We start from the raw sequence: 72089 nt of genomic DNA, 5'->3' as shown, positions 1-72089 counted from the left end.
AGGTCAGCTAATTAAATTGTCTTAATGTGAACAATAAGAAGTAAAAGCTGCAGCTTTTAAACACGTTGGAGTAGCACGCAAACAAGTATGAGAAAGTAAATTATTCAATGTCAAGAAAATTAAACTCAGAAAGGAGAACCCTACACAAATTGACATTTCTTGAAGCACTTAATGTAAACCCCTAACAAAGCAAATTACCAGTAAAATGAAAATTGATAATTTGCTTGGCTCAAGTGATTTGTAGTTCATCACATATTGTGGAAAATTGTGTCCCCATTCACAAGTGCACTGGCAATTACTAAAAACACAAGGCATATTGAACCATATAGGGGAAAATGCTGTTTGCTCCTGAGGTAAAGGAGATCCCTTCATCTGTAGTTTCTCAGTCAGTTTTGGATAAAGCACAAACAGTTGGAGATAAAGGACAGTAGGATTTTGTTTTCTCTATGGCAGGTAGAAATACTAGGGAGAAGAAACACAGTCACCCTTTGAGGGGGCTTTTGTTTTTCATTGTCTAGCCTTCCTCTAATATTCAGCTGTGTGCACACCCATCTACCATATTCTCATCCTCAAATGGATTAGCATACTCCTGGGAATAAGAGACTTAAATGAAAATAACAGAATGCTAGCATTAGTTTTAACAGCTGAAGTTGGTACAACCTCTGTCCAAATGATTCAGCCAAAAGACTCTGCTACATTCAAAGAAGGCACAGAAACTCTTGCTGGAACTCAGTATTAAAAAAAAATAAAAATAATAATAATAAAAATCTCAGCTTTCTATCAGTTCCCCCCCTTTCCCCTGCCAAGAGTCTTCTGGCCAGACCATGATGCAGCTTCTGCTACCTGGTATCATTCGGCAAAAAGCACGGAGGACAGAAGTACTGAGTTGGAGAGCCATGTCTCTCTTTGAAGGAAGACTGCTTAGATTCAGCCCATGAATTCCTTTGTACATTTGAGCTTCACTTTGAAGTAAGGCTTATGAATACCCAGTTAGTACACAGAATAAATCAAAACCATTACCATTCTGTAGTAAAATAAATAAATAAAAAATAATCCATCTTTGTTTCACAAAGTATGATTTATTTGTTTTTAAATGCAAAAAAAAATCCCTTTATCTGGAGGTTATGGCTCTTAGTACACATATGCTGTGGAAAAGCACTGTATCAGTTACAGCTCATAAAACACCTATGCATATAAAGGAGTGAAGATAAGGATACTTCAGCTACTTTTAGAAAGCATGGCAGGTGAATTCAACTGCTCTGCACTCCAGTCACTCCCACTGGAGGAGTTGTTGGAGCACTCTGGGGCTCCCATTTTTTCCCCACACCTTGACCCCAGAAGATCTAGACTCAGCAGCTGGGAAGCACCCCATTTGAAAACCCTGGTGTTGCTTCCTTGTCATGAATTTTAACAGTTGATTCTGCTGCTGCAGGACTGGGTAGGACAGTTTGTTACTCAAAATTCAAGTCTTGATTAAAAACAGGTTCTCTTACTCTTACTTTAGAAAGGAGGAAGTTCAGCATCAGACTTGCAGACATTTTCCCTACTGGATCTCTTGAATTGTCATACAGCATCTTATTGACCAGTACATCAAAATGCCAATTTCTTGCTTGGAATGTTGGAAGTAAAAAAGCCAATCAATATCAGGAAATGTCACTCTCTCGATTAAATAGTTATAGTTGCTGACAGAGTATGGGAAAGAATTATAACAATGAAATTAAGGTGTATGTGGGGGGTTGTTCAGAAAACAAATAATTTACTCCTTAAGAAGTTCTACATTTGACCTATTAAAAAAACCTAGAGGCTTTCTTTAATTTCCAAAATCATTTGCTTTAAACAGAATTATGAGAGCTGCTAATTTGGTGGTGGTGATGTCTTTTTAAATACTTTACTCAGCTCCAGTCAAAGCATTCCAACAGTCTCTAGTTTTGAGCAATGATGCAATAAAGTGTTCATTCACACCAGATTCCTGCCTTCACGTGGCAACCGAGACATAACTTAAGAGGATCTTTCCTCTGTGCAAGTGCTACAGAATTGATCTATATGGTGTTAAAAATTTCATGGCCAAGAGAATAAGAGATTTAAGGACAGATTAGAAAACAAAACAAAACCAACAAAACAACCAACTTGGCTAATAAAAAGAAACTAAAAGTAAATTCACCTCTGAGAATGATTCAATACAAGAAAAATCAGGATAGTGTAATGCGAAAGAAAACTAGACAGCCAAACTGACATTGGTCTTTTCTTCCCAGAGTGGGAAATGAAGGCACTTGGATTCTCACTTATTGAGGTTTAATTTTGGACAAGCCACTTAACTGATGGTGCCACAAACCTGAGTTGTGTCTCATTTGTCTCTTCCCTTAAAGGCCTGCTTCTCTTTCGCCCTCTTTGTAGGAGAGGGCTGGAACGCTTCTCCTATGAGGAAAGGTGAGAAGGTTCCTGGGAGACCTTATAGCAGCCTTCCAGTACCTAAAGGGGACTCTATGAGAAAAAAGGAGAGATACTTTTTACCAAGGCCTGTAATGACAGGACAGAAGGCAATGGTTTTAAACTGAAAGAGGACAGGTTTAGATTGGACATAAGGAAGAAATTTTTTCTGATAGGGTTGGTGAGACACTGGCACGGGTTGCCCAGAGCAGTTGTGGATGCCCCATCCCTGGAAGTGTTCAAAGGGGCTTTGAGCAGCCTGATCTAGTTAAAGTAGTGAAAGATGAGGATGGACTAGATGATCGCTATGATTCTATGCTCCCTGGTATATGTGGCTTGGTATGAGGTGGTATACTTCATCATGGTAGAAAAACAAAGAGGGAAACAAACTCCTTGGAGGCAGACAATATAATTAAGTTCAAAAAAACAATTAGACAACTTCATGGATCAATTGTGATCCTGGGGATTGGAGGAAAACGGTGGTAAGGCTGGGATACTCTCCATGTGTAATTTCTCGTACCATCTTTAGGAGAGCAATGACCTAGATGCACCATCGTGCAGACTGTAGCTGCTTTACCCATGTCATACAGTGAAACTCTCATCCTAAAATTATAGGTTTTTTTGGTCAGAGGCGCTCTGTTACAGTATATATATATATAAATATCTCCAGGTCAGCCACAGTACTGCACCAGGCCAGGTTCAGCCCCTTTAATTACTACCCAACGCAAATAGTGCATGCAGTCTCCAGGTAGCAGACAAAATCTGATCCCTCTGTTGCATCTAATATTCCCTGAAATGTCCTTCCTTCCCTGAAGAAACTATCAAGTTTAGCTGGAACTGACAGACAGTTTCTAAAGTTACTGGACAGAAGTGAGAAAAATTCACAGGGCATCCTCATAAGACTTTTCCTCATGGAAAGAGGGTAGCTTTCCATCACACACCCCATTGTCAGGAAACTACCATGAAACTCCACCAGCAATAAGGAATATCTGGAAGGAGATGAAACTCACTACATAGCAAAATTAGAAAAAAACAAAACAAACCCAAACAAAAAAGTCAGCAGCAAATATTTAAAAAATCACAAAATGGCATACCATGAAGGAATAACTGCTTGATTTTTGATGTGCCAAATCGCTCTCAAAGCCACAAAGGAACTGTGTATGCCAAGCTAATAAATACTGAAAACAGGTTTATACTTTATTATAACTTCCTGGAAATCATTTATATATATGGGGGGAGGGGTTCTTTTAAGTCTATTTTCAGGTACATTTAAGTGTTTAATAATCAACTCTGTTTCTTTGTGCTCACTGCTACATATCCTAGCACTTCAGGACTCTGAGAAGCAAGCCCTACATATTGATTCTGCAATTATAGCCTAATAAATAATTGTGCATCATAAAGCCATTGTTCATGCAGAAGCAATATAAGTTACCAAGCCTGTTAGAGTTCAGCAAAGATGGTAAAGTTATATCCAGGGAAGTTTACTGTATTTCAAAAAGCACTGGAACAGGTTTTTTCTAAGTAAAAATGACAGAAGTCTATCAGTCTTTTCAGACGTATTGAGTAAAAAGTCAGAGATGTCAATCACAAACTCCAGAAGACAATCCCTTTTTGTTCCAGCAAAGCTTTCTACCCAGGAGTCAGGCTTCTTGTTACCTCTTTTCCTTCACCTGTTACTTCTAGGCATGCAATAACCCTAATTTCAATAGGAAAATTGTCAACATAGTCACAAAGCTTTGAGATTGGGGTTCCTTCACAAAGAAGGGCACGGCACAAGCACTCAGCGACCACAACCCAGGCAAGGGTAACAACCTGACCACCAAGGATGCCTTCCCAGCGTACCTGAGCAAGATGATCCAAGCCTGGCTCCGCAGGGCTGCCAAGGGGCAGGTTCCACCAGCAGCCCAACCATCATCATGCAAACAGGAGGTGGCAAATCAAGTCAAGTCAAATCACGTCACGTCACGTCAAGGCCAGGGCTGAAATCAGGCACATCTATAACATAGCTCACGTCTGGGCTGAGCTTAAATGGGCACTCCTGAGCAACAGGCAGAGGGTGCCTGGGTGGGGGTCCCAGGTGAGCCTGGTCAGGTCAACGAAGGTCCTTGAATACACTCAGGGCCCTTGAAAACACAACACTTAGCTCAGATGCAAGAGGCTCAAATCAGTATATGCAGGAGGCAGCTTGCTTTGTGGTATATCAGGTGGATAACTTTAACTGGAGGTCTATCTTGCTCTGTTTTACAGTATAGATCTATTTTCCATCACTATTTATTATCATTCCATAAAACCTTGCATATTAGTTTCTCAGATTCCAAATATCCACACACCTGTGGGCAGGAATAGTTAGCGCAACTTCACTCTCAGTGTCCGTAGATAAGCATATGTAACGCAGCATTTTGGCATAATGATTCTAATAAACAAGGACAATGTTATTTCATTCCATTTTCCTAACCTAATTGCACAAAACTTCAGACACTTATTTTAAAATGCAAAACCACATTAACTTGCAGAACATTTAATAAAAAGAAAACGTATTTGGTTATTTATCACCCTACTGAAGACACTGGCATTGCATTTGCATAAGTTTTTTAAAAAAATATTATGCTTTTGCCTCTTCTTACGTTTTGAACGCTTTTTAAGAGGAGAAAACATATATACTGTTTTCATCTAAATTACTCCAATCTCCTGCTCTTTCATTACAGATATGTTTCCTGTTTTTTTCATATCCAGGAAAGCTGTGATTGATTGGAGGGTGCTATCTTTATTCTCAGCCCTTAGGATAATTAACCCTGAAGCACACAATCAAGGCTTTCCCATTAGTAAGTTATACCGTAGGTCTGTATTTCTGAAAATGCTGTACACATTACCCTACAGACATCCTTGACATTTCATTAACAAGGGGCACAAATGTATACAGGGTGAGAAAGAGCTCTCTCTAGAATTTTTTTTTTACAAAAAGATCCCATTCTTTAAACTTGAGTCTAGCCCATTTTGATAATCATAGTTTGGCGTGTTCTGGCTTGTCTTCCTGAGCAGCAGCAGACAGCTGCAGGCTTGATACCTGCCTCTGAAGGGCACGGATGCGAGCCAGCCTGGTCTGGAAGTCACACATCACTGAAGCAGAGTTCCGTGCCTCTGATGCCCTTAAAAGAAAAAGGCACGTAGGTGCATTAACGTGCATATGCAGCTCCCAGCTCACATCTGGCTTATGTCCAGCCATAAGCCATGTCTCTGTGGTATGTATTACCCAGTAATCTGAGTCTGTTCTGGGATCCAGGGGTCTAACAGACTGGTCAATGGTGAACACCGTAACTCCTTAGACTCACGAGACTGAGATTTAGCTGTTACCCCACACTGGGTACTAAAGGCACCGATGACATCAGGCAAGCAAGAAAAGATTTCATAACCTCTAGCAGAAATATTGATTCTTTACAGACAGCAGCTGGTGATAGTATGCTCTGCAGGACAGCTAAACCATTGTGAAAAGGATGAAGTTTGGGGGTTGGTGCTTTTTTTTGTTTGTTTGTTTCAACTTACACTGTGATAACAACAGGACTAATGGCTGGATTAGTATCTTATTGCTTTGGAAAGCTCAGCATATACATTTGCAATTCTGAACAGCTTGCAGTGGTCTAACTATGAAATTCACAGAGATACTGTCAGATTTGGTGAAGGTTAAAATGAAAAAAAATGTATAATTATGACAAGCCTGATTTTCTGTCGTTTCTGTACGGTTTGGTCTTGTTCCATGCACACTGAAAGTGGACAGTCTATTCCTAAAGCTGAAGCTATTTATTAGTATTAATAGTTACTACAAGATTATCTCTGGAATGAGGAACCCTGTTGTTAATGTTCTGAATCTCTTATTTTTATCAAACTTCCCAGAGAAAGACAGCATTAGAAACCAGTCATACACTATTAGCTTCTTGGTATAGTGATTTCTCATAGGAAAATACTCTTATTACAGTGATGAGAATTAACACATTAGAATACAACATAGGTAAAACACTTGTTTATACTGCAGAAAAACTCAGGTGGGTGTTAAGTGTTCTCCTTTTGCACATTTAAAGTTTGCATAATGAGTTGGCTTGGTGGGAGCCCAAAGTGAAGAAGAGAAGAAGCAGAGTAGCTGGACAGGGAGCATGAAGGGACATCAGATAGATACAACCAACCTGTAACCAAACAGACCTCCATCACTCTTTTTGCTTTTGAATTACATTTTACAGAGCTTGGTAGACTAAAATACCTTATCTATAACCATCCTACAACAACAATCTGCTCTTCTACCTCTTTCCAAAAATTGTTTTCAGATAGGTTTGAATTTTTAGATACACATGAACAATGAAAGGACACTTTTCTCCACTAATTTGCTTTTGTTTAACAAACCATTTATTATATTTTTATAAAGATAATTCATATTTCAATTTATTCAGAGCCTCTCTAAAAGTTGAAGCTAGCACATTCTTCATGGCTGTGAAGAATGAAGGCTCCCCTTGAAGTTCATGTTCTAAAGGACAGAAAAAAAAAGAAAAAAAGGAAGGGAAAAAAAAAAGAGGAGGAGGTGTGGAAAAAACCATAAAATATAATTTCTCTACCAACCAGCTTGACAGAGCTGAGGATCAAAAGGGTCTTTCATGAAACATAAATGTGAATAGGGCAAGGGGCTGTGTCTGACCTCATGAAAGCTGTGTAGGCCTCAGGAGTTGCCACACTTTGGCATGAAATGTTGGGAAAAAAGGAAGTTTAAAGAAGTGAGATAGTAAGCCAATCAATGCTTTAATGGGAATGATAAAAGACAGCATGGTAGTAGCAATTTCTGATGTCAGACCAAAGAAAATTGGACTGGCAAAATAACAGGACAATTTGCAGGTGTCCTTATAGATCCAAAGGTATTTTGTTCCCCAGTTCTCTAGACAAATAACTTTTTAATAGCAGAAGAAACTTGCTCGTGCCTCTTAGAAGGCAGCCAACCCGTTAAAGAAACTCTAGCTCTAATTTGTCATTTTCCGTCCATTTTCATGAGAAAGTCAGTATAATGGAAACTGATAAGAGAGCCAAGTTACTAGAATATGAAAATCACAGAATTAGCATTTATCGTGATTCCTTGGCTGAAGCTGTCAAGAAAAGAGATTGTGCTGATCACAGAATGTTAGTTAGCTTAACAGCTGCTGCAGTTTGTTAATTTTCATTAACTCTCAAGGGTTAACTCTAAAGAAAAGTTAAATGACACCCATTTTAGAAGACCTTCTTTAATAATGAAAAAATTATGCTCGTATACTTTTCTTCAAAGATTCCTGTAATATTGGATTTTGCCTTGCTTTATATATTGCATGGTTATTTGACATTTAAGTGTCTTTGGACTTAAGGGTTAAAAGAATTTTTTTCACACTTCATCCTGAGAGAACAGTCATTATCAAGGTGTTTAATACCTCTGTTTACTACACCACATCATGGCTTCTCTAGTACATTTCATATTAACACATCCCAATTCACTTTTCACCTTTCAAATTGTTTGTGTTTATATTGATTTTGCAAGTACTTTACTAATAATTTTTCATCTGAAGACCTCAGGAGGTACTAAAAAATATTTCTGAGAGAACACCACATCTGGCTCATATTAAGTGATGTATTCATGGTTTTGCTTTGTTTGAAGGGATTCTGTGCTGTTTTATGGAAAAGTAGATAATGCAGATTAACAGAAAATTTAAACCAAGCTACTAAGTCATGCTGGGAACTACTGAAGTTGTTAACATTTGAGAATATGCTGAAAGATAAGATCCTTTCCACAAAACTCTGTAAAGGATTTTCAAAACCAGGCATTTTAATCTATGTTAATCGCAGTGATATTTGAATTCTTGTTTTGTAAGGTTTGATAAGGCTTTGGAGATACTGAAAACAATATATTTAACTTCCATTGAATTGCATATGTGATTCATCATCTGGAAAAAAGTAGGGGAAACCTTTTTGTGGACTGCAAACAATGATGTTTCAGACCTCAGCCAGCTTCAGAGGCACTCATCTGTGGAGATGCAGAGATTATAAAAATCAGAATGGAAATGAGACATACATAGAGTCAATGGAAAGAAAACCAGGCAGAGTGACAGAGGAGGAGGATAATGAAACGTGGGTTTGCAAATGCAGAAGAAGTCTGAAGCAGTCCTTAGCATAATACCTAGAGACAAAGGCTATCTCAGATATATGAGATCCCTGGAGGATTTAACCACCTAAAGGATGTATATCTCGATGCTTGATGTATGATAACTCTAGGATTGAAGGTACTGGACAGCATGTAGCAAGGATATCTGAGGTCCCTCAAGGCAATCCAAACCAAGACTAGAAGCACTATGGAAAAATGGGTTTTTAAACCATGGAAAGGAGCAAAAGGAAAGTCCGTTTTAACTAATTTGATATCCTTCTATGGTAAGGTCACCCGTCTGGTGAATGAAGGGGTAGGCAGTGGATGTAGTTTTTCTGGATTTTAGTAAGGCTTTTGATACTGTCCCTCACAGCATCCTTCTGGGCAAGTTGTCCACCTGTGGGATGAGTGGGTTCACAGTGCACTGGATGAAGAACTGGCTGAAAGGCATTGCTCAAAGGGTTGTAGTGAATGAGACTATGTCTGGCTGGTGACCATTCACCAGCAGTGTTCCTCAGCGTTCAGTTCTAGGGCCAGTCCCGTTCAATATATTTATCAACCACCTCGATGCAGGAGTTGAATGCACCATTAGCAAGTTCACTGATGAAACCAAACTGGGAGGTGCTGTTGACTCTCTTGAGGGGCAAGAGGCCTTGCAGAGGGTTCTAGATAGATTGGAGCATTGGGCTAGGATTAATGGGATGAAATTTAACAAGTCCAAATGCTGGATTCTGCACCTGGGATGGAGTAATGCTGGGCACAACTATAAACTGGGAGAGGAGTGGCTGGAGAGCAGCCCTAAGGGATCTGGGGGTGCTGGTCGGCAGCAGGGTCAACACGAGTCAGCTGTGTGTGTCCTGGCAGCCAAGAGGGCAAACCCCATCCTGGGCTGCATCGAACGCAACACAACCAGCCGGTCAAAAGAGGGGCTTATCCCGCTGTATTCAGCGTTGGTGCGGCCTCACCTGGAGTACTGTCTGCAGTTCTGGGCCCCACAACTGAAGAAGGATGTGAAGGTCCCTGAAGGCGTCCAGAGGAGGGCAACAAAGTTGGTGAAAGGGCTGGAAGGCATGTCCTGTGAGGAGCGGCTTAAGAGTTTGTCTAGTTTGGAGAAAAGGAGGCTGAGGGGCGACCTCATTGCTCTCTACAGCTCCCCGAGGAGGGGACGTGGAGAGGGAGGTGCTGAGCTCTTCTCCCTGGGGTCCAGTGATAGGATGTGTGGGAATGGTTCAAAGCTGCATCAGGAAGGTTTAGACTGGATATTAGGAAGCATTTCTTTACTGAGAGGGTGGTCAAACACTGGACCAGGCTTCCTAGAGAGGTGGTCAATGCCCCAAGCCTGTCAGTGTTTTAGAGACATCTGGACAATGCCCTTAACAACATGCGTCAACTTGGTCAGCCCTGAATTGGTCAGTCAGTTGGACTAGAAGGTCCTTGTAGATCCTTTCCAACTGAAATAGTCTAGTCTAGTCTAGTCTGTTTGTTTTTTTTTTTAAATAATGTAAATCTCTATGTGACTAAATCCTACTAGTAAGCTCATGAAAGTGACTTTGCCGTTTCTGGAATTAAGCTGCCCTCTGAATTACAGGGCTTGGATGGACTAGCTCAGGTCTCCGCCATGTGCTCCTCTGTGCAGTGTGAGACATTCCTGTGATGCTGCTGCTTCTCCTCAAATGCACAGCCATTGAACTCTTACCTTCCTTGCCTCAAAAAAAAAAAAATCCATCCAGAGTAATACTGCTTTGTTGTTTTAGTAGATTACTGCAGATCACAGCTGACAGAGTATGGAAGTAACAATGGCTAATCATATTTTTTTTCCTAAATATGAATTGAACATATGAATTGAAATATAAGAAAATGCTTCAGGCACAGCTCTCTTCTGATTGAATCCTAACCAGTTTATCTATCCCACTGCATACATTAAAAAGCATCACACGTGCTAGGAGTGCTCTGCTGTGCTGGCAGATGCCTCTGCCCTGCCACTGTGAGGATGCTGAACTGGCTGAAAGGTCTTAGTAGAGACATCTCCACGCAAAATATATCCCTTCTAGATAAAAACCTTTGGTGGAAGTCCGTCCTCACGTTTCTACACCTCACTTCTATTTTTACTTGCTCATAAACTTAGAAATCTGTTTGTAAAGCAGAATACTGAAAATTCATCAATTACATAAAGGATTTGTGCGGCCAGGCTCAATAGTGTGACTCAGCATGTTAATGCTTCACATTCATTCAGTAAAAATTCTTCAGTCACTATCATCTTTTCTCAAGGCAAAGCATTTTAGAATAAAATAATTAAGCTTGAAATTCATGGCAATGGAAACACATGAGAGTGGTTCATTTATAACTTGGTTACAAGTAATTGGTGTATTGTTCTTCTCTATTGGTTTTTCTTATTTACCTCTTAAAACAGAATGTCATATCATTAAATCTGCTCCATTGGTATCTGCCGTCTTAACAGCATGTTAGCCTGTATATTTATGAAGTAAATGTGAAGCTTTTAATTTTCTAGTCTTCACTGCATTTACTACTCTCACAGGACCATCCTGTGTCATCCTTTTCCACAGAGTAGTAACTTATCCTGCAAATGTTTGGGTTTTTTTTTTTTTTTTATTAAAAATTTCAGCAGAGCAAACTATTGCTTTATGAGAGAAAGAAGAGTTTGGCTTAGGTATATGGAAATCAACTTTTCTTTTTCAATAAGGACAATTTGTATTTTTTAGAGGTTTTTTTTTTGGGGGGGGGGGGGGGTTTGGTGTTTTTTTTTTGGTCAGAGAACTATTTAAAAAATGGAGTTAGAAGTTGCTGAAAACTTTTGGAAGAACAGTTTTCAGTTAAGAAGACCACACAGCTTTGCCTGAATCAAAATATTTTATTTCAATGTTTCTCTTCAATGACATTTTCAGTTTTGAGTGTCATTGTTTGTAGCCTGTACTGACACAGTAAGATGGTTTATTTTAACTTCAGAACTTCAAAACCTTTTTGTTCTGACTTCTATAATCTAAAATCTTTATTTGCAATGTTATATACAGTGTTTCCCTGACCACTCTTTTTTGTCTTACAGAAGTCCTGCACCTAGAAAAAAGAAGAGCAAAGCCAAGAAGAAATAGTCACCCTCACTCCTAATAAAGCAAAACATTTCAATTATGAGAAATGTTGAAAGAGAGAGAGCACAGTAAGCTGAGACTGTGAGGGTCATGTCACCTGCCAAAGCTCAAAGCTACAATAAGAAGGTCATCTGTGATGTGAAGAAATTTTGTGGAAAAGTGATGCCTTTTAAAGGTCTATAAAGGAAACCCTGACTGGTGTGATTGCTGTGACAGACCAGTAAAATGTTCTTGCTGATGAATTAATTAATAGTGACATACAACATTAGAAGGTGTCAGCATGATCTTACATGAGAAGGTCAGATGACTAGCTTTCTGCAACGCAGTCAAATCACTTCAGAGGTCAACTCGTTGCCTTCACCACGATCCAGGTTTACAGTGCAACGCTACGCGGTGGGGGGGATCGGACTGAGCGATCTGCGACCAGCGTTGAGTATTGCCTAAACAACGCTCTGAACAAAGATGTCAGTGTGGCACCAGGCAACACAACATCAGGGCTGGAGCGCACAACATTAATGGGGAGGCACCAGAAATGGATGAGCGGAATGGCTCTTATCTTCTCCAGATCCCACGCTGTGTGTGTGCATGATACGGTCATCAACCACAGTCCTTAAATATTATTGTGTCTTCACAAACCAATGCTTTAGCACTTCAGCTGCATCACATTTTTATCAGGTTTAACCCATCTCCTCTGAGATATGCTCCCCAGATACCTTTGAATGATTAAAAGTAGAAAACAGATAGATAGGTGTCTTGCAATGCTATAGGCATCCTCCCATACCATTTCCAATGTAGAAATGGGCTGAGCTTGCTGAGCATACTTGCTGGCACAGCAAGCTGATATTTTCCTAGCCAGATCTTTGATCCTTTCAAAGGAAAAAAGAGCCTTGAGTTTCAGCTGATGCACTTTCCTAAAGCTTTTGCTACTAAAACAATATGCATACTAAAGTACTGCAAATGTTCAGTAATATTGAAGTAATCTGGAATTTCAGAAGCTCTTCCTGATTCATGCTGTATGAAAACTGTCAGTCATGCACGGCTATTGTAACCAGGTTTAAAGTATAAAGAGCTGAGGAATACATGTGTAATTTGTGTGTCCACTGTGTCTGCCAGGGTTTAGAAGTGCCATGTTAAAAACCAACTACACTTTCCCTCAAGGATGTATATGTTGAATTATTAATAACACAAGTGCTTCCCTGCACTATTATTTTATTTCAGTACTTTTGCATAATTATCAGAGCTCTTTCAGGGCACTGCCAGTTTTTTAAAGCTCAGTCATGCTGCATTATAAGCAAACAGAACATTATAAATGTAGTCTTTCTGAATACAAATTGTGAGCAAAGTGTGTATTCACTGACACACAGATGAAAAATTTCTGTCTAGATGGGCTAGTATTGATAGATAAAAGCTACCATGCAATGAAGTAAGACAATCCCAATCTACAGTTCTTTAATAAAAATATGTACTAAGGCACATTTTTATGTAGAGTTTTAAAAATGCAGTGTTCATTCATGTATTAATGTATAAAAAGTAAGGTATAACTCCTGTAAAGTACTTTTAAAGTACACACAGTATATTTACTGGATAATGAAGCTATCCATAGTGTAACTAGGAAATACATTCTGGGGTGATCTGTAAACCTGCATTGATTTTTCTCCCTTCTCTTAACTACCTTCACAGCCATTTACTATAACAATCGAAAAGGCATTTAAACTAGAAGGAACTTCTCCAGGTTGCTCAGTTTTTCTCTCAGCTTAGTGTATTTAATGTTTTTTTTCCTTACTTAGACTTAGATGAACCTGAAGGACAAACTCTAGCTTCACATTCCTGATTTCAGCAGATTACATACTTATGAGAGTAAGAACAAATCTTAAAAAAACCTGAAATGGCACAAAAGAAGCCTGCGATAACTTGGTCAGCAGGGACACGCTAGTCATCCACATTTCACAGTAGCATTAAACTGAAGTATCAGGTACCATCTTCCCTTTGTGCCAAGATCAGCATCAAGTGTTATCGACTTGCTGCTTGCTTGGTCAGGCAGCTCATTTGCTCATTAATATGGCTACATTTTATATGGTCTACATTTTTCACTATCTCCTTAAAATAAGTAGGATGCAAAAATAACAATAAAATACTAAGCAGTTGGATTGTATTTTTTTTATATCTTCGCAATGTCAAATAATCAATATATCCTTAAAGTGGGTTGGTGGCTCAAGTATCTTTCCTTGGATGAAAAGAAAACTAAACCACTGAGAAAAGAGGTGAATACCCTTGAGCAAAGTTTGTCACCTTCAGCTAGGTCACAACGAGCTGGGTGTGCTCAGCCCTTCCTGAGCTTCAACACTGTTGGTATAACCTGGTCCTCCAAACATCGTCTTCCTCCCAGAGCCGTAGCTCCAGGAGAACCAAGGGAAGGAGTGCAGTCAGGGTATGCAGAACACACGTAAGAAGTGGGTGAACCATTTCGATATTTTAACTGCGCTTTACAATTTCCAACATCAGCTCCAAATAATCCATCAGACACATTTTTTTTTAGTTCTTTCAGACACTCAGTTTGTGGAAATACAAATCCCACTGGGACGGGAAAAAAACCGCTAGAATAATAGGTTCATTTTAATTTTGTTTTCTGTGCATTACAACAATCATAACTCAGTGGCACTCCAGTGAAAGCCATATGCATCTAAACACAGTGTCTGTGGAAAACAAATTAAATACTAAATAAGCCACATACTGAAACAGGAATCAAACAGATTTGGAAAGCAGAAAGGAACGCTGATGAACTGCATGCAGCTTTTCCCTCGTAAAACTGAGCACTGTTTGAATGCTGGCCAAACACACTCTTTGTGTTTCAGTTGATCCTCATGCCTTAAGATCATGTGTTATTTCCAAAAACTTTAAAAACATTCCTCAGTACAAAAAAAGGACAGGTATGGTGATGCTCCCGGTGACTTAAAGCTCAGTAGGATTTTTCTCTCTGCTTCTTGAATTCAGTATCTGGTTGAATAAATACAAATCCTGAGTTTATATCCAGATGACTGTTACTGATTTCCTCAGACTATTTAAAAACATTATTTCAGCTAATATAAAATATGTAAGGGTAATGTCCATGTCCCAGAGATTTAAAAACTTGATCCATTGTAGAAACTTCATGATACAAACCTCCCAGAGTTATGGTATACTGCAAAAGAAACATTGTGATTGATCTCACAAATGTTCACAGACTGTAGAAGAAACTTCCTGAAAGTAGAGGTGTAGCTTTTGAAACTAGTTAGTTAGTTGTTTAGTAGGGGTTTTTTGATTTGTTTTGTTGGGGTTTTTTTTATGCTGTGGATCACTGTAATCTTCTGAATGTAAAAATATACAGCCCAGTTATAATCTAAATGAAAAAAAATCCATGGAAGGTATTTGGATTGGCACTGCATTTGCACAAGATTTTCTTTAGAGTAAACTCCCAAATTAAGTCTTTAATTTTTTCACCTTTTTCTGTGATAAATGATTCTTTGAAAACAAATCTGGAACTGTTTTTCCACTGTTGCTTAGTGGCAGAAGGTCTCGTTAGTGTTTTGTGAAGGTGCACTGCCTGGAACCGCAGCATCCTCCTTCAACGTTACAATGCTACCACCTTCTTAGAACTCAGAAAAAGTTTTATTTGGTGGGGATAAGCGGATGTTTTCAAGAAATCATATATTAAATAAAATTTTGGCCTAGATCTGAAACAATTTATGAATTCAGACTGAATTTGGTAGCTAAATCATTACAGCACTGGGGAAAAAAAAGTAATCCCAACCAACCAACCAAAAGGCCAACCCAACCCTTCCCAAGTAATTTACAAAATGAGCAAGGTTTATTGTTTTATCTGGTAGCCTGTTGAACAAGACATTTACTTGTGGCTACAAGAGATATATGTTCTAAACCTAAATGTCTTGAACCTACATTTGGCACTACTTTATGTGATATTCCGGATAGGGTGGCTCCTATTTCTTTCCTTGAAGCTATCAAAATTCAATATGACTTGAGACTAAATAATTTGATAACAAGTATACAAACATGGAAGTGGGGATACCTAGGTTTCAGTATCTCCTTTTTTTCTATGGATTTTTTTTTTTTCCTGAAAAACCACACATTACTTCCATTCAGGCTGAACCACTTTCTTTACTACAATAATTTTGTTCAGTTCCATAAAATTCTGAATAATGAAAAACCCAGGTATTAAATTTTATAATGCAAAACCCTAAATGGAAAAATACCATGTTGTTTATTTCTGTCTTTTCAATCTGAAGTTCATAATACAATCAGGTATAAGACTTAAATCTAATTACAATTTTTTTGTCAAGGACTGCGATTTCTTTGGGGGTTTTATATGTCTGTAAATCACAAAGGATGCTTTGGACAACAGGAAACTGACAAAAAAGCATCTAATGTATTTTGCTGCAATATAGGATACACAGATATCTGGCACAGCTAATACTGATTTCCAGACAGTGTTGTCTTGCTGAAGAGCTGACAGTAATTCCTCCTCCCTTATCTGATGCTGGAAAGTTCTTGAAACCAAAAAGACCAACTTCAGATGAATCTTCCTAATTCATCTGAGTGGTGAACAAAGTCTGCTATTGCCTATCTTACTGTTCAGTCATGGCTTGGATACCTGCTGGTTGATTGGTTTAATGACTACTTCATGGAAAACTTCATTTAAATATCTTTGAGTTTGTAATGAGATAGATTAAGAAAAAGATGGAAGAAATTCTGCTGCCTCATCATTAGAATAAGTTAGGTGGGTGCAAGAAATGTTTGGGGTTTTTTTGTTGGAAGGAATAGCCAAACTGGAATGGGTTGGAAACTTGGTAGAAGCTTGGAAGGCTATGTCTATTTTTAATACATTTTAAGAGAAAAACTGTGAAAAAAGAACAGTTTCAATTGCTCTCATTACAACTACTTTTGATCACGCCATTATAGTGCTTTTGGTTCTGATTTGATGTGAAATGGAATCAAAACTCTTGCTCTGCTAAAGCAGAAATTCCAACTTTTAAAAAGCTTAAGTTAATGATGTTGGTTTAAAAAAAAAAAAAAAAAAAAAAGTTTCACTTCCCAGCTCTCTGTGGCCTCTCTGTATTTCTAGTCTAGTAATTAATTAACTTGGTTCTATTCTCCATCTGTAAAATGGGGTGAATTGCAGTAACCTGATGCAAGAGATGCTCACAAACAGCACAGTGAGGGAAGTCATCTAAGTACTCAAATAGCTAGGTACACTGCACTCACCAAAGCATTTAATGGAAATGTAAATTCAATCTAAGAAATTGGACTTCTGAGTTCAAAAAGCTAATTAATCTTTGTGTTCATAACTGTTCAGAGGCCCCAAGGGGCTGATGTATTTTTAAGAGTGCTGGGGGATAGCAGGTGGTAGTTTTCACCACTGTTCTCAGCTGTGATCTTGAACATTGACAGACAGTTTCTGTAGGCTATTTTTCCCCTTTTCTTAATTACTCAGGCTTTGTGAAGTGGCCTTTTTTCTTTAAGAAATCAAGGGGTATTTTTTAGAGAAAACAGACAGGCTACAGGAAAAAAAACAAACACAGCACGAACCAGTTCTTAATATATCCCATAGAACTGTTCTCAGAAATCTTTAAGAATTAAAAAAAAAAAAAAAAAAAAAAAAGGCAAAGATAGGGAACAAAGAGAACAAGGAGATAGAAAAAGTTTAGTAGAGGCAGGATGTCCTTCTGGGGGAGATGAAATATATCCTCATCTATCAACCGTCTGATCAGCCTTACTTTTCTTCCCCTTCTCCCTGGAGGGAAATAGGAGATTTGCTCTGCTAAAGCCAGTGTGTTTCACTGATAAGCAATGCTTACCTTGCCAGTGTCTCACTGCCTACTGCTCTTGCTGCTTTAATGGTGCCGTTATTTATTCTGCTTTCACTGCAGGGAAACAAAGACTGGCTAAATTTCCTTTGATGTCCTAATTTAATCACCTTGCATTAAACTGTTGCATTTAGCAAGAAAAAAGAGAAACCACCAATGAAGTGCATTTTCTCCTTGCCATTGTCAATTCACAAGTAAGAAATCTCTCTGTAAATCAGATATTTCTGTCACAATTAGAAAGAATCTTGCCTGTCCTCTAGTTGACTTGCCAGCAGAATAAGTAGCTGAATATAATGCTACATACAGGCACATTTTTTTTATTTCCTTCTAGCACAGCTGATGAATGTTCAAGAGAACAGAGAGAGCATTTTCCAGTGCTTTGAACTACTTTGTATAATACACAAATTATAAAATGTGAATGCAGCTTCCAAACCTCTTTAAAAAGGCAAGCCTCTCCAAGGCTGAGACATTTTGTTCTAATTTTCCTTTTACTTGTGCTTTTTCTCTAATAGTTATACCTATGTTTTGTAATTCAAAAGGAAGTACTCAAGAATCAACTTTTTATTCTTTGTTATGAACTCTGTGTCCCGTTGATAACACCACACAACACTTGTCACCATACATATTTGTGGTTTATTTCCATTCAAAGATACAGGTTTCTCATGTCTGGTTTTCAAATTTATTGTAACATCATTATGCTTTACTATGGGCAAAGACTACAAATCATGCTGAAATATGGAATAAGTTTTTATGTGACTTTTATTGAACAGGATAATGGACAATAATTAAAGTGCCACAAACTTGTCTCAAGCGAGTTAATAATAATAATGATAGAGTACAAACTCTCAAAAATGATGTATGGAAGGACTAACTTCTTAAAAAAAACCAAACAAAGCTACTAAGAGTTCTTTGTGGTTTACTTCCCTGAGCTGCAACTACTTGGCTAAGTCAAAGAGGAGAAAACACACCGACGTTGAAGTGATAAGATTTAAACAGAGATGATCATACTCAGCCTTGCTCCTGGCTCGACTTGGGGACATGGAGCTGCGGCAACCTCACCTGTATTGGGCTGCTCGATTCAGTATCTCCTAACAATCCACCTTGGTTTTGGTGGTCTTCTGGTTCTTTTGATTTGGTCCCCAGCAGGGTTTTTCAGAGACTGGCACACCAGCTTGCTGAGAAGTGGGTGCTCAAATGCAGCTTGGGGAAACCCACCATCACCAGTAACAAACAGAGCAGTGCGGTGGGGTCTGGTTTCAATATTTCCATAACCAAACTTTCTCCTAAGAATTTCCTTTCCACCAGCAGCTTTAAGATCTGTAGCCTTCTCATCTGAGTTGCACGGAAAAAAAAATGTTTCTAAATATTGTAGATCTGCAGGGACTCTCTGGATTTGTTTAAACCGCTTTTGAAACTCCCCACTTTTCAATATCCTCAGCTCCCTGAGAAAGATCCAAAGGTTTTTCCAAATGATAGTGGATTCCCTGAATCTACTCATGGTCCTTTGTAAGCCAGTCTTGTGCTCTATTTTCTTCACCTCCTCAGGCTCTGGCCAAGAGGGTCCTTACGCACAAAGGAGACAAAACATATCTCTTTGAAAAACAGAGTTTAGGAAGTGAAACAGTATATAGATTCAGTTTGACTTTGATTTTTCTCCAAGGGCCCCATCCTGGCCCTTAGCTTTTACATGATTTTTATTGAGTTGTAAATGTGTGGGGTTAAGAAATGTATGTATTTGTGGGAAAAAAAGAATATTAAGAAAAAAAAGTTTTAAGGAGGATAATTTATCTATAGATGTAGAAAAGAAAATTAAATTCAGTGAAAAAAACCCACTACCAAGTGAATATAACAGTATTTCAGGAAGAAATAATTTGATAGGAGCTCTTTATTTTAATTAAAAGTCTTCCTTGTGATAAAGACCGGTGAAAACTCGAGGTTCCTTTTTTGCCTGCTTGTGTGGAATAAGATAAAACCTTAAATATGTTGAATTTTGACTTTTTCTTCCAATATGGGGCATTATTTGAACTAGTTAAATTTCTTGGAACGGCGTAGCTGAGCAAAGACTTTACAGGAATAATCTGTGTCTTAGCACTTCTCTCCATGACTTGTACAACCATACAAAAACTGCTAATAATGAAGAGTTGTTTCGGTCTTTTAAAATTAACACACAATTTTTTATGTGTATGGATTCAGTATGTCCTTCATAATTGTCCCTATACAAACCAACATAATTGTCCCTATACAAACAGGAAGGCAGATAATCCCAGACCTGGAGAGATTTCAGTATAAATTAAACTGTTATAACTGAGATGACAGGGGATAATGTGTGAGACTAAAGGTAAACAGTATTGGTAAAGAAGTGGCTTTTGGACGATAGCATGACTTTTACTGTTAGAAACTGAATTTTTAAACGTAGAATCTAGAACAGCCAAGGTTGGAAGTGACCTTGAAAGATCATCTGGTCCAAATTTTGTGGGAAAGGCAGCCTAGATGAGATTAACTAGCACCTATTTGCTTCATCAAAGCCAGTTATTTTCTTTCTACAAGAGCTAAAATCATTCAATCACAACTCCAACATAGATCAACAGATGCTCTGGAATAATTCAATACTCTGGCTATTTCATTATACAGCTTAGCAGTAAGCATGAAACTAGAAAACTTTAAAATGAAAGACTGCAGGGAGTCTTATAAAGTCTACATTATTTCAACAATCACCGGGATACTGCCTCACAAACGCTGGTTTTATTATTTGCAAAGAGGACAGACTTTTGGTTTCAACAATAAAAAATTCCCAGAACCCATATTCAGGTATTTTGGGGGGAGAAGTTAGTTTATTAAATTTTAAATCACAATTTTCATGCCATGTTATTGTATTAATTATTCCTTTAACTGTTGTGCTTCTTACCACTCTACAGAACTGTCATACCTTTCATAAAAGCTGCAGCTTAATTGGCCTTAAAATATTTAAGATGAATAAAAACATCCTTGGCAATGAAAATGATTGAAAATGAAAAATTAATTTAAATGGTCTTGGATGTGAGCAGTGCGTTACATGGACTGAAGACTGGAAAAAGGACAAAAATGAAAGGATGCTTGAATGGCACTATTATGTCTTAAAAGTCTTTGTGTCAGTGCATTACAGAAGGCATTGTGTTTAGCTGCCTCTGTCTCTTCTCGGTTGATCCAAATAAAAAATCATTTGACACCGGGAACTGTGTCTTCAACGACCTACCTGGCTTTTGTATCAAGACTTTGTTTAACTTCATTACTTAGTAATGAACAGGGGATAAATATCACTGAAATTTAACTGACAGCATTAAACTGTGAATTTTGCATTTAGCAGCGAGGACAGGTGAGTAATACGAAAAGGTCCAGATAGGTCCAGGTAAATCAGGAAATGTCCTGATTCCACCTCAATATTTGGGGTCCAGGGAAATGTTCCTTCTGGTTTAATGTTTCTGTGAGTTAGAAAGACTGTAATACCTTGCTAAACATACAGTATCAGCTTTTAACATTTCAGCCCTAGCCGTGTGAAAAAATTGCAAAACTGTATTTGCAAAAGATAATGGCTTGCTTGTACTTGATGCAGATCCTCGGGTACTTGCGCCCCTGGATAAACTTTACGCAAGATGCCAGATTAAAGGCATCTTGAAGACAGTGCAGGCAAATCATGCTCAGATTCCTATAAAAGCTTCAACTGGACTTCTAAATACTGATTAGTCCAAAATTCTTGTTGGGCACTCCCTGCAGTTCAATCATAGAACCACAGAACGGTTTGGGTTGGAAGGGACCTTAAAGGTCATCTAGTTCCAACCCCGCTGCCATGGGCCCAGACACCTTCCGCAAAGCCCCATCCAACCTGGCCGTGAACACTTCCAGATATAATGAGATAATAATCTTATCTGGTTTCATCGAAGAGTTAATCTTCTAGTCCAAGTTTTTCACATAAAGGCCTTTCATCCTTAATGGTATTGGAATTATAGGCCCCTTCAGGGAGTGATTTGTCCCATCATGAGACAGATGCTCTACACGACAGGAGTGACTCACCCACTACAGGGGTTAATTTCTCTCTGTTGATCTGAGTGGGAATTTCTAGTATATGGCAGCATGCTGTGCTTAATAATAGGTATATTTGTTATTATACAAAAGCAAATAATGTACATTTAGCTATTTAAGAAGTATACCTAGAAGTACTTTCTATTTATATAGCATATTTCTCAAAGGAGAAAGGGAAGGGTGGCTGATTTAAATTAGCAGCTACTGTAGATATTTCTCCCAAATTACTTCTATGCCTTCAAAATTAAAACAAACAAACAAACAAAAGAACTAAAAAAAAACAAACGACCAAAAACCAAACCCAAAAACCAAATACATCTCTCTGAGTAATAGTCTGGCTTGATGACTTTACCTAATTACTCAAAGGAAAAGTGTTTCATTTTCTCCCCAGAGGATAGGAGTCTGACGCAGGGTTGCAGGAAAAATTCTCCAGTCCAGTCCTGAATAAAATGTTTCTTTACTTTAAAAAGATTGGTCCTTTTATTATTTTTTTTTCCTTAATAATGAAAAGGGGATGTATAGGCTCATGTGAAAGAGAAAAGAATTAATATATAATTTTTTTAGTTTGCTGGGTCATGTAGGAGAAAGGAACAGAATAAGACTAGATCCTTTATTTAAGGATGCTTAAGTATTTTATTCACTTAAAGGATAATTTAATGGAAAATGCATAAACATTCCTTGAAGCACCTACAGTTATTTAGGAATTTTCTGCTCTAACTTCTAAGTCAGGAAGGCACTATCTACTTGCTTATTTCAGACTCAAGTACGTACTGTAACCATTGGGTATACCCACAATAAAAAATGTGAATAGCTGCTCATACTCCATCTACATTCTTTGACAGCCAGGCAATGAATAAGCATCAACTAAATTCAGAGCCGGGGTATAACAGTGCTGTCATTGGAGATGGAGGAAAAAGCTCAGTGGCTGAGTCACCAAACCCAGAGCAGTTCCCAGCCCAAGAGGATGTATCTTAAGGATATATCAGATATTAAATTGCTCATTTGATTCCAGCCAGGTTTCAGCTTTGCTTGTCTCACGACATTTTCAGGGGAACCTTTGCTGAACTGTTTACCCTTCTCAAGGTAAATCATGCTCGGAGCAACCCAGTCTGTCCCTGCTGAGGGGAAATGAAGATTTTTTTCCTCATGTAAGACAAACAGCAGCAATGTCTCCAGCCCGTCCTCCCCATCCTAGGAAACAAAGCAATCATTTTTGCTATTACACTTGCTATCAGCATAGCACAAGTCTGCCGGCTTCCCCTTTTCACCTCTCCCAGCTTTCTAGTTTCTTGTCTGAATGCACTTCATCATTTTCAAATTTTCCTTTTGGCGGATTCAATACTCAAATAACTATTACTTTGGAATGCACACACAGTAACCCCAATTTTCCATTCACTGGATTTTCTTCATTTTCTGAGGAAAAAATAGTACTTCATTACATATCTATTCATCTGTGTGCTTGGTGAAATGCAACATTATTCCAGGCAGAATCTGGGCTATTTATTTATTTGCTTGTTTGTTGGAGAGAAAAAGAGGAGATGGATAGGTGATTAGAAGGGTATTAAAGCACAGGATTTTTGGAAAGAGGGCTTAATATGTCGTCATTAGCATCCATTAAATGGACGCCCTATATCTCCAATGTAAAATTTATATTATATGAAGATATAGACCTTTTAACAGCAACTCAAGGATATATCAAAAATCATAGTTAAATAATGTTTAAAAGTGTTCAGATGAAAAGCTAACTCAAAGTTCAAAACTGCAAGATGATGCTTGGGTGGGTTTTTTTAACCCATAAACCCCATTCCTTGACATTAAGGGCTTTCATATTGTAAGACAACATGGTGACATAAGGTAACGTAAGGTTTTGCACTAATTTTTCTTTTTGTTGTTGTTCTTTTTCAGAAAGAATAAAGCAAAGTTTTCTGACACCAGGAAAAATGTTAGCTTTTCTCTGGTGTCAGGGATCACTCTTTTGCCTGAGGCAGCCTCACCACCAGTTGACAGCAGAAATGAGGGCAACAGGAGAGAGGACCTACCTTTGGTGAGGACACGTTTAGCATCACTGGCATTGAGGACAAGAGGAGACCACAGCCATTTGGAAGGACACATTTCTATTCAGGAATTCTTTGGAGCAGTTATTAGTCCACCACTGATACTGAAATAAAACCCCAGCTGCCTCCTGCAAAAAGTTGATTCGGCATCATGGCTAATGGCCTGACGTGTAGGGTGTGAATTGTAGGAGCCACTGGAGATGCTGGGATGTGTGAGTGGGAAGGGGGAGGAACCAGGCTATGCCCAAAACCCAGTAAAAAATCATTGGAATTGGCTAGTTTCCTCTAAGGGTGCTTTGTGGTTTTGTAGAAAAACTACGATAAATGAGTTGATCACATAGATAAATAAATAAAGCTAGGAAAAAAAGAGGCAATATATCCTCAACATATATTCAAGTCTTTGGAAGCATCCTATTGTAACTTCAGCTGTCTTTGGTTTGGTGTAATATTAACGCTTGTTCTATTTAGATAAGGTTTAAAATATACAGCCCTGAAGAAGAATCCAGTGGTAATAAAGAAGTAAAGTTGTTCTTACAGGTAATTAATGTATCTTAATAGGATGTTGCAATTTTACAGAAAATATTTCTGAAGATGAAAGCAAATTTCCAAAGTTTCTGATGAAAGGAGATTTTTAATATTGGTTTTGGAATTTTCTTTACAGAAGGTGTTTTAAGTTCACTTTCAGAATAAAATACTAGTTCCAAAATCTTATTTTTTAGCTTCATACTGGATTTATACTATGCTACTTCATAAAATGTAAGAGATTTTTTTTGTTAAAAAGAACCAACCTCATACTAATTGAAATCATATTTCTAGTTTTTGGAAAAACATATATTACGCTGTAGAAGAGCAGCGATTAACCAAGATGCTTTTTTTAGCTTATACATTTTCATGACATAGATGAATCCTTGTTTCAGAGTTAGAGCACAGTTGCATGGCCAATTAGGCATTGCAGCATTACAAGTATGTGTTCCAGTTTGGGAGGACCAGTAAGGGCCCTAATAAAAGGGACCATAGGTCAAGAAGGACATTTGCACCTCTCCTTTCAAGATACACACCTAATTTTCTCAAATTGTGTTTGTCTTCCCTCCCTTTCCCACCCCATAGGCACCCAGGGATAACAGTCCATACTTATTTATATGATAGTATAAATAAATAATAATAATGCTATAAAGGGTAGACAGAGATTATTTCTAATACATTAAGTTGGCTGCACTACGGTATTAATACTCATACACAAACACAAGGTAAAACAAAAGAAAATAAAGTGGTATTTGTGGGAGAAGGGAATGGAAGAAAGATCAGGGAAACTACAAAACAGTAATATTTCTCAAAATTCTGTTGTTTACTATATGCAATAATTGCAAACATAATTTTACATTCTAATATGTTGGCTTTTATTTGTTGTTTAAAAATTTAGTTGATGTAGTCATGTAATTAAAAATAAACTTTTCATAGTATTATTAGTGCAATTAATGCTAATATGACACAATGGTAAATTACTGCTAAAATAAAATGTGCTTCGTATTAACATGGTAATGACATTTCTGAATATACTGAGCATCATGAAATATTGCATATAACAACAGAATCTTAAAGTTACTCCAGGTTCACTTGTGTGCGTGTGTGTGTGTGTGTACAAAAGAGGAGGATTTTCCATCATTTCCACATTTTCACTTGGAAGGTTCTGGTGGTCTCTCTCTGACCCTTTCAAAAAGATATTCCAACATACATAGAAAGAAAGAAAGAAAGAACAAAAGAATGAAAGAACAAAGGAAAGAAAAAAAAGAAAAAAAGTCCAATTTCGACAAATGGACTGATGACTCCTCTATAAAGCCAAGAGCTTTATAGCTCTTTCTGGAGCTGGGATCTTGTGGTCAGAGTTTGTGTCAGACATGAGATGGAAAAGATGTGGTTGCTTCTCTGGATGGCTATCTCTAGTGCTGATTTCTTTTCATATTCCGTCCAATTTTCTTTACTCATTTCCCTTTTTTCCTTTTCCCCCTTTTTTTCTTCCCCCCCCCCCTCCCCCCCATTAAGCAGAACTAAATGGTTGTATTTGAAACAACCAGTGGAGCTCAGAGCTGGAGTCTTTTAAGGGAGCCCTAATTCCTTTCCCTGTAAGTCCCTTTTTCGCTTTGTGCCCAGGCAGAGGGTTTGCTCTCGGGGTAAACATACACTGGTAGAACGGCAGGGTCCCTACCACTGAGCAGTCCTGGGCTTCCCTCTTCAAGTACTTGAATCTGAATTCTTTTAACATCTACAGCTATCAGAAAATACTTCAGCAAAATCTGAAATGGCACTTGCTTGTAGGCCCTCAGGTGCTGTTGCAAAGTTGGAGTACAAGTTGGTTCACTCCGAAAGTAGAGAGAAGCAAGAAATTTGGTCTGCCAAGGCTATTCATTTCTACACAGAAGATCCCAACTACAGTTTTGGTTCTTCCCTCCATCCCTATTTTCACGTGGTCTTTGAAATAGGTGAAATCTCCTTAGATCCAGAGATGTCTCCATTTCAAAAATATTTTCCAAGACTCAGCTGAAATTTTTTGGCTACTTAGAATTTGTTTTAAATAATTCATACAGCTGGAATACCTGAACCTCTGTCTTTCATTTATAAGAGGATGCAGCTACTTTTATATCTCAAGCATACTAAATATGTGTACGATATTTGGTTGCAGAGACTACTCTCTATACAGAGACAAACAAAGTAAGCTAATTTTCTATAGGAATCATTTCATAGTCAGCAACTGAATAAATAGTTTCCTACTTTTAGGACTGTGGCTTTATTTATTGTCTGAAACCACAACTAAGGAGAAGAAATTGAGCTAAATTGTAGCCACTGACTTTTCTGTGTTAGCAACTGAATAATTTTTTCACCACAAACTTCAGAAATGTGAAAACACTTATTTTTTCTATAAAAGACCTTCAATAAAATCCTCTTGTTCTGAGCTTCTCCCAGGTATAAAATCTCTGCTAAGCAGAATTGTGTAGCTCAATTTGCCTCTGGGTTTTCCTCATGTACATTTTATTTCTGGAAGTCTGGGCTGGTGCATGCAAAGCAGTGGTTCTCCTTCATCTAAGTTAATTGAGTAAGATCTACTAAATTAAATTTGCTTAAAAAACAGTGTTATAATAGTTATCTGGGTGAGCTAATGAATGCTTAGTATATATAGTAAAGATATGAAAGAGGAAGCAAATTAAGGTTGACACAGAAACTCAATATCTCTAATGTAAAATGGTCTAAGAAGATTGCTTTTACTGTACTTTCATCAACTCTTTCAGGAAAGATTACAAAATTTAACAGAGCCTTACAAAAGGTGCCACTTTATCTGATGGCATCCAAAAATGAATCCTCATAAGCAGCCCTGGTTTAGCCCTTTGAAAATGCTGTACCATTTCAGTCAGATACATTTGGATTTACTAAAGGTCTACTAAGCCAGGCTGGCCTTGTACCTTTCTTGGTTAGAGTGGGGGTCTTTTTTAGGTTAAAGGACATAAGTAGTATTTCATTTGCCTAGAATTTCTGACAGCGTCTGAAAGACTGCCAAGCAGAAAACGAATTAAAATGGCAAAGTTGGGATTAACAGAAATATTAGAAGATGGAGAAGGATTTAAAGAGAAGGAAAAATGCAAGCTACTGGGTTGGAAAGAAGTTATTGGAATACCTCAAGGACCAGTCTGGAAATAACCTAATTTAATATTTGTAATCATGGCATGACCTAAAGTAGCTTATTAGTCATATTCGCAGATGATGCGAAGTGGGAAGGCATCATCAGTACAGAGAAAGGGGAACATTGTGCAAGATGAATTGTAAAGCCTGGAATAAGAGAAATGGGGTGAAATTTAGCAGTATGAATAACAAGGTTATGCTTTTCGATAGAAAATGAGTTAGAGAACACAACACTGAGGGAAATGCCTGACATCCTGAATATGATGTAGTATTCTGATTGATTACATTTAAGAACAATTAATTCAAACCAGAATAAATACAGGAAGAGACTACTGGGATAGACAGGGGAAAAATGAAAATTTATAAAATGGAGCAAAGACCCATAAAATAGAAGCTTCCGAGAGGACATGATGCTTTGTCATATAAACAAATGTGTTAGGGGAATAAAACCCAGAGATGTAAAATAACTATGTCCCTTGAAGGCCAAGAACAAGATTTGGCACAGAAAGAAAATGGATATAAACAATCTGAAAAAATTTAGGACGGAAATTAGAAGAAGGCTTCAGCCTATCAAGGGAACAAAATTCTGGGAGAGCTTTCCAATAGTACAAGAGGAGAGAAGCAAACCTAATCAACTTTGCAAAAGCTTTCACAATGCAGATAATTTGTTTATGACTGCATGATGTGATCACCTGGCACAATACAGGACTGGACTTGTAGTCCTCTTGCCTGCGTTGCTGATTTCTGGAGTTCCCATGCTTGTAGCAATATCAGATTTATTATCATTCCATAGCTATACTTTAGTAACTACAGTTACTAACAAAGAAAGGATAATTATTTCAATAGTTTCTTACAGAAAATGTTCTGTGTACTCGGGTAAATGTGAAGTAGCTGCAACAGGTTTTTTTTATCAAAGCTAGTAAGGGCTAGAGCTCCACTAGGAGGAAGAAGTATCCTGACAAAAGTCACTAAACAGACAAATTACCACAATAGACATTGAACAAAAGATTTAGAATAAACTGCTGAAAATTAACAAAGTTAAATACCCACATCCCACTGCTGTTACATGTCTCAGCAGCGCTCTTCTTCTCAGATACCCTAGATACTGAAATTACCTGTTGTGACACAGGTGCTGTTTCTCTGGAAAAATTGCTGTTAAATGTGTCAACAGTGCATGGAACCAGAGATATTGTTAATGCCGGGTGTCCATCAGGCAGTGGAGCCAACATGCCCCCCAGAAATCAAGGAGTCAAAACTGAGCAATTATTACAAAGGGAGTAAGACTCAGTCCCAAGTCTGAATAATTTATAATTTTTTAAAAAGTTAAACATGGTTCCACTAAACTTCCATGACAGCTATAAGCTGTTGCCAGCCAGTTCTGGTGTTGGGAATGGGGTGGGTTTGGCTTTCCTCTGGTTCTGGTGGTCCTTTGTACCCTGTATTTTCTTCTTCCTTCCTGACAACACAAGTACCCAGGTCAGTGTGTAGTAAAATAGGCAGTTGAACCAACCTGGACTAAAATTAGCCAGATTTGAGTTTGTTTGTGTGTGTGTGCAACTGGGATCAGTTCCGTAGAAGAACACTATGCTACCTAATTAAACAAGTGTTTGCCAGCTTCTGGCAAATGAAATTTCTTGTGGAGTTACTGAGCTAAATTAGATTTGCAGTTCTGTTGTCCAATTTCTTTCAGAAGTGGTTAGTTTACAAAAAATAATTTCAGATTCATATAGGTTGCTTTACACTGTATCTAACCAACTCAATTTATTTTGCACAAAACCCTTCTTGAAAAGTGCCTGTAAATCAGAATGTTATTATATTTGGAAATGAACTGCCAACTGCTCTAACCCAGTGCTTTCAGTTCTCAGTCTCAAGAGCTTGCAGCATTTGAGGTTGAGATATGGTGTCAACATGGTCAACAATGAATAAATAAATGAAGAAAAATGGTATTTTAATGTTATAGCATGATGAGACCTACTGAGAGTGACCAGCCAGGACCTTGTTAAAGTTGTACTGAGCTCGATCAATGAAATCAAATGTTTTATCAACAAACTCTGCAATGTGGTTGGTGGGCAAGCCCAACTGGACCAACTGTATGTCAGCTATTTTTCAAAATGACAGAAATAGTAATGGATCATCTGGAATACTATTATTTAGTGCTAATGAATGATTGTTTGGTGATGGAAGAAAAATCAATTATGACAGCTGTGAGAGCTGCTTCCCCCATTCCATTATTCCAAAAATAAATAGCAAAGCTGCCTGCTAAGGTAGGAAATAAGCTAGCATTCCCTGTGAGAGGCAAAAGTTATAGGCAAAGAAGCAACTTGAACTTGTGTTTACTGCACGTAAACGATGGTGGGGCCCCAAGGTGGAAGAGGAAGTCCTTGAACTGTTGAAAAAAAACCCACAACTTTTTTTTCACTTGTATTGCAAGTGATCAACATGCAAACATGATCTCTCTCCAGACAGTTGGACAACTTCTCCTTGAACATCAAACTCCGTCTTTTGGGGAAGCCTTCATACCTGATCCAAGACAAACAGTGGTTGAGAGGAGACGATGGGTGACAGACCGTTATATTTGGATTGCTAAGAATTTAAGGAACAACAAGGGTTTAAAAAACATCAAGAAGAACCATCATTTAAAATAAAAAAATTCATTCAAATAAAAAAACTAGCAGAAAAGCACCCATTGGTCAGCTTAGACACAGCCCAAATAGGACTGTCCTCACTCTAGACTAGATAAGATATTGCTTGGGGCAGGAACTCTATGGAACTAAAGAAAGGTAAAAGCCCAATAAGAAATACAGTTTCAGCAAAGATAATACACATCATATTGCTCTCTTCTAAAAAGGCTACAGTAAATGCAAACTATGCAAGACTCCTAGGGATTTTTGTCTGTACCAATATACATGGAGATAGATAGCTAGATACAGATATACATAGATACATAGACATAGATACCAGAGACATCCGACAACATCTCAGTTAACTGTTGCCATCCCAGTACTAAATCGATTGCCAAGGAAGATCTCAATTTCCATCTGCTTCACAGGACTGAGGGAGCCCTCGTTCCCTTCCTGAGATCAGAAGGAAACGTGAGGATGAAGCCGTGGAGGTGGATTGTGCCGAAGCTCACAGCTAGGTGCTGCGAGCCGGTTACCTCCTCATCGCCTCCTCAGTCCCAGCTCTTGTGGACCAGACCCAGGGAACTATTGTCTTGTTCAACCATCGCAGGAGGCTGTCCCCTGCGCTTCACTCCTCTTTTTCTGTTCCACCAGTGCAGAGGAAGAGGAGGAGGAGAAGGCACGAAGTGGATGGATTGAGTGTGCAGGACACCACACAATATCCACTTATGCACGGCAGTCTGCAGCTATACGCAACTGTCTTCTGTGTGTAATGACAGCCCTGCAGGAACTTGAAGAGCAGAACGTATACGTATGGGCAGAACCTTGACAGACTGACCTACCATCCACTGATTCAGCTGAAACCTTCCTCTAAATATCAACAGACTTTGACCAGGGTCTGAACGTATTGTGCAGACATGAAAAATCAAATTGCAGGGGAAGTCTCACCTTTAGGATACCTAACCTGACAGGTGTCCACTGATAAATAGTGAAGAAATAGGACAGGGAAGAGACAATATGCTAAAAATAATAAGTTTATAAAATTTCATGAAATGAAGCAAGTTTAATTTGTGAATTCATTACTCTAGTGACAAGCTGCTAAAACATCAGTTGTACTAATGTGTCACAAAACTAGACACAAATTGAAGGAGACTAAACTTTCCATTATCTGAAACTCCCTTGGTAATGGAACATGATTATTAAAGACAGTTGCTAATATGTCTTACTATGAATTTATCTGGGAAATTGTATCTTTGATTACCAATTGAAATTAGTGGTTTTGTTATTTTAGCTCAATTCTATATGACAGCACAGCCAAAGGAAGATTTGCCACTAAAGTCAAGGGCAGCAGGGGAAGAATGTTCGTTTAGCTATGGAACTTTGTGAGGCAGCTATTACAAACTTTAATGAGCATAGTATATAAGTTAATGCTGGGAAAAAAAATTCTGGAAGGATACAAAAACTCATGGTGCAGTTATCACAGAAATCTCTGCAGAAAAAAAGATGAAACACTCCCAGGGAACTGAATATTCAACTCATGCCAAATCTGGAACTACCTATGTCTTTCTGGGCAACTAACCTTGTTGGCAAGTGACAGATTATTTGGGGGGCAGACAGGTGTAATCCAGCCTCGCCATTCTTAGGCACAGCAGCAGGTGATAACTAGCTTAGCATATGAAACTAATGTTGTTACAAAATATGGAAGCTGGGGCTCTTCCCTGTCATCGGTCATGGAAATTACAACAATTCTTTTTTCATGGATATTTTCCACAATATAAATCTATGTAATGTTGTTGCAAGGTGGAAAGAGAAAAGTTAGAGCATTTTATTTCTTTGGCAAGAGGCCAGTATGGATTATGGTATCCAAAGTAAAACAAAATAATTTTCTCATTGATCTTGGATCCTTCTGGTTGGCCCTAAGCTCTGAGTGCTCTATGACAGAGCTCTGCACCAGTTTACTATAGAAGCCCAATGACAATGCAGACAGGAGAATTTGACAAAGGCTGTGGGGGAATATGCAATAAAGATTCATAGCCAGAAAAAAATATTTTGCAGGCCTGCTAAGGATACTGTTGGACAGCTTCAGAGATATACAATTAATAATCAAGGACAACTGCAGATGTCTTGCAAGCCTTCAATTCCAGATAGGATGAAAGATCATGCTCCTTCTTCTATATAATTTTGTTGCTGCTAACTTTCTTTGAAGTCATTTGTCATGCTGTGACAAGCTATAGATAGGTTTCTGAGGAGTTACGATTTTCTCAGATAAATATAATTATGGTAAGTATAGTCCAGGTATTCTTACAGCAAATACAAGCTGATTGTATTCTGGCTTGAATATTGCTTAAAATTGATTCCCTAACTGAACCAATGGTAATTAAAAATAAACTATTTGGGATTAATTCACTGTATTTCCCATTTTCAGTCAAATCAAGAGTTAACTCAAAGCAGCCTGCCTTAATTTTGGCATTTTAATGTTTTCATTAAAAATACCTATTTGGAAAAGAAATATTTAAGCTATAACAAACTGAAATGTTTAAAATGTTGAACTGCAGCAATATTGTAAAATGAAGCAGCCTTCCCCCTTGTTCATCTGTTCATTGGAATTAGGGCACATTTGCAAATACTTTGGAGAAACACAGATCTGATTTTTTTCAGTGAATAAAATAAGCAGACAACAGTTTTGAGGTGTTTGTAAATTCTGTAAGCATTACCCATGTCTATAACATGGTTTATTAGTACTGTGTGTCTCAGTGGTCTGGTCGAAAACAAATTCAAAGTTATTGCATTTCAGTGCAGTTCCTATTCCTATCTCCTCATCTAGCGTGAGCTTTTGGGACTGGATTAATCCCATGTAACTTTAGAGACCTGACTGCTTTACTGTCATAGACACATATTCACCACATATGCATAACGCAACAGAAGGACACAGGAACGTCCTGAAGACTGGATCTCAAGCAGACTATTGGCTCAAAACAAGAAAGTGGAGGTAGAACACAGGATCTAAAACACAAGCCAAAGGTTTTGGCAGAAAAAAAAGTTTTGGGGAAGGGCAAAACAATGGCCTAAAAAAGTAAGTGTCATTAGTTCTCACTATTATATTGAGTTTTACGTTATCTATATCTGAAGCATTTTAATACCTGCACTTTCTGGGGGGAAATGTTTACAAAAGAACCTTCTCATTACATTCTAAATAAATAAATGAATAGATATTAAAAAAAATCCCAAGCCCCAGAAAGCACTCTGGTCTGATTCCTGGAGAAGTAAAAGCTGGAAATATTTATCTTAAAGGGTTAACAAACAGAAGGAAATTAAAGAATCGGATGTCTACATTTAGAAGCAGCAACAGAAGCAGATAAACTGTTATGTATTGAACAAGATTTGATTCAACAGTGAAATACGGAAAAGAGCCTGCAAAATTAGAGGCAACATTTGCAAACAAGAGCCTAAAAGGAAATTTTAATGACAAGCAGAAATACCCTAAATCAGCTGTTGATAAAGGTACCTTGATGGAACACCCTTTTTGGGTCTGCCTCTCTAAACACCACATGGAATTTGGGGTAAATACTATACAAGTTGTTGCATACTTGCATAGTAAACATAAATAAGATGTAAAGCTTCACCCTCCTTTTTGCTACAGTCAGGCAAGCATTCCTTGAACAAAGCAAAACCTTGAACAATTTCTTATGCTCCAAGTCCCTTGGGTTGGCAAAAACAAGTTGTTAGGAAAACAATTTCAAAACATACATATTCATTTATGGATATATATACAGAATATGTTACAATATCATATTCTACTGGGTAAGCATTACATTTACGTCACATCAACATTAATGAGGGTTTGAGGGTCACCAAAATATCATTATCAGAGCTTGGCCTTGCAAGTATCTAAAAATGTTTGGTGTCAGCACAGCTTGATTTCATAGCCATCTTATAAGAATACTTGATGCTAAAACATCCTTATTATGCACTCTATGCACATTTCTAATCTGACAAATCAACACATTACAGGGCTTATTGCCTTATTACCCATTTACAAAATCATGATCCTTCTCCTATGTTCAAGGTAAACCCTGACATGATATCTTACATATAATTATGGTATATAAATGATAAAACTCTTAATCAGCTAGATCTCTCAAGAGCCTGATTGCTTCTGCCTACTTAATGAGAAGCTTTAATATAGGGAAGAGAGCAGTGTGGCTAAATATACACCCTTAGGGAAGAATATTTTTCCATACATTCTTAGTGCAGAGTTCCCAAGAGTTTTGATCACAATTTATCTCCGACAAATTTTCAGTGGCCATAGAAAAGATGGAGAAAGGCAGGATTGTTTCAGAAGTTAATTTGAGATTTGGACATTTGATTTCTCATCTAATATTGAGTGCAAGCCAAAAGCCAGTTTACAATTCAAATGGACAAGTTGTTTACAAGATTAATGTGAAGCTGCAGAGATGGAAAACCAGAAGGGCCTGAAATATAGTTAATACTTTCAGTTTTCATCCCCCTTAGATACTTAGATAGATGAAAGTCCTTTTGTCCCTCTACCTGAAAGCACACATCGTGGTAACTCTGCTTTACTAAAACCCTGCCAGGTGGACAACTGATAAGTTGTGTGGACAGCTTATAGGATATTTTGCTTAAATTTGCCTCTTCAGTCTTGGTAAATTCATGCTGCTTCTCCTAAGAGTAATCAGAAAAACCTGAGTTTTTAAAGATATATTGGAGTTTTTCCACTTTAACAACAAGAAAATGTGATGCATATGGCATCTTCAAACTGTTTGCATGCTCCTTCTGAAAACTGCAGAAATCCTGGGCATGGTGTATCTGGTTTGGATCCAGGGGGGCTGGGAATGATCCAGGGGTTCCGCATTATCACTGTCTGTTGGGCTGCTCAGTCACTTGTACACGGAGTTTACAAGTGTTACTGTTTAGCTAAACCTGGATGCTACGCTGCACTGCTTGAGCAAACTGGTATTGCTCCCTGGCAGTCTTTGCGAAGAGAAAGCTGAAAGTTAGCCTGGTTTCATGTACAATATGGTTTCTTCTGCAATTTAACATTTAAATGGCCTGTATGATTGACTTGTGCAAATACACACACACACACACACCCCCCGCCTTTTTTTTTTTTTTTGTCTTTCCTCTATCCAGAAACAGGTAAGATTCACTCATTCAGTCTCTCTGATGTGAAGACTGGAACCTATTAGTTTAATAATAAAAGGACAAGGTTTTAAAAGCAGCTTTGGGAAGTTCCTCCTGTTGCCATCTGTGCTCCATTTTGCTTTTTCAGTATTTGAGATGTTTCAATCTACATGTTTTGTTTGTTTCCATTTCTGAGTTCCAATCTTACGTGGGATTCTTTTGCTGATACAGTGTGAAAAACCTATTCTATTAAAGCCATTTTATTTACCTTAAAAGGAGGAGTGGGAGAAAGAACAACAAAGAAAGAAAGAAAAATTTAATCAGGACACAATCTAAGTAATTTTTAAATTTTTTCCTGAAAAAGAGCAGAAGGATCAAATGTCACAAGCTTCCAAGAATAATCTCATGATTGATAGGGGTATAACTTGATGGTTGTCAATCTTAATGAGGAGGTAACAAGACTGCTGTGTTTCATACCCAAACTTTCTCTCCCTGTAGGCAATCAACACCATCCTGAGGATGCTTTCAAATGCATATAAGAGAAAATAAACTGTAAACCTGGAAATCTCAATGTCATGATTGTACCACTAGAATGATGAAAAAACTGCAGGTGTAAACTTGCTCTTCTTTCTCTACTCTGGTTGCAGCCAGAGAGCTCCAGGCATTTTAAAATAGAGAGGTTGTGGACATGCCTACGGTCTTTTCAAGGTGTTTTTCTGGGAGGCATGGGGAGGCAGCAGTGAAGCTTCATCCATGTCTTCTGCTAGATTAAGCCTGTTGTGGTTTAATCCCGGTCAGCAGTACAAACCCTTAGACACATCAGTGGGGAGGTGCCACCTCCTAGTGTTACTTGCTAACAGTGTATTCCATCATATAAATCGCCTCGTTGCCAGTGAGGGATTCTTTCAAACACTGCTCAGTTCAGTTTGAAGTATTTTACAACAATAAGAATTCCCTGGAAGGAAGATTTCACAGGCTAATAATTTTCCTGGTATGTGGAAGTCACCAGGTATTCCAATCGCATTTTTCTTTTCTCAGTTCCTCATCTCTTAAACTATGTCTAATAGGCAGTGCTGCTCTGATGTACAATACTTCCCACCATGGGATCTTGAAGAGCTGAAACAAATATTAACTAGTTTGCAAGACCTCAGCGGAGCTGAGATTTAAATATAGTAATTGAGTGAGATGAATGAATAAGAGAGTTTTAAGGGAGGCTATCAAGAAAATACTCCTGGAAAAAATGCTGGAAACTATGAACAAGTTTCGTTTTTTTTTTTTTTAAAATGTTTCTCTAGGAGTTTTGATCAAAATATCCAGAGTGTGTACAAAGAGTGGATGCTCGGAGGTGGGAGAATTTCATGTAAGTGTGTTTCCATGGGGAAAAAATAGGTGTAATGTAATTTTGATATAAAATTTTAACATGAAAAAGTCCCCATGATCCTGAGGTTTAACAAACACAGAAAGAGTATGTGTGCACTGTGGAGGCCAGAACGCCAAAGCTGGCTCTGCACCCACTAACGCTAGAAAGGAAGAGAATGAGCCACAAGAGCCAATTAGCTTAATGACACACAAATGCACCTTCCAGACCTGGCAAACCTTCCACACAGTATGAAGGGCATTGGATGGATGCATTGGGTAAGAGCAACACTAACTCAGGGGTCTCTGCTCTGCACTCACCAGTATAGTGCCAGGTTGCCCAGAACTTGGTGACATAACTGACAGTAAAGTTTGGAATGGGGTGAAAGTGTCTTCATTTTAGTTAACACTGGGTTAAGCTCTTCCCCAAAGCAGCAGTAGAAGGTTGGGGGAAGGAAAGACATTTTCTTCTGTATTTGGACATGGTGATGCTGATAGCTTGGATATTACAGCAGTCAATAGAGATTTGTTGGAAGACTGTTAAATATCCTCACTACCTCCCATTACTTCTGGAGTGGTTTCTCCAGTGTTCATACCTCCAGGAGAAAATATTCTAAGCTCTCTCCAGACTCAGCAAGATGGCATTACACTGGGGTGAAATTTCCCGAGTTACCTTCCTAAATATTTATAGAAGCTTTTTCTTCTTGATAAAATAGAAACTGAAGTTTAGAGGCCACCCCTCTGCTGCAGAAGTGGGGACCCCTGGTATGGAGTTTAGCTCCTGACGCTGCCCCTTTGCAGAAGACCTTTTACAGCCGGTGATTGCTCCCAAGCTCTGCAAGCAAGGGCTCAACTCTTTGGTGAGTGTCGTAGTTTAACCCCAGCTGGCAAACAAGACCCACACAGCCACTCATCTCCCTCACAGTGCGATGAGGGAGAGAATCGAAGGGTAAAAGTGAGAAAATTCACGGGCTGAGATAAAGACAGTTTAATAGGAAAAGCAAAAGCCACACACGCAAGCAAAGCAAGACCAGGAATCCATTCCCCAGTTCCCATGGGCAGCAGGAGTTCAGCCATCCCCAGGACAGCAGGGCTCCATCACGCCTAACGGGACTTGGGAAGACAAACGCCATCACTCCCAACGTGCCCCCTTCCTTCTTCTTCTTCCCCAGCTTTATCTGCCGACCATGACGTCCTATGGTCTGGGATATCCCTGGGGTCAGTCGGGGTCGGCTGTCCCGGCTGTGTCCCCCCCAACTCCTTGTGCCCCCCCAGCCTCCTCGCTGGTGGGGTGGGGGGAGAAGCAGAAAAGCCCTTGGCTCTGGGTAAGCCCTGCTCAGCAGGAACGAAAACATCCCTGGGTTATCAGCACTGTTCTCAGCACAAATTCAAACCATAGCCCCATGCTGGCTACTGTGAAGAAAATTAACTCTACCCCAGCCAAAACTAGCACAGTGAGTCATCTAATCCATGGGATTACCTCTTTAGGCTTCAGGACATAAAACTGTTAGCACTACCACTGACCATAAATGTCATTAGCTTTAATTAAAAAGAAAAAGAAAAAAAAAAAAAAGATAAGGATCTTGGTGATGAACTGTAGTGCTTCAGTTAATAAAATTGATTATATCTTTCTCTGTACTGCTGCTTCCATGAAGTAATTTCATTTCTATTTAAAGCATAGATTACAGATTAGAAAAGAAGATAAGGAAACTATTTTGCTTCTACAGATAAAGTTCAGGTGTCACCCATCTTTTCTCCTTTACTTCTCCTAGATGTCCGAATAGAGAATAAGGCAGAGTATTCAGCAGTAGATGATGCATTGCGGGTAATTTCCCGCTCATTAAATTACACTTCACAGGTTATTAAAATTCCATATAATTGGACTTGTTTCTCAGATTACAGTTCCGCACATTATTTCTATCTCTTCATCTGTTGCTACACCTCAGACCAGTGCTGATCATTCCACACATCTTGTAAACCCCTCTATGCCATATATATATATATATACAAACAGAATTTTTTTCTTTTTCTGGAGTCCACGCATGCCAACAAGTGTTTCCATTGGCCTCTGTAAACTCCAAATCAAATTGCATGATCAAATTCTAGGCTTTTAGTCATTTTAATCTGAATGTCATTAATTAAAGCAGGTACAGTAGATAGAGAATGTATCAGATGTTGATTTATTATTCCTACAGCAAATGTTCAAACTTTCACACACATTTCAGAGTGAGAAATTAAAAAAAAATTCTGAGGGAAAAACATGTCTGTCAACATGATTTTTAAATACAGCCTTAAAGAGGAGCAGAGTATATGTTTCTTACTGAAAAAGAAATATTTCTTCTCCACTAGTAATCAGGGTAGCTATTAAGCAGAAACTGCTAAACATTTTTAAATTAACCAATCCAACTATCTCAATTCAACAGTCATAAAATTTGTGACAAACTGAACTGTCTGAACCTGTACTGCTGATTTTTAACGGATAGTGGAACAATACTGAAAGATCTGAGAGGACCAGAAATACACTGGTATTGTGGTAGCATCTAAGAAAAGATAAATAAGGTTTAATTAGGCCATTTAGCTTGAATTCAATCTCAAGCACAATCATATAAAACAACGTGGGATGTCAACCACAAGAGCTCATATTGATAATGAAATCAAAGCCACGCAAATGATTTTATGGATGTTACATACTGTCACACAATATTATTGTTTTTCATGAGATCAAAAGTTTGGTTTATACAGAAAGGCTGGGTGGAATCCCACAGGATGTTCAAATAAAAGCTAATATAAAATAAAAAAATATAAATGACAAAATATAAGATCAAGTGAAACATATCATTAGATTTCAGAATGTCAACTAAAATGGAGAACTATCAGCCAGTGAGGGTGCTTCAAGGGGGATATATCTGAGGTTTTGTCTCAGCTTAGTGTTATTCATTAAATTTAGAAATTATGTGTAACAAAATATAAAATAACGGTAAAATTTGTAGATGAACAAGTAATTAAAGCTTGGCAAGTGGGGCTTATTTCAACATAGCACATTTCTGAGGCATATGAAAAATTGATCATTTATGAACAACTAAGATTAGCTGCATTCTCAAGCTAAGCAAGATGCCAATATCCTCATATCTAGTGACTTCAGAAAGTCACTAGACTTTAAAAAAAACCTTGTAGAACCTGGTATATAATTTGTTAAATTATGCCATGTGTACTTGAAAGAGAAAGCTAAACATTTGGAAAGAGTTGAGAGAAAAAAGGAAAACACAAAGCAAAACACACACCAACCCCCGTCACGGACTGATGGGCACACGTTACAGTAAGTAACTAAAAACCTCTGTCTATTTAAGAGTTAAACTCCATCTATCTAGTAGTCCATGATCTGCTAACAAACGTGTATAGTGAAGAGATTTCTGACAGCTGAAAAGTCTGACATGAGAAAAAAAAGAGTTGGTAAAATCTACTAGTTGGTAACTGAAGTTAAACACATGCACATGAGACAAGGTGAGCGTTTTCTAGCAAGAGTAAATAGCACCTGGGACGCCCTGTTTAATAATGTCAGTGCCTGGATGTCTTTCAAGAAGATATAATTGACCTCAAATAAAAGTACAGGCTTCAGAAGAGCTTGGGTAAGTCATTTAGGCACATTAATGAAAGGATTAGGTCAGATATTTGTGATGGTCCTTCCCAGCCTTGGCTTTACTAGTCTGTGTAAACAGGGTGGTTCGACTGATGTCTTGAGCGCTCCCAAATTCAACACGGAAGTTTAGGGGGGAGGAGATCATATGAGATTTTGTGATAAAGTTATCTGTTCTAAGGTAGATCTCTATCTCTGAACTAGTCATCCTGCATCTTCTTAGACTAAATGAAAGACGCGTGGACATCAAGGCATGCTTCATCTCAGTGTCTCCACGGATGGTACAAGAAGGCTGAAGTATCTAGGCCAGCTGCAGAGGTCTGCACTGTAAATACATGCAAATGTGTTAAACGAAGCAACCCTTCCCATCAGAGAGATTAACCTCCATGACGGAAAGACAAATGGGATAAAGATAGGACTCAGGACCAAGGTTTCAGGAAGAAAATATGACGGCTTCTAACCACTGTGATGTTAGTTCTCAAACTTTTCCCCATGGGGGTAGTATCCCAGAAAATATTTAGTGTTTTCCAAATCTATTTTTTCATGCTCCTTTGAAGCATCAAGATGCTGACCCTGAAGTAGTGCTTACTCATTGCTTTCAAGGTTATCTCATTGACTTTCAGTGCAGAAAACTGTTTTAAAGGAACTTCAGTTCCTGCAGCATAATTTTGCAACATGAAGTAATATCTACACAGCCTCCATCATGATATCAGTTCATAAAAGTAATTTAAGACTTGAAATGACAGGGTTTCAAAACGCACAAAGTATCATTACTCTCAGGGACCGCTCCTATCTTCTGAAAGAGGTGTTTATTTATGTGATTTTTTTGTGTTTCATGAGTGATAGATCGATCCATGAGCTCGTCTCTCATTCTTCTAGTCTCTCAAGAAGGTGGTATTTACACAGACTAATTGGCAAAGCCACAGAAGTGAAATGATATCAGTCTAATGTTCCTACACAGTTTCACAGTTGGCCTTTCTATTATGACAAGTTGCCATGCTTAAGGATAATGAGAGAATTCATTTCAAGTGACATATCAAGCACTTGGAAAAGCCGAAGTTACTGTAACTTAACATTTACATGTCACACACTTTACAGCTCTCTGTCTTTATCATTTTGAACTAGCAAACTTATATAAAGTAATCCAGTTATAAAATATAGTAATCTTTTCAGAGGTTTCCCTAAGGAGTCTATGTGGTCCATGTGGATCAGGTAAAAAATTACAACTCATAGAAACACACATAAAAATAAGAAAAAAAGCCTTAAGTATGACTCCAGACAACTAAATTAATTGAACACAGCCATGATCCAAATTGAGGTCTTTGCGAAGGTTACCCAAAGTATTCAGACACCAACATCACGCTAAATTTATTTAATGGACAGTGATAAACCTTACCCCTCCCTTTCCATCAGAATATTCAGAATAGCCATGAAATCCTGGAGAATTTCTAACATTGATAATTGTTTATAAAAATCTTCCTTGCTTACATCTGTGCATACAAAAAAATATGAAGATATGAAACATAAATCTAGACAAATTGTAGTCTCTTTTCATGGAGCCTGATAATTTGCTGGACCAGTAATTACGCAAACCCTATTACAGACAGAGAAAATGTCTAAACATACACAAAATGCCACACTATGCATCAAATAATATATATTTTCACTCAGTCACAGTAAAATGATTTTAAGAGGGAAGAATCATCAATTTTGAATAAATATATATAACTTATTAAATGATAATTTATAGTATAGAATTGCATACAGATGGGGTTTCAGTTCATAATTGGATTTTGAATTTAGATTTAAAATAAGAACAGCAGAGTAGAAATGCATCCGTATGTGTGCTGTCATTGGAAATGTTTTTGTTTGTGCTACATGCATACATTTATGTGTGGGCTTTGTTGTTGTAATACTTTTATTCACTAATTTATTCTTTTTATTCCTATTAATTTATTCATTAATTTAGTTTTTGCGGTGCTTCATCTCTGAAGTGTCAAAATCACATCGGAAAGCATAATTTAAGCTACAAGGTTCTGCCACTTTTTTTATTTTCCTGCAAACATATGAAGGGAAATACATTGTACCAGTAATTAAAAGTAGGTAATGCTTTCATGAAGTTTGAGAAGTTTATCATCAGCTAATCAGACGTTAGCTAGAAAAAGAACTTTGTTTCTTTGTCCCTAAATTGTACAAGTACAGCTTGTTAAGGTCAAGTGCTAATTTCCAGGCTTTTGGATTACCTTCTGTGCTGCAGCTCCTGGTACACCGTGGTAGGATGGAGAAGAAGGGGAATCACAGAGTCAGGCTGTAATTAAGGTTGTAAAGGGACTTTGACGGTCACTTGGTCCAATGTTTTCCCTATACTGAAAACCCCCAAAGTGGACATATTTTGTGAGATTTCTTCTCACGAGTGCTGAAGAGTAGGAAACAGCCACTTGCCCTGCCCTGCTGGAGGTACTCTTATTAATGCAGCCCAGAATTTTGTTGGCCTTCACTGCTGTGAGGGCACACCGATGGCTGCTGGATTCTCCACTGCCGCTGCCTGGTCCTCTTCTACAAAGGTGTCTTTCCTCCTAACTCGTATGGGTGTAGAGGGTCATTCCATCTCAGGTGCGTGACTTTGCATTGCCTTTTGCAGAATTTCATGAGGTTTTTGCCAGCCTGTTGAGGTTCCTCCAGATGACAGCCCTCCAGCACGCCGGTTGCTTCCTCCAGCTCGGTGCGGGCTTTTGCATCATTCAGGTTGTTAACAAAGACAGGAATAAGTTCACAAGCAGAAACTTTGCGGTACTCTCAAAAGACATCTTTTGGACAACCGAAGCTCCGGCTGCCTTTTGGAGAGCCACAAGGGCACATCTACCCAACAGAGCCACAGTCCAGAGCCAGAACACTTGAGGCTTGCCCATGCTCACCAGAGCTATAGCATCAAAAGGATATGCAACCTCTTAGCACACAGTATAACACACTGTTAATACTAGTTTTAAGAGGAAAAATTGTTAGCAAGAAAGAGAGAAGTGAAGAGACATACCTTACATTCAGGATGTCTGAGGACATTGCTTTTGGGAAAGGTCAACACTTTGTTTTTTTGAAAAGCAACCTACAAGTGGTACGTTAAGAAATGAAGAAGATCAAGGATGACTCTGGAGTGAAGAAGGGCTTTGGGAATAATGCCCCAAAACACAGAAAAGCATAAGGTTCCTAAATGACAGCAAGGACAAGAAGGAAAAAAATCCCAAAGAAGGAAAAAGTCCTGAAAGCCACACTAAACCAGAGGCCATAAACCAAAGGAGACATCCATAAAAGTAAATGGCTGAAAACAGAAGAACCTTAAGTATATGATTAAGAATGTTGCTGAAAAGCCCTGGTAGCATGGTAGTATGGTTTTAGAGGATAGCAATTTGTCACACATACTTGAAATACTCCACTGGGTTGAAGAAGTTTGCAGTCTAGAAGCTAGGAGCCTTTTTTCAGACTTTCTTCTGAAGTCAGGGAGAGCAGAAAAATCCTTTGGATAATGACTGAAAAGTTGCCCTCTGGAGGCAAGTCAAGGGAGACTATACTCCTAACATGAATATCTCTATCAAAATAGTCCTGGGTTCATCTAACCTAAACACCTAAATCACCTTTTCACAATTATTCAGTGCTTTCCACTCATGGCCTCCTATGTGGGTTCATGTCCTAAAGGTGAAGTACACTTTCTTTATAACTGTTTTAAAAGAACTGAATTTTAAAACTCACTCCATGTAGCAGCCAGAGATATAACAAATGTGCAGCTTCAACAAACATAAAAGATATAGGAGTTAGTATCTCCATGCTTCTTCTGAAATCCTGCTATGAGAATTAAGCTTCTGTATTTTTTAATAGGAATTTCTTCTTTATTTAAAAATGAGTAGCAATGGGATTTATAAGATTAGGCAATCAAGGTTTTAAGTGGTGTTTATATATTATTATTTTTTAGCCGGGGTGCCATCTTTAAAATTAAATTTTTAATAACCTTTCAGACTTATAGCCTTAGGGAAATAATTTCCTTAACAGTGGTTCAAAGGTTTAATGTCACAGTAAAGGCTTTGAAATATGATGTGATCCCTTTCATTCTAGAAAATTAGCATTTTAAAAAAAATATATCAAAGTAAAAATACTAATGAGGAAAAGATATGGAGCCCAGCTCCAAAACAAGACAGGATGATGGGGAAATAAACTCAGTTATGACAATGCTTTTGTGAGTCTTCCTCCTGTGTTTTCTGATCTGTAACAGTTCCATAATCTTCACAATCAGGCTAAAAAAATTGATGATTTAGGAATGTGAGAGGGGGCAGTTACTCTGAACTTCACCTCCAAGTGAAGGCTAGGCAAAACTTAGACCTTGGGGGCATTCTCCCTCCCCTCCATTCCGTGACCGATGTCCAGCCCAGATCTATTATGGTGGCAATCCATCAGTGAATATGGAAATAAACTCAATGATGAGATAGACTAGAGCTTTTGGAAGGTTATATCCCGTTCAAAGTAATACAGTTATTCTGGCCCTAAGCCTCTGCCTAACACTAAGTTTTTTCAGACATTTCTTATTTGATCAAATTTCAGCAGATATTCAGTTACCTATGGTAGTTCTGGATTTCAAATACAGCTTTTATTTCTCAGGAAAAGGTCACTATTACTTGTGAAAGCAAGAGAATTATTTTGGGTTTCAAACCCCTTTCCAGAAAATTACTGAACCTCTTGGATTGAAATTGTAGGACTGTGCATTCTTTATCAGTTATTGATGTCTTTTTTTTTCTAAAACAGAAAAATAGCCCCACTAATTAAAGTTTGTTCATGTTGTAAATATATGAAAACAGACTTTTAAAAGATTTATCTGGCAACTTCTTTAATAGCTTTCAGCTGACCTATAAACATTTAGAAAGTCCATTCCAGAGTTGATCTGCATTCCTGAATGACACAAAATAGACTTTAGTTATCATGATGCTGCTTACATTCCTGTGAAGCAGGTTGGGTGATAGTAGATTGCCCAAAATAATATCAATGGTATAAAAATGATAATATCAAAAAAGTGAGCCACCTGCTTCAAGTAGACTTGAATGCTGAAATATTAAATGTATGCTCAGTAAGAAAACAGAAAACTTGAATTATCCTTCACATTTTCCTGTCTCTGATATGGACTGTTGCATAATTTTAAGTATATAACAAACTTCGATGTCAATAGAGATTTCACAGCATTCATGCCAGTGGTAGTGGGCATACACCAAAAGCCAGCATATTCCTATTTACTTTCAAGGTTTGTGTATGGCCTCTTTTTTTTATTCTTTTCACTTTCCACATTGCAAATAACTGACTCTCTAATATGGATTATCCACAAATCTGTTATCACAAGAACAGCAGGAATAGCTGAAAAACAAGTGTAAATTCTGGAGAGACTGCCACCTTTCTTCTTTATTTGAACTGCTAGGAAAAGCTTTGTAAATAGTGCTAAATAAATGAAAGATTTCAATGCTTATTCAGAACTAAACCCAGCAGACGAAGAGATGGTTCAAGGCAGGAAGAGGAGTTCAAGGAAAAAAAAGGAAATCATATTGGTCAGTTGGATTCATACCTGTTCCCACAAAAGGACTGCATAACCAGATATCAACAAAAATAATACTAAAAAAAATCTTAATAACAGACTAACACATTGCTTCATATATAAGAGATTATTATATTTTCCAATTTACTGCCTAAATTTTTGCACATTAAACAGAAGTCATTGCTTTCAGTGGAGGTGGGCTACTCCATCTTCAAAACCAAGGTATAAATACTAGACTTGGCCTATGGGCCAAGTGGGAAGGAAAGAGGTGTAATCTACAAACAAACCAACAAGATTCTGCTTTTTCTGCATGCTGGATGTTGATGGGAATATCACAAAAGAAAGAGGAGAAATATTTGCAACTTTGTTTCCAAATTAAAATATTCAAATCCTTTGAGGCTCTCTCAGAACAGTTTTATGGTTTTTTATTTCATTTTTTTTCCCCTAGACATAAAATAACCAAGGAGAGGAACGGAAGGAGAGGAAGAGAAAGAGAAAAAAAAAGAGCACGAAACCAAGAGAGGTGGAGACAGACCCATTCCATCTCGTTTGGAATTAGAAGGAACAATCTGTGTTTCTATTCATAAGTCAGGAAACTTCTTGTCTAAATCTCATATTATTTTGGTGGACAAATCTTTTTCCTTAGAAAAGCAATGTTAACAAATTTTTTTTCTTCTTTTTCTTTTTTTCCCCATGGTAAATTTCCTGTTGTTTTTGAGCAAGCTTTTAGACATGCTGGAAACAATGCAATACTTAAACCTCTTTTTATTTTCAGCATGTTTATTCCCATGACAAAAAAGAAAAGCAACTAAATATTTGGTTTACTAACAAAACCAAAGTGAAAATAGATTTTCAATGCAAACTTTCCTTGATGGAAAAGTATCAACAATTTTTTCCGCTTTCTATTAGCAGGCCTTTTTCATCCTGTTTACCCCCCTGGGTCTCTTCCAGATGGAAACAAGCGGGATAATCAATAAATGAAACTGCTCAGCATGGCTGCCAGATTTTAAATATTAAAATCCAGGCCTGAGAGAGAAAACATGTGTGCACATGTAAGTTTGCATGAATAAGTAAGTCCATTACCTCAGACATTGCCCAGGCCATCTAGTCCTACTTTATGCCTGAACGTTACCCAACACACCTGGCGTAGGACCTAGTGCATACTCGTGATTTATCCACAAATTTGCTATAGCCACTTTTGTGGCTGACATCACCCCGCCTCCTGTATTGGTATAAATTTGCTTTCCATGATTGCAACCAGTTGCTGCAAAAAATGATTTTGAAAAAAAGTTATGTAAGGAAAGTATAGCCAGTATGGGGTCTGACTGTATAAAGCAGGATATCCCAGTTCACATTAAGAATTTTGGCAGCTCTCCCATTCAGCTCTCTGCTAGTAAGCATCATCTGATATGGGGGCCATAAGCAACTGATTAAGAGCTTGCTTTCTCATACCAATCTTCCACTAAAAATATCTTTGAGGATCTATTTTATGTTGAAGGAGAAATTCCAAGATATCTTGTGTATGTCAATGAAATTCATTGCATGAATTTTGGAGTAGGAAAAAGAAATAACTCAAGACAAGCCAAATGATGATCTCAGAAGGCTCTATGTAAAGCTTAATGGCTTCTCTGGAATAACCTCAAGTTTATGTAAGTGTCACATAGATCAGACTTTCATATTAAATCTGACATTTTTCAACACAAAATCATCCAAGAAGAAAAAAAAAATCCATTTATTTTGATCACCCCACACACAAACACAAACTTTGCTGTTATTTTACAAGCTCATCTCAGCTTTGCATCCTCTTTTGCAAGGCCATAGGGGAGGATGGGTTGGATAATTTCCTCCAGCATCAATTGGCTTGAGCGTGCAAAGCAAAATGGGATACATGCACTTCTTCCTAGACCTCTCTTACTCTGTTTCATATGATTATGTTTAAAGAATGAAGAAAATAAACAGCAAAAGATGTTTCTGGCTCACTGAGATTAACCAAATTCAATTATTCTGCCCACAATATTTTGGGCAATGTAATAAAAACAAGAGCATAAAATAGACACACCTCACCAAGGCTATGATATATAGTCACTCAGCATCCTGCTATTAGTCATTCTAACTATAAGTAATCTACCAGCACAGACTGCAATAGCAGGGTAATTTTTTACTATCTTTTTTCCCCAGTACAGAAGTTCATGCTTCTCTGATCGTCTTACAAAAGGGCAAGATTGTCTACAAAGAAGGTCAAGTCTGTCTCTTTTTCAAACACGGGTACTGCGATGCTTTGACCATTCAGCACAGAATTTAAACTAAGTCAACAGGTTTAAAGACAAGTATGTGTCTTTACTCCTCCACTGCTGCATGCATAATGGCTTTCATTGCACTCAGGATCACAGCATGGTCACCATTTAACCTCATTACTTTCTAAAGCATTTTGAGAGATGCTCCGAGCTCAGAATGGTGCTACATAAAGCTGTCTCCTCACTCTAAGGTTAGCTGGCAATTTAAGCAATATAGGATGAGTGTTCTGTATTGAAAAGAAAGATAAATCAGTGGTTAGAAGGAGAAGCCAGCAGAGGGGATTGTGTGGTCTCTTCTCACGTTTCCTTGTGCCTTGGTGGCTGACTGCAAGGAATATGTTTGTAGACTAGATGGAAAATATTAGTTGTGGTTTCAACAGTGAAAGACTTCAAAATATGCCCCTGCACTTTGGCTTTGTATCACCTAAAGAGTTCATTGGTTTTTTCTGAATTGTCAGAGCAAAGGGGAGAAATACAGTTCCTCTCTCCAGTGAAAGCAATAACTAGTAGGCATCGCTCCCATTCCCCACTATGCCGTGGTGTCTTCCCAGTGTCCTTCATCCTCCCTCACTACTCAGTACCCGAAGTTCAGATATTCTGCATTGGAAATCTCTGTGTCCCTGGAGATTTATCTTCAGGATCACCATAAAGTATTAATAGGTTGCTTTCCACAATTATTTCCCTGGCCCCATGTAATCTCTCTGAGGTAAAAGGCAAATCTGAATCCATTTCTGTATTGTCCTTCAACCCCCTACTGCTCCCCCCATGTCTCCTTTGGACTTGTAAGAATGAAGACGATACGCATCAGATTCCCTCAGTAACGCCTTAGATCTTAGAATACAAAGGAGAAATTAGACGATTATGGTAATGCCACATATTCAGTACTGTCCTGCAATTGAATGCATCTCTCTCTTTATATAAAATAAAGCAAGTCCTTATTAATTGAAAAAAAAAAATGCAATCCATTTCCATGGACGAAGAAAGGATTAAAGATGTAAGAACATGACCACAACTTTAACTGAGACATGGAAAATCCACAGAGCAAAACCAAAAGAAAACCAAGAAGCAGAAAACACCAAACAAATATCTCCGGTGTAAGAGATTTATTTATTTTTTCCCCAGCAGCAGAGGAGATTATGTGTGCTGGAGAGAGATGCAGTTTCAGCTTCGCTTCAGCAGCTGTAGCCTCGTCTTTGACAAATTCAAGAAACATAAACCAAGAGTGGTGACATTGTAAGGGTGAAATTACAGAGCATAAACCAGAGCGATGACATCGGAATGAATATTGTTCCTGACTTGCATTGGAGTAGTGAAGGTGTAAAAAAAAAAAAAGGTTACAGTTTGTCTAGTGCCTGACATTTTTCTGCGTTTGGGACATTCTCATCACCAGTGACAGTGCAATGACCTTGTATGAGAATTTTTAGCAGAATGGTGGACTCGAAGGGTAGAGTGTTAAAATGCAATTATAAGTCAGTTACATATTCTTGCGTTCACCTAGCTTGCTTCATCAATGTTCACATTAATTTTATTCACAAGCTACCTTCCTCACTGTTTTTTTTACCTACTTGAAAAGAGCAGAAGTCTTCCTGATCTATGAGTCACTACTACACACTGTCAGCTCTCAAAAGACAAGGAAAGAAAAGAGAAAAAAAAGAAAAAGGCAATGAAATTTTGCCACCCTTCAGCTCTGGATTAGTTCCAGACCTCCCAATTAACACCATTGTCATTTAAGTAAATGCCAGCTTCTGCGGAGATTTTTATTTATTAGCCTTTTTCTCATTTCAATAGTCAATTATAAGTTAACATATAATGTTTTACAGTCACATAAGAGAGTATGCGGCAAAGCATAGCTTCAACACAAAAATTATTTCAAAAGTTAAGCTGCAGGAAATTGAACGTTAACCTCCTTCACAAATATTGTGGATTTTAATGGATTTCTCTAGCAACTTGCATCTGATTTAAGGCTTTCAGCTTTAGCTGTTGTCTTAGAACTGTGAAACATCCATTGGTGAGACTGTTAAGATAATTTTGTTGAGTTTCTAGAAACAAAAACCTCCACAAATTACAAGTCATGTCTATAAGTCTTGGCCAGGGCAGCTACTCCTTTTCACACACCTATAAAATTGCTCCCTTTGCCTCAGCTTCACTTAGCTTCTTGCCTTGCTATTCCAGCTCCTCATTTTCAGCCCTGTATTCTATCTCTAACTACGGTCATTTATTTAGTGATTGCAGTAATCCAACCTTAGTATATTGAATGTAATCACTGAATCAAAGATTTCTTTTCTCCTGAGGGAACACCCCTTAATAAGAGGGCTGCTTGCCCTTCCGGATAATCCGGATACTTTGACAGCATGTCACCTTTTATTTACTCTCACTTTGTTAATCTGTGGTGATAATGACATAGAAGCGTGTGCCTTCAGTTTGAAAATTCTTCTGCAGTCCTGTGTTATAATGTTGTGATTCTTAGAGATGATATTTTATAATTACAAACCCAGTTAAAAGTAAGAATAAATTAGGATAAACCCAGAAGGTCAATCAGGAATTAGGCTAAAAGTTTTGTTTTGTTTTGTTGTTTGTTTGGTTGGGTTTTTTTAATAGACTAATCTTTAATTTAGCATGGTACTTTGTTTTAGTATATTTAATCGGTATTAAAAGTGTTTGACTGCATCAACATAAAGTGCACAATTAACACTAATTAGTTTTCCACCATTTACAACTAAGAAAATCTTTCCCATCCTTGATATAAGAAACTATTTGGAAGTCCAGGCACTGCATTTTGTAATGGGTATTTAATTATTAGTACAGCTAAATGTTCCTTTCTATCTTACAGTATAGAATCCCAATATATTTTTAGTCTCACATCCAAGCTTCTGGCTATAATAGCACCTCTATTTTGTCAGAGATCCACAAGGATGTTTATAGTCCTCAGAAATAAATTGACAAGTCCAATGGGAATGACTAAAAAGCGAAAGATGACCAATACTGAGCTCCTGAGAATTCACAGTGCTGTGGATCTTGCTTCCAGCATAGGTCCTGCACCTAAGAAAAATCTCTTGGCCACAACCCTTTCACCAAGGAAAGTACCAAAATACCTTTTAAGAAGATGTCACTCACTGTGCAAACAGAATTTATTCAGGAACTGTTGTCGTCTACAGAAATAGGAAGTAGTAAAGCTTTTGACAAGATGAGTTGTCATTTTTCTTGCATTACTCTTTCAAGACCCACTCTTTTCCAGATTTGTGTACCATGAGATACTGCTGATCATAGTGACTAACTAGTAAATAGGACTCAAGTCATAACCATGAGCACACTACTACACAGAGGCAAGGAGCGTGGAAGGATGATCCATCTATAACTACTGTAAGATCTATTACTATGTTGGTACCTCTCCTTTTATACATGTAGGTAAAGAGGTTTGTTCATCGCGTTTTGTTTAGGACAGAGATATGATGTGACAAAGTAAGAAGTAACTTGTCTGGCATCCTTTGATTCAGAAATTCACTCCCTGTTGGAGTAATTGTCTATGTTTTCCTCAAGGCAGATTGCAAGGTACTGTCCTAGATCACATTAGGATAAACATTTCTTCTTCATTAAGTTTTCTAGTTAGAAATCTGTTCTTTAACTACAGACAAAAGCTTTAAATTACTAAAAGCAGAAGAGGCACTGATCAGTGGCTTCATTAGGAATGACTGGTTTCTCTGGCTGTCAAAATGTCAAGTTACTTGCATTAAAGAAACTAATAGATTTCGGCTTGCCATGTCGTTAGCAGAGACATGAGCTAATTTGAAGAATAAACATTTCCTTTGCACATTTTACTTGTTAATCTTTCAAGTTCATTTCAGGTACTTATCCTATTGCTCATTTTTCATATTCAAGCTGGAATGGAGTCAAGTGACTCATTTGTGCCTAGTTTCAGGGTTTTCTTTTCTTTTGAACATGAAAAGCCAAGAAATATTTTTTCTAAAAACATAGAAGACCATTAGAAATTCTAAAGTCCGATTTCACAACTAACTTGGTCCTAGAACACAATGAATTTTACATTTTAAAATAAATCTGGTGAATTTAAATTATACCTTTAAGAAAAAAAAAAATCTGCAAAATACAGAACATGTTTTATTTTTTTTATTTCAGGAACAAAACCCCACCTGGGGTGGGGGGGAGGGGAGTGAGTGAGTGAGTGGCTGTGTGGTGCTTAGTTGCTGACTGGGGTTAAACCACAACACACACAAAACCAGAAAAAGCAAAATAGTTAACAATTTTCTTCTTCCCTCCCTTTGAAGATACTTTAATTCAAAATTGACCTTATTTCGAGTGGTTCAGAACAGATAACATCCATGGGTACCTTCCAACCAAATCCACTGTAAGATTCTGTGATTTACATGCTCTAAGTATGAAAAAAGTCTATGTTAAATCATTAATTCACTGGAAACTAAGAAAGATTGAGATTTTTTCAAATTTCAACAGATGAAATAATTGAATTTTTCCACCAAATATATAAGCCTCCATAATTTATGAACAAGAGCCAACCTTTACTGACTGACAGAATATGCAAAATGCTTGACTAATGGAAGAATAGACTTATAGCACGCAACATGATACCAAAAGATGTATATTCATTAACCTGAGATAATATCGTGGAAGTCATTAAAAATATTGTTGTCTAGTATTTTTCTGATTTAAAAGATAAAGAATTATTTTGATAGTTTTATAAGAATGATCAAAATTAATAATTTAAATATTGAGTAGGAAACTACAATGGTGATTAGATAACTCGCTTTGCATCATGTTTATCATCTTGGTCTAAATCTTGGAAAAACTTATACTTTTCTATGTCAGCATAGAAAAAAAAACAACAGAGGTGAATTCCAAATTCTTTGCTTTAGCTCAGAGAGATAAAGAAGTTGCAAAAAGCTTGAAGAAAGTTAACTGGAAACTGAATTTGTCCTCATTCCAAAGTTAGTCATACTGGAAAACTCTTGAATGCTGCATCTCCACACCACTAGTACCTCTGATTTTCCTTCTCATGCTACCAAGAACTTGTCTTCACATACCAGGGAAAGCATTGAGAATGCACACAGGACACATAACCTGAGCTCCAAAGCTCAAACAAAGAAAATTATATTTCCACAAAGGAATGAGAAAAAATCATCAGCAAAAGCCAAAATCTTAGCAACAGGTTCAGGGCTCAAACACTCAGTTTCCCAGATGCTAATGCACTTTTGAGCAAACAGATTATGCTGCATGGTCTGCGAGAAGCCAGTCACTTCTCATAAGGTTCCCTCTCCAAGGACAAGAGCATAAAGTACTCAGCCAGAGCAGGGCAAATATTGTCAAATATCTACCACAAAATTCTTCTGAAAGTGAGAGGTCCTTATCCCTGAAGGAGTGCTAGGGGCAATGCTAGGAGTAGTTTGTAGTGCAAGACTTCTGCGTTCTGCATTAAGCTGGAATGTGTTTCATGTGCAAGATTAACAGACTCCTTCCTAAAAAGATACTGATATGTCAGGAGGTCTGAAACTGCAGGTATTAAGCTTCTAGAATTTACCACATTGTGTAGCCACGATTTGCAATGCGGTCATCATTACAACTCAAGTACTCTGTGCCTGATTTTTATATGCATGTCTGATGCATGGAAATTAGCAGAAAGATAAAAAACTCAACACACAAATGGGTGAGAAGAGGAGATGGTCACAAACCTTTGTTTTCACTCCAGGAGGCTGAACAGCCTTGAGTTTAATTGTGGTCAATGGAGAAAGATCAACATCTCCAAAGGGCAATGCTGAAAATTAGGTTCCTGCTCTGAAACTGTCCCCGTTTCACAGAGGAATCTTTCTCCATCCACTAAATAGAGCAGGACTCATGAGAGTATGGCCTCATTGCTTTGGGGGAATATCACTGGAAGAGGTCGTTCAGAATTAAATAAACATACATCTGCAATGACTGTGCGGACAGATGTGTCTCCACTTTCAGGGGGTATCTCTTTTCTTTTGGTTGAGTGGGTTTTTTTGTTTGCTTGCTTTTTTCTAGATCAGTTATGAGAGAAATTGATATACTGTATTGAGTTTGTGCGGAAAGGTTTTCATAGCAGAGGGGCTACAGGAGTGGCTTCTGTAAAAGCTGCTAGAAGCTTTCCCCATGTCCGACAGAGCCAATAACAGCCAGCTCCGAGACGGACCCGCCGCTGGCCAAGGCCGAGCCCATCAGTGGCGGTGGTAGTACCTCTGGGAGAACAGAGTGAAGAAGATGGGGAAAAAACCTGTGTGGAGCAACTGCAGCCAGAGAGAGGAGTGAGGATGTGTGAGAGCCCCAGCCCCGCAGCCCCCCAGGTCAGTGCAGCAGGAGGGGAGGAGATGCTCCAGGCGCCGGAGCAGAGATTCCCCTGCAGCCCGTGGGGATGAAGACCCTGGTGAGGCAGGCTGTCCCCCTGCAGCCCAGGGAGCTCCACGGGGGAGCAGATCTCCACCTGCAGCCCGGGGAGAGAGGACCCCACGCCGGAGCAGGGGGATGCCCGAAGGAGGCTGGGACCCCGTGGGAAGCCCACGTTGGAGCAGGCTCCTGGCAGGACCTGTGGCCCCACGGAGAAAGAGAAGCCCAGGCTGGAGCAGGTTTTCTGGCAGGACTTGTGACCCCGTGGGGGATCCACGCTGGAGCAGTCTGTGCCTGAAGGACTGCAGCCCGGGGAAGGGACCCACGCTGGAGCAGTTCATGGAGGGCTGTCTCCCGTGGGAAGGAGTCACACTAGAGAAGTTCGTGGAGAACTGTTCCCTGTGGGAGGGACCCCACGTTGCAGCAGAGGAAGAGTGTGAAGAGGAAGGATCAGAATAGACAATGTATGATGAACTGACCGTAACCCACATTCCCTGTCCCCTGCACCGCTCAGGGGAAGGAGGTAGAGAAAATCAGTAAGAAGGGAGAGGTGGGAGGGAAGTGTTTTAAGACTTAGTTTTATTTATCATTATCCTACCCTGGTTTGATTGGTAATAAATTAAACTAATTTCCCCAAGTTAAGTCTGTTTTGCCCATGACAGTAATTGCTGAGTGATCTTTCCCTGTCCTTCTCTCGACCCACGAGCCTTTCGTTATATTTTTCTTCCCCTGTCCAGCTGAGGGGGTGGAGTGATCGAGCGGCTTTGGTGGGCATCTGGCACCCACCCACCACATATACAATAGCAGCATTTAGCCTGACAAGATTTCTGCAGGCACCAGACACAGACTGAAGACATCAGTACGTTCAATATAGGATAAAGCATTCTGCTAGATGCAGTAATGACACAGCTCGAGCCATGTAATAATGTGACAGATTAGGAACCCAACAAGGCATTGGGAAGGAGGATGAGCTCATTATGCAGTTACACATTTTTACCTTAGCTTATGGGATGCCTTTCATACTGTTTTCCTCAGTGGGGTTAATCTGTAAATACAGCTTGTCTTCCCTCTGTGGTCATCTAACCCTCTGACAGGAGCTTTACATGCCGATAAATTTTTCTTGTTCCCTATCTTTTCTTTTTGTGCTATGCCCATAATTTTAAGATGACTCCATCTGTACTGCTTATAGAGATGTGTTCCAATCCTGTCAGTGAATGAGGTCATGTTTTGACCAGGCAAAAAGAATTTTTTCCTACTACATTGTTGAATAAGTTAAAACCTCAGTGCAGTCAAATCATATGAAGTGTTCATTTTAACTTTTGATATAGTCTTTGTGAAGGGTCTTGAAATGCAGAACCAGATTGCAGCATGACTATTATAGACTGAATGTATCCCTTTGGTTTTACATTTATCTTTCCTACCCCTCCTCCTCTGCAAAACTCAATTAAGAAGTACTTATCTGCCTGTTCCAATTACTTCAGTACTTAAGTGGAGGATACAAAGGATATTTTTCTAGGAGGAATAGTGTAGAATTTTATTAGTGATCTTAACAGCATTTTATAGGTAGAAACATAATACTTCAGATTTTCAAAGCTGAGTCTTGTGTCTTTGAACTCGTGTCAATCCCACTGATGGTTTTAGAACGAGAGAAGACAATCATTTCATCGTACCTTTCTGCAAATGCTATGCAGCAGCAGAAGACAATTCAGTACAAAATCCTTGAGAGAAGTGGAAGGAGACATGTTGCTATCCATTTTAGTAAGAAATACAAAAGAGAAATCAACCCAAGATGGACTAGAGATAACAGCCCAACATTTGCTAAAAATTATTAGGTTAGAGTTATCAAATAAGATATTTTTGCTTAATTAAAAAGTACTTTTTATAAAGCTAGAAGAGACTGAGTTTTTTCTAAAAAATAAAAAAGGAAAATTCATTAAAACAAATAGGTGTCTGAATGAACTTTGTATTCCATGCCTCAGATGCTAGAATTGTTCTGTGGTCCCACTCTAGGTACAGTTATGCATTTCAGCAAGAAAGGTTTGGAAAGAAAAGAAGAGCTTACCTATGTCAACAATTTCCGTAGCTGCATCAATCACGTCTTCACTTCAGAGTCATCGATAGATTAATGTTGTCCGGAGGACTACAGTGTCCTGTAATGACAAGTTATAAATCATATGAAAAAGGAATCTATCATGTTCAGACAATGATAGCATAAAACAGCCCTAACTGGGATCCAGAACACTTGTTCATTTACCGTTTCTACACAGATGCCTACAAGGCATATATTACTTTTGTATATTGTATCTGTATAACTAAGAAGTGGAAAGAAAATTTACATTGTAATATGGGTAAAATTTATCCAGAGGTTAAGTTTTAACCTTGACATTAAGTTGCTGATGTTTTTTTTGTGTGTGTTTTGTTTTTTGTTTTTTGTTTTTTGTTTTTTTACAAGAGCTAAAGGAAGAGGAACAATCCAATTAAGACATTATAATATCCCTAATTATCTAAAATATATTTTTCCATGTCATGTTAAAATTTTGAGGTAAAATATCTTGAAGTGTTTTTGTCATTTTGATATAAAATAAAAATTGTTCTCCGGTCATGGTGGCATGTAAAGATAATGCCTCACTTCTAATACCAAGACATACCAAACAGAGGTATGAGAGGACTGTATTAAAAAAATAAATAAATAAAAAAATCCAGTTTTACTACTGGGAAAAAAATTAGCACGAGCCTGGAGAGAAGAAAGAAAAGCAAATATATCTCTGCAATGGTTAAACTGATAAAGGGGACTCAAGTTTTCTTTTTAATTCACATCTCAGACTTCAGCATTGGTCTTTGACATTTATATTAAGTGCTGCAACAGTGAGTTGTTTAACTATTCTGGGCTGAAATTCAGCAGTTCATCTGTCTGTCTCTTATACACATAGATGCAAATTCAATTCTGGACTGAAGAAACCTTCCAGGATAAAAGTTTTGTTAGAATGGGCATATTTCGATAAAGGGCTTTGTTTCAGTGGAAATGGATTTTCTTCAGCAGGAAATTTGTCAGAAAATTTACAACCAGCATTAAACATGAAGCTTCGACTTCTACTGATCCCAAACCACAAGGCAGTCTAATTAAACTTCAAATCACTGTAATTAAGATTTGGCAAGAACTCTATAGTCATGAGAAGTGTAAGCAAAGTACTTCTTTTTGGATTTCTAGATCAATCATGGGGATACAGACCCCCCTTTATTTTGCTGAGTGATCAATTGGCATTTTCAAATCTCCACTGCTTTTAACATCTCATTGTCTACCTAGGAGTCTTTAATGTTCTCAGACTAACCCTGCAAGGCCGGAATTACAGTCCTAGAACATTTTAGGTTGGAGGGGACCTCTGGAGGTCATCTAGTGCAACCACAGATCAGGTCCTGCTTCAAAATTCTTTCAAACCCAGTTTCTTTTATGGTACACCACTCTACGGATTTCATGAACCGTTCATTTACGTTGTGCACACAATTGCATCACGGAGCACACATCCTATTTTATTATTTTGCAGGTATACTGCATCACAGGATTAAGAGAAAAATGAGATCAGATACTGAAGCACAGAATGGAATATTAGAAACAAAGAAGCAGAATCATTTTAGCCTTTAAAAGTTGAATCAAAATTATCTTGGGACTCCCCAAGTCCAACGAAAATTTCCCAGATAAGACCTCTTTCTCAAAATAAAGTATGTTTTCCCATGTTTCCACCAAGTCATGTAGATCATTGGTTGGCTTTCTGTCGATACCTGCCTCCAGTTTTGACTATACAGAGATCCTAGGGCTGCTATGCCCCTATGTATCTTCAGCACCTACAATATCTACCTTTAGTTAGAAAGGATAAACCTGGGCCTTATGTCTTCATGAACACTTGTATTCCTTCTTATTTCATAAGATAATGAAGCTGGATATATTTCACATAAGTAATTTTTCTTTCTTCCAGGTATTTTTACCATCGTACAGTTTTGGAATACTTCCAACTGTGCAGATTAACACCAATAAGTAGAATCTACATGTTGTATTATTTTCCACTAAGTAAAGAGGACATGCACAAAATAAAAACTAGAAAAATTGTTTTGTACTATTCTAGAAATTATATGACTGGTGTTTCTTCTCCAATGTTCTGACATTTTGGAAAGAAGCTTATTTTCCTTCTTTCCGTCATCATTCAAATAACTCTAAGCAAACTGCTGTGCATCGTATCACTCACTTTTGTAATTTGCAGGCATTTACAACCACTAAAAACAGTGCCACCCACAGAGAAGACTGCTGTTGAATTATGCAAGAGCAAGCCACATATTTCAGCCTGAATGAGGAAAGTAAGAGCCGTGTTGGATATGAAGAACACATATCAGGTTCAGAGGTCTGTAATTAATCTTGTCAGTGCATGAAGCAGGCTAACCTGTGTGTAGGAACACAATATCTTGGCACATTTCTCTTCTATGAATGCAGAGCCAACCGTGGACATCTGGGATTCGAATCCATTAAAGTGATTGGACATAGTTTTGGTCAAGTTCTTGAATATTATATTGCATTCTTAGAAGTATTAAATATTTACATCATTGGTTCATAAATGTTGTACAGAAAACAAGTAAATGGAATTCATTTTTATTACCTAGACTACAAGGAAGAATACAGATATTTCTAGAAGAGAGTTCCATCCTGCTATCAGTGTAAGGAGAGATATTTGCTCTGCGGTTGATCATAGTGTGTCTGACTGATGGATAGGAAAGTCAATACAGCTCCCATAAATACATTTTAAAAACAATATCGTCCTTGTTTTATACACCCAGTGCAACAGTGTAATTGAATACATTTACTTCTAGAACCTGTTAACACTCAAGATACATGTAGTGAATTTGACTCAAAATAAATTTAAATAGATTAGTTTCTTTTATTGATATTGGCAAATGTACAAATGCCATACATGATGATTATGATGATTCTTACACAAAGGCAAACTATAACAAAGCACGCTGCAAAGGCCACCGCTGTTAGTAGTGCTCGCTGGGTTGATTACATGGAGCCTTCATTGAGAAGTCCAACAGCAGGTATTTTTTAAGGAAATTAATTGTAATTATTAAAAAGACATAAATTTCCCTTCGATGTTGCACAAAAGAAATATTCTGAACTGCAACTATAAGCATCTAGTTTAAGTCCCTTAATGGGAACAAATAGGTACCTCAAAAGGACCATTCATACGTGATTTTTTTATTGACTTTAGTGGTCTACATCAGAGAGAACCTAAAAGATAAGGTTAGGGAAAGCATCTAATTTTTGGTGACTGAAGGGAGACATGAGAAATGCCACCTGTGCTACTTATGCTGGGCATGCAGGAAGCTTTTTGGTGTTAGAAAGCTCCTTCAGTAAAGACTATTATAAAAAAAAACAAACCAAAACAAAAAAAAACAAAAACAAAAAACTGTATACAAAACTGAAGTACTGTGATTGTGCATAGCACTGTGCAGTTTCATAGGAAACAATCAACTGTGCCATGGTGACATTCACAGATAGAGAATTGTACTGATCTTTCTATAAAGGTACATTTTAAATGATATGGCTTGCAGGTATCAGTAAGGTTGTTTGTTTTGTTGTGGTTTTTTTTTCTAGAGAGGAATAAAATATAAAAAAGGGAGGAAAGGAATCAACCTGGAGATAATTAATTTGGAAGTCAAGTTTGTACAAAAAAGTCTCCAATAGTTTTAAATATTTCCATCAAAAGTTCTACTTCTACTAGAAAGCAAAACTAATTAAAAAAAAAAAAAAAAAAAGCAAAAAGAAATGTTGAAAAGCTTATTTGGAAATGAACAATCTGTTTCTCACATTCTTTAAAACTACATTCTGGTATAAATTAAACAATCACAACAATATGTGTAAATTTTGTCAGATTATAATGTTTTGATTGGGACTTTTCTCTTCTTTCTGAAATTGAATATAGTTTACAAATCTTGAAATCATTGCCAAAGCTCTAGCTTTCACAGTACATCAGGATATCCTGCGATGATGTTCTGGACATGGCTGGAAGGTGGACGTCTGAGTTTTGTGTCACTTTTCAGTGTCTCAGCAGTTAAAGAGCTGATTATCTTAAGACATTCAGCTTCCCACATGACAATATACATGGTACCTTTGAGTTTTTACCCATACATGGCTCCAGTGAACCAGTATAAGCATCTATTCAGACTTTCAAGAACTATGTAAAGTAGCAAAGTAATTTTATAGTTTTTTAAATTAGTCACCAAGATGGTAGAATCAGACTTTCCCAGTCCACTAAAATTTCATGCAAAGTTAACATTTGTAACTGATCCTGCTGATAACTGTAGCCTTTGAGCACCTATTAAGTCATCTGCGACAAAAATCAATCTTTTTACAAAAGTCTCCTATGAGCTCCATCCTTCAGGATTGCCAACCTTGTAGAACAGATTTCTATTTAAATTTCTCCTCTGCTTTCAAAAAATGGAGTATGAACAAGATCAGAAACATATGTTCCCAGGTGCCAATTTCTCCAGCTCTAATAGAGATAATAAAGTGAAAAGTGAAAAAGATAAGGTAATTACCACTACCTTTTCTTAGCTTTTAGAGCAGGTTATGAAAGTACGATTTACTGCCTGTTCCAATTATTAGAGTGATTCTCAGTTATAAGAAGAAGCCTATGTTTCTTGCACGTACAAATATTTAGATTAATTTCAGAATTTTTGGAAGCAATAATACACTTCATAAGCAATGATATATTTCTACATTAAGATTAGAACTGAACCTTGAGTTGATTCTCTTGCTTGCTTCCAATGATTTCAGTGGGACTGCAATTTCATTTTCCTTGACACATTGGTCTGGACAGCCACACTTGCTCAGTAAAAGCAAAGGAAAGCTAAGGGCATGAGTAAGAAAAATCTTAGTTTTTCAAATCAGGCACTTTCAGTTGTCATAAAGTGGGATCAGTGCAATTGGGACTGGAAAAGGGACAAGGAAAGAGGGAGATGAGACAGTTGAGGAACAACCCAGATCTTGTGTTCGAAGAAGCATGGAGGATGTAGTAAAGCTTTTGTTCAGCAAAACCAACAGTTTGCCAATCAGTCCTTCACATAGTTAGTAGTGATCTTGAGTTCAAAAGGGAAACCCTGCAGGTAGAAAGTTATCCAAGTATTAAAGTGATGTCTGAGACCCACATTTGTCTGAGCTCTAAGCTGCCCAAATGTCATCAAAAACTCTCCAAGCCTTGAAACCACTTTTTTATTTTGTGGGAAAGGAAACTTTTTAATGGCCCAATTTCTTGCTTCCACAAACATGTTTAATAACTTCTGAATTTCTGAACACAGAAAAATATAGTTAATGACCTAAGAAAGCAATTTAAATAACAGTTTAAAACTTTAGCCTGCTTCTTAGTAATGCTTCTTAGTAATTTAATTGAAGCATTTTTACCTCATTAATTATTAAATGAATCTATTTTCCTTACAACTTGGAATCCTACTGACCCAGTCTATGTGGAATATAAAAGTTGCAGCTACCTTGCACATAGTGATAAAACGGAGTTATGAAGTGCAGAGCTGACTAGTTGTTTTAAAGTACAAACCTTTCCAAGTGAGATGGCTTGGTCATCTCTGGTCATCAAGGAGCACCTTGATGGTACGGATGGGGTGAGTCTTGATTTAAGGTACCGCAGTTCTTTAACCAGTGCATGAAGTAGACCCTTAGCACAAGCAAGAGGAGACGCTAAATATGTGTTCAGTGTACTAATTCAAAGCTAAATATATGAAACAACTTAATTTCTGAGGTTGACAATGGTCCCTTGCACTGTATTCACTACAGCGCAGGTGAATTGCAGAGATGGACTCAAAGTTATCCTATGTGGAACTAATTTTCAAACAGAATAGTTGTAAAACAGATATAGGCACAGTTTAATAGAGCTGTATTATGCTTTTGCAGAGTGAATCTGTTTCTCTGCTCAGTGCTCTAGTTTTGAGCACTTTCACTGAAGTTGGGTGAGCTGCCGAAACAAAATTGTACAACCAGCTCTTTAGATTCCTATTTTTTCATTTACATGATGGGTTTTTTTCTAGTAAACAACTAACTGGAGAAACAAGAAAATCTCTACAGGTAACATTCTTCACAGTTTTGCACTTATTTATGTGAATGACTGGCTGGTTTAGGCATAGATTTGCTGAGAAAAGAGAATTAAAGAGAAGCTGGAGATAAAAGGATGTGGTTTCTTCATCAGCTTCCAAAGTCCTGGTGCAACTATGCTAGTTTAGAGACACATAAAATTTGGAGTCAGGCACCTCTGTAAGAACTGTATATTCAGCAGAGTGCTATATATTGAACCTATCCTTTTTTTCCTTTCTTTTTTTTTTTTTTTTCCCAGAAATAATTCTTTAGCCAAAATGAATGATGAAGATTGGAGGAAAGACATACTAAAAAAAAAAAAAAAAAAAAAAAAAAAGATATGTTATGCTATGATTTCCTCTCCTGGAAAATGACCTTCCTATCCCCAAGCCCAAATGGGTTATATCATGACAAAAAAATTCCCCCTTGGAATCAAAAAGGCAGAAAAAAATCTGAATTTCCTAAACAGGTCTTAACTATTATATTTCCTTCTCATAACAGACTTAGGACTTCCCAGGCCACTGTATACAGCTTTACCTAAGGGACACGAATGAACTTTTATACTTTAATATTATCTTAAGCACCCTTTGAGATCTCAGCTCCATTCTGTCAGGCACTGAACAAATACAGAGGTGGAGATAGTTCCTGACCCAGAAACCATATACTCCAAATAGAAAGAAAAATAAGAGCAATAATACATAATACTGTGATTATTGCTGTAGAGTAACTCAGCTGTGGAACTGGAACAAAACCCAGTTATATCAGGTGAGATCAAAAGACGTATACCCTACTAGAACATGTAATAAAAGACATATACTAGAGAACAGTCTAAACTAGTGCAGCTCCACAGCAATACTTTTCGACACACAGTCATCCAGCCTCCTGTGTATCAGGACTTCCTGAGCCACAGGTGGTGTCTTTGTGTTTAATATCCCTGGATTAATTTTTGTCTTCAATAAATTAGTCCAAATGAATTATTTTAAAGCCTATGTAACCTTTAGAAATGCATGTTGCCGGTACCTGGATGAGTACCACATAAGCTAGCCAACACCGCTGTAGATATGAGTGCTGTATCATCCTGGGATTTCAGTACCTTAAAGACTGAGGAACAGGATTCTGCCTGCTAGGAACTGATGCTTTTTCCTTTCCCTCAAGTGTCTGAAGTCCTCATCACTATTTTATGCAAAGCACCTCCTTGGTAGTACTTGATGTGATGATACAGTCAAGGATCATACTTTTACTGTACCTGGCGTTGAACCTTTTGATATTTAAAGAGTATCTGGAATACTTCCCAGTCTATACATCTGCCCATATAATTTAGATTTTGGCAAATAAGGTTTCACTGGGATGCTACAAGGACGATTAGGAACCTTAGTACCAATACTACACCACTTTCACTCTCTGTCAAACCACCATGGGCTGTACTTTAGAGAAAATCAGGCAGATGGCTGGATGGTCAACAAATATGCGACAAAACACTTCTAGATATTTGCAGTTTAACATGTGCTAGTGTTTATCCATCTGTAGAACAAGCCACCTGCCAGTTGTTTGAGTGGTATGACTGGCTAAGCATTGCTAAGCACTCTTTAATAACAGCAACAATAATAAGGGAAAAAAAAAAAAAAAAGTTGTACACAAGGTGTGCACACTGATGACTTTTGCAGACAAAAAGCACAAATTAAGACTTAGAAGAAAGCAATCTTATGTTGCCAAAATATTTATTCATGATATGCATTATCTGCACAATTCAGACACACGTACACCACTACCATATTACAAAATTTGCTGACAAGATATAGAAAAGGCCATAACACTATAGCGTCTATGCACTTTCTTCGTTACTATGCTGAGGTAGAAGTACATGCATACATTTTCAAAACTAGTTTATAGCTGATTGTCAGCAGTTCATTCTCTAGCATTTCTGCTGCATATCCTTCATTCAATTAACCCCAGAGCCATCAACATTTGGAGGCAAATGTGAAAATAAAATCTTTGCAGCATGCGATGGAAGCAGACATCATTTAGTAATACATGTGTCTACAGCAGTAATGATACCTCACTAGAAAGATCAACTGGCCTCAAATCATAAATGGACTTGTGACATTAGGTAATTTTCCTTGTTCTATTACAGATTAAGTGTCTGTACAAGGCTTTTAAAATCCTCCCAGTTCCTGTTTTGGGAAGAATTCAGCAAAACTCTCCATGGTCTGTTTGAACACACTTGGAAACTTTAATCACGTGAACCATTTCTATTTGTGTTAATAAAATTCTGTATCTGTATTCATAAAAGCAGAAGCATTTTTGCATGTCTCATAGCATGGTCTAAGATCCTTTGTGGTAGAGTACACAAAAATTAAATATTCTTTTGTACAGGCGTTTTTGGCACTCACAGCACATGCAAGTATTAATGGGCTGATGCTCAGTGACAAACTCGGAACACTTCTCCCTATTGCTTTTCAGATTACGTTGAAGATAAAGCAAACACTGCCCATCTCCATCTACTCTTTCCTTAGAATAAGGAAGACTACAGACAAAAAAATGCCTAAGAGACATGTATTCCTAAAAGCTGAATTCTTCCACAGCAGTCTGCAAAACAGATGTTGGGGTTTCTCCAGTGACATCAATTCAAACACAGTGCATACAAGTTCATTTAGATCTGCATTCCCATATTCTTTGTTTGATACAGATGCCCTGTGCCAAGAATACAAACTGTTCAGCTGCCAAAAGCAGGCACCCACAACACATTCAAATGAAATCTTAAGAAGCACAGGAAAAATAAAAAGTTATGTCCAGGCATACAGAAGCCTCATTATTATTATAAGCTCTGCCCACTCTTGCAGAGAGCCTTCTTATCTATAAATCTCCACCAATAGTTTCTTTTCTAAACCCTATTATATATTATTCATTACTACACTCAAAGTCCCCAGTCAGGATGTTGTTATGTTTTAGAACTATGCTGATGATTTTCCTCAACTCTCTGAATTCAGAGGTACAGGGGGAAAAGACTTGGTTGCATTGCCAAGTTTATTGCAGTGTAGAGGGTTGTGAAGCACCGAACGGATACAGCTGCTTTATTTCTTTTCCTCCCGGTTTTGGACCTTTCCTGCCAAACTGTGAGAGCAGGATTATGCAGCTGCTAGAGCTCCCCAGTCAGAGGAAAGGCTCTCTGCATTTCCAATCTGCACATTTCTGTTAGCAGATGCTTGGCTTGGTACATTTTATGCTGTGCAGATCAAACAGCAACAAACAGGTCTTGAATAGAATTACCAGTTTTGCAACTCCACTGGAGAGGTCTTTGGTTACTAGCAATTTCCATATTTGTTAGCTCTACCCAGTCGTAACAGACTCCTCCAAATAAAGAGAGGATTACCCAATATTGATCTGTTGCCTGCAAAACTCTAGCCCAGGTCAGAGTGAAACAGCAGAGATGTAATTCTCTGAAACGGGGGTCTTAAAATGAAATTGCAATAATATTAGTCTGCTAAAGTAATATTATACATGCATTAGAAAGAGAGCAACAATCTGAAAAATTAGCATAAAAAAATGGAGTCTGGTACAGCACAAGAGCACAGTGGTCAATGGCTGGAAATGTCTACACTTTCAATTTTTGCATTGAAGATGCTAGGACAAACCTTCAGTTTTGCAAGATCTTGCCCAACTCAAGGAAATTAATATTCAAGTGAGATTCTTCAATATAACTACCTCACACATAATGAACACAAAAGCACCTCAGTGAATATCTGAATTTTACTTTAGAATCATACTCTCCTGCTGAAAAATAAAGGAATTTAATTTGCATTGTGGATGGGTGTCCTTTGCTTGGGCTGGTGCTGAACTTTAAGGATTCTAGCATGGCTCTTATGTCTAGTCTGAAATCACGACTTTATACATAAACAATGTTTACCTCACTGTCTGCGAGACATGAACAAAACGTAATTGTGTTCTGAAGTTTGTTTAACTCTAGGAATGTGTGGGGTCTGAGAGCAGGGAGTATAATGAACTGAAAATTCACATAAAGAGAAGAGTGCTGGGAGTGAAGGGTGAGGAAGGCGGCTGCTTTCCCAAAACACGATATGTCCACCTGCACAAGGTCTGGGGCAGGTTAGAGTTGCCTTGTGCTATCTGAGCCCAAACAGAGCATTTCCCGCAAGGAAAATTTCACCTATCTCCTCTGTGGGAGTTTCCAAAATAAGCTATTCCACAAACGAGGTTTAGTGGTCTAGGGAAGAAAGAATTATTATCCCTTATAAGCTTCTTTCTACAACAAGTTGCAGTCATGTTTGTGTTGAAATACAGGTTTAGGAAAAAGAAACGAGCAAACAAACAAACAGAAAAGCTCAATCATCTGTCCACCAAATATTTAGAGAAAGAAAAAAAAAATCCATTGCTAATGTTTATGATGAATGAAGAAGAGAGAAGACAGAAAGATGTCTGAGACTCGAGGCATCTGTTTTGGCTTTGCAATAAAGTTGGCAAAATACAGTAGGAGACACAACTATTTAGTTCTCATTACGTTTTTATGAACAGATAACATCAAAGGCAAAATAAGGAAGCACAGTGGAAAAGAAGAGATTTTGAGCTAGAAGGAAATTTAGCAGAAGGAGCAGTAGTATGGCTCCTTCACTGGTACAGGAGGACCCTCTGACCAATGAACTGGTGGCAATAAGGTAGCAACTAATAAGGAAGCTGTCGTGGTTTAACTCCAGCCAGCAACTAAGTACCACGCAGCCGCTCACTCACTTCCCCCATCCAGTGGGATGGGGGAGGAAATCGGGAAAAAAAAGGTAAAACTTCTGGGTTGAGATAAGAACGGTTTAATAGAGCAGAAAAGAAGAAACTATAATGATAATGATAACACTAATAAAATGACAACAGTAGTAATAAAAGGATTGGAATGTACAAATGATGCACAGGCCAATTGCTCACCACCCGCCGACCGACACCCCGCCAGTCCCCGAGCAGCGATTCCCTGCCCCCCACCTCCACTTCCCAGTTCCTAAACTAGATGGGACGTCCCATGGTATGGAATACACCGTTGGCCAGTTTGGGTCAGGTGCCTTGGTTGTGTCCTGTGCCAACTTCTTGTGCCCTGGCTGGGCATGAGAAGCTGAAAAATCCTTGACTATAGTCTAAACACTACTGAGCACCAACTGAAAACATCAGTGTGTTATCAACATTCTTCTCATACTGAACTCAAAACATAGCACTGTACCAGCTACTAGGAAGACAGTTAGCTCTATCCCAGCTGAAACCAGGAAAGAAGCACATGTAAGGAGCCGGAGTTTAGTTTAATTTGGGAAAATAGGAGGATCATCATGAGAATGGCTGCAGCTTTTGCATTAGGTATTTTAGAGCAGACAGTGTTGCCATAATGGGAAGCATGAAGAGACATAAGTGAAGCAGGAAGGAAGAGATGCAGAATTCGTTCATATGTTTAAAGACACTCTGGGGGCCAACACCAAGAATAACAACAAATCCAATTTGTATTACAGAAAAGCCAATGACAGCTGAAGGTTATTCGGAAAAGGCCGTCTGGTGAAATCACTAAGGATCTGGGTATCCAGGTGTGCCCATTTGGGGCCTTGGTGGATAAATCTATATACCTAAGCCAAACAAAAAAAGGGCAGAGGCTCTGTAACGGTCTAACATCATCCATACCATCAGATTGTTAATATAGTTCCTGCAGTTGTAGCCCAGGTTGAATACCAGTCTTCCAAACAGTGTCTGGGGATGGTCTGAAGTTGGCCCAGGCCAGGGGCATTTGGAGATGCCCAACAGAGGCAATAGAGCCCCCTGCTCCCCAACCAGTACAGATCCCCCAGGAACTGGCCGTGGACACACAGGGCAGCCAATAGCTGCTCCTGGATCCTGGATCCTCACTCTGCGCAGGTACCTCACCTGTAGAGACACCTACGTACACACACACACACACACAAACAAACGCAACTTGATGGGTGCCACACCTGGACAATGCTCATACCGTTGTTACCTAATGCTGTGCAATTTGTTAAGTAAATGTGAAAAGAACATGTTCTGTGCACATACCAACAAAGAGAATCAGATTTCAGGTCATAAAAATCAGCTATGGGGAAAAAAAAAAAAGCAGATAATATGAATATGAGCATCTGAATTCATTTCAGATTCAGAGAGTTGCTATTAAGGTTCTTCAAGAAAGTAAAGTATTTAGGATAATGAAAAACATATTGCATATTGCAATTGTTCTTAGTTTCATTTGTTTACTGCTTTCACAAACTGCTCCAAAGAACTCGTTAATGGAAACTAATTGGAACAGGTTTCATGTCCATGTCCAGTTTCTTTTATAATTGCTGAAGTCACTGATTTGGCATGAAACAGCTCCTATTTAATCTGTCTGATTAAAAAGGGCACTTTCTCTTGCTGTATTCATTGGAGTGGAAATGAATTCTTCGCTGTCGTGCACCGGGCTGTTCCCTTCATTTGATAAACCAAAGGATTAGGCAAATTTAGTCAAGGAGTCTTGAGGACTCTTCCCTCCCTCTATTCCCTTCGTACCATGAGGTGAAACACTGTACCGATTATGAGACCTCTTTTTAATTTTTTGATTACATGAATTAATTGGACTGTCAGACTGGACTGAATTTATCACAGTTAACTCTTCAGTAAATTATTTTCATGTAACTATGTTCCTTATTTGAAAGGAGGATGCAAATTTCTTTGTCTTAAAGAAAAGCTCAATACAGAACGCAAGAAAGTGTTTCATTCATGAATATCCCTTCTTTTATGATAAAAATTAGAAGTGTGGGGCTGGAGAGCCCTGGTCTGCTACTTTCTGACAAATGATTTAAACATTAACAGCAGCTGCGTGAAGTGGGAGAAAACTACTGAGTTTATTCAGGGGTGCACTGTACCAGTGGTATTACCGCAAAACTGGAAAGGAGCACAGAGAGGTCAGGTCTGAAAAAGTTATGAGGTTATCATCAGGACAACGCAGAAAAACTACCACACGGTGAAGAAGCAAACTCTGGCTTCAGGTCTGCTATTTATACACAAAGACCACGTGTTGCAAAGCACTTAGGGGAAGAAAAACCTTTCGCACAAAGTTCTGCAGCAGAATGCACCAGAGACGTTATAACAAACCTCTTCTAGGACCTGTGCGCTTTTGGGATGCTCTTGGGACTCTGAAGTCCTCTGCAGCCAAACGTGGTCTGTATCCTCACAGCTCTGCCCTGTACCATCCTTCCACCTCCCACACTCTGTTTCCATCTTGGAAACACAAAGCACAAGGCTGAGGCTGCACAGCAGCTTTCGGCGCAACTCAAAACCTAGGAGAGGAACCTACAAACAGGTCAAAATCACTACCGTTAACATGAGTGGGTAATTGCGTGGCACTGCATCACAGAGATCACTGCCTGTGCGCATCACCTCTGAAATATGGAATAGGTGATTAGGCAGTGCTTAGAGAAAAAGAAAAAAGAATGAATAACGTTTCATCTTTTTTTTCCACCCGAAGACCGAAGGAAAAAGTGTGCGCGGAACAGCAAAACTATAACAGTCTCAACCAACTTCAGGTGTCACAAAAAGAAATAACCTTTTATTTTTTTCCTTGTTTATTTGCTTTTCCTGGCTAAAGATCCACAAATGAACTCCCTGCTGGTAAATTAATAGGTGTTTTTTTTTCTAGGAAACAGCCACAAACTACATTTTCTGAAATGGAAAAGTTCCCCCTCATTTTTTTCCACTTCCCAAAAAAGAAGTAAGTCGTGACTTCCATGCCTAAAATAATCACAGCAATTGCAGGTCCAAGAAGCACGGGCACTTGCCGAAGCAGCTAGAAGTCCACACAAAGCAACCAGAATGTAACTTTAAGAGGCGAGTTTCCCGTTGCAGGGACCTACCATTTAACATGTCAAGTATGAATTAGAAAGGAGTTAATGTTATTTTTGGCAGAATGCCTTAGCCTCAGCATGATTTGATAAATCGCTTGCTCCCCTTAAAATAAAAGGCCTTATCTTAACTTTAAAGACTCAATTTACTCCAGTGTGTCAAATGTACTTAGAATCTCATCTCTCCTCTTTCAAGCAGCTTATCAGTATCCCAGACACTGACTCCTGGAGACAAGAAGTCTGCGATATTCAGGCTGACTCCTTTCTGAACAGGACTAAAATTCAAGCTTTCTAGGAACTGCGGGTGCTTTTGTTTCCTTGGAGATAGAGTGACCACTAGACCACCGATCTGAGCTCCTGTGACCCCAATCTAAACCGCTGTCACACCTTCCAGCAAAAAGGGGCTGGAAGCAGAGAGACATGTAGCAAAGCAACCTCATTCTCTTCCAAACACTTCTGATATTTTTCATCCCTTTGCAGGAAATCTGGTCAAAAAATGCTCTGATGCTTTGTGTTTTGTCCTGCACTATTTGCAGAATAACTTGATTGCGTACACAAATCCTGACAATCAGGGACTGTTTGGTTAGATGTGTTTGCCTACAGTTATTCAGCCTTCATTCCCTTGGGAAGCCATCTCGAGTGTGATTGTGCTCCTCCTTGCAGAGTTTTTTGTGTAAGTGCATCTTCCATGACTTTAGTCAATCAGAGTTTATTTGTCGGGTTAGATTAAAAAAGAGAGGACCTTATCTCTTATACTCTCCCCAGCAATGGCTTTTCCCCTTGCCCTAACAGTATGAACAGAAGTTAGACCGTAACCAGTTTTCCCATTCGATATTTGAAGGTACCAATTCTGCAGTGCATCACCTGCTAGTGAGATTCTTTCTGAGAGACACATTAACAGCTGTCTGTCCCTGTCCTTGTTTCTCCCCATCCTGCCAAATTCTCTCATGAACAATTCTTCTCCTGTTTGTGTTCTCTGGATCCCTAAGGAAATAGGGAGCAGAACGCCAACAGCGTGTCAGGCTGTAAATGAAGGTCATGCTTAGTATTTCCAGCTGGGTGTTTGTAGGTACCTCTGGGCAGCTACAGTTCTTCCTCACATGAGACGGAATAGCTTTTAGACAGTTTGGATACTTGTATTCCAGATCAGGCAGAAGAAGTAAATGCTCATGGCTCTTAACGTGCCCCCCCCCTCCCCCCCCCCCCCCCAATAAACCATGCCTCGATGCAATCACAAGCCAAACTTTGCAACATTAGCAACAAGCTGTGATATTGTATAACTTAAAGTGCACTGGTGCTATCTTATTCCTTAGCTGCAGGAGGGACTTTTCCTAATAGGGCCCTCTCTGCACACCCTTGAGGGCAATAAAGCTGAGTGAGTTTTCAGTAATAAGCCAGTGGGTTACGGTTTGTGTTGCACTGAATCTCTCTTGCATATTTTATCTGTTCTCAGGGCAAATTTGACTCTTAGACCTTCTGTAATTCCACCAAAATCAATTGGACTGCCTGATGAGCAATTCAGAGCTGAATTTAAACCTCTGAGACACAAGTGATCCCTAACTAATTAACCTACAAACATTATTGTGCATTGACAATTTGCCAAGGTATAGTCTGTGCTGAAGATCAACATTTATGAAGTTTTCTCTTTCTTGGTTAAAACTGTATTCTCAGGTACAAGCCTTCTCCCCAGACCAGCGCTGAAGTCAACCAGCGTATACCACTGAAAAGCAAACATTTGTCCCATGAAACGTCCGATGGCAGAAAGGCAACTGCCAAAGCAGTTCATAAACAGAACCACTGCAGCTTCGTTTTCCTTGGCATG

This window comes from Accipiter gentilis, chromosome 19 (genome assembly GCF_929443795.1).
Source record: "Accipiter gentilis chromosome 19, bAccGen1.1, whole genome shotgun sequence".
Classification (NCBI taxonomy): Eukaryota; Metazoa; Chordata; class Aves; order Accipitriformes; family Accipitridae; genus Astur; species Astur gentilis.
Note: the sequence above shows the minus strand (reverse complement) of the source record.